Here is a 72089-nt window from a genome sequence, read left to right as displayed (position 1 = left end):
CTGCTACAAGAGTTTGATCTGGAGATTCGCGATAAAAAAAGGGGCTGAGAATGTTGTTGCAGATCACCTGTCTAGATTGAGATATGATGATGGTAAAGTGTCTACATCGATCGATGATTCATTTCCGGATGATCACTTACTTGCACTTGCCAGTCAGTCACCATGGTTCGCATATTTTGCTAACTACATTGTAGGGGGTATTCTTCCGGCGGATCTTACATATCAACAGAAGAAGAAATTCCTACATGATGTTCGGTTCTACTTTTGGGATGACCCTTATTTGTTTCGTGAGACTGCTGAAGGGTTGTACAAGCGTTGCGTTCCGGAATGGGAAGTCCAAGGTATTATCAGTAGGTGTCATTCTTCACCTTATGGTGGTCACCATGGACCGGCAAAGACTAACGCTAAGTTGTCACAATGTGGTTTTTACTGGCCTACTATGTTCAAGGATGCACATGCTTTTATTATGGCTTGTGATGCGTGCTAGAGGGTCGGCACTATTTCGAGGAGGTATGAGATGCCACCGAACGGGATCCTTGAGGTTGAGGTTTTCGATGTGTGGGGAATCGACTACATGGGACCATTCCCATCGTCCAAGGGTAACTTGTATATCCTTGATGCTGTAGATTATGTGTCCAAGTGGGTGGAAGCCGTTGCCTCACCTACTAACGATGCTAAGACGGTCATTTCCCTGTTCAAGAAGATCATTTTTCCTAGATTTGGGGTTCCGCGCGCTTTGATTAGTGATGGAGGGTCACACTTCCATGAGAAGCATCTGGATGCGCTCCTGCGCAAGTATGGGGTTTATCACCGCACCGGGCTAGCCTACCACCCTCAGACGAGTGGTCAAGTTGAGGTCTCCAACCGGGAGATCAAATCTATCCTTGAGAAGGTGGTGGCGAAGTCTAGGCAGGATTGGAGCGATAAGCTAGATGATATTCTATGGGCATACAGAACCGCCTTTAAGACACCTATTGGTACCTCCCCGTATCGGTTGGTGTATGGCAAGGCGTGTCACTTACCAGTAGAAATGGAGTACAAGGCTTATTGGGCAATCAAACAACTCAACATGGATGCAAAGCTAGCCGGTGAGAAGCGGTTACTTCAATTGGGTGAGCTCGATGAATTCCGACTACAAGCTTATGATAGTGCCCGGATTTATGAGGAGAAGACCAAAAAGTGGCACGACAATCACATTTTGCATAGAGAGTTCGCGGTGGGCGACAAGGTTCTACTCTTTAACTCTAGGCTCAAGTTATTTCCTGGAAAACTTAAGTCTAGGTGGTCTGGGCCGTTCACCGTGACTATGGTAAGCAAGTTTGGGTCTGTTGAAGTAGAGAATGATAATGGTGACCGATTCAAGGTCAACGGGCAACGTTTGAAGTTGTACCATGATGGGGCTACTGTAGGAGTGGTTGAGGTCCATCACCTCAATACCTCCGCCTCATAGACTGCATATTCAAGGTAAAAAGGTCGAGCGGGACCTAGAAATAAACCAGCGCTTTGCGGGAGGCAACCCGTATTTCATTGCTTTCGATAGTTTAGTTCTATTTTGTGTGTTTTGTAGCTTATTCTTTGCTTTAGAGAGGTGAGGAGAGGGTATTTTTACTGCTTTGGGCGTTTGATGTTGTACATGATTGGCTCTTAAGTGCAAAAAGTTAGAAAAATGATCGTAGAAGGATGTTCGCATATCGCCCGCCGGGCGACTGCCGCCCGACCGGGCGCGTGTCGAAAGAACTCGCAAGATCTCTTTTCGCCCGGCGGGCAGCCTGAAGCCCGACGGGCGGCTCATTACAAAGCTGCAGATCTGATCGCCAACCGCCCGACGGGCGAGGAGCGCCCGACCGGGCGCGCGTCTAAGGAAAAGTGGCAGGATCGCCAACCGCTCGGCGGGCGAGGAGCGCCCGACCGGTCGCGCGTCGAAACTATTGAAAGTGTCGCCAACCGCCCGACGGGCGGGAGTTGGCCCGGCGGACGAAAGGAGAAAACACGAATTAAATGGCACGGATCTCCCCTTTCCTTCACACTTTCCTCTCAATCATTTTCTTCATCCTCTCACATACTCCATTAAACCCCAAACCCGAAGAACTTCAAACCTTCATATCTCCCTCATCTCTCACCCAAATTCATCAATCCACACACCAAAATCATCCTCATAACATCCTCTTCAACCTCCATCAAACAATTTTCACCCTTTCTCCCTCCCCATAAAAACCCCAATGTTCACCAAAATCTCAAAAAAAACTCAAAACTCTTCAACAATGGGTTCAAGGCCAAAGGGAACTTGCACGGGAGCAACAAGGAGACAAGAGGAGGCTTCCACAAGCCGTCCACCACCACCACCTCAGTTTGCACCGAATTCGGCCGTCCCGAACATGATTCTTACTAGTGAGGAGCAACAAACCCGTCTTGCACACCTCAAGCTTCGGAAGGTAGTCCCTACTCGATTTATTTGTCAGAAAACTTTGCATGATATGGGTATTGAGAGGGATGTTAGGAGATTATTTCATGGGGTGGGCATGAAGCACATGTTTTCCATGGTTAGGTTGACATTTTGGGATCTTACTCTTGAATTCCTTAGCTCATTTAATGTCAGAAAGAATGGTTATAAGGATGTCACTAGAGTTTCTTTTCGATTGTTGAATAATGATTATGATATGCCTATTAAAGATTTTGGTGCAATATTTGAATTATCTGTTGAGCATGATAGGTCCCCCGGGGAGGGACATCTTAATAGTTCTGTTTGGGGAAAGTTGACCGGGGATTTCAATCCTAGTAGGATGCAGCATTTGCACGCATCTAGCGTGCAACACCCCGTCCCTTTTGTTTGGTTCCGGTTTATGGCCTTTACCATCTTTGGGAGGGACCAAAAGGAGAATGTGAGGAGCACAGAGTTAGAGGTGCTCGGGGGGTTTTTGTTGGATGGTAATGAAGGATACAGGATGAATTTGGCCCATCACTTGGCCATGCATTTGCTCACTACTGCCAACCACCGCTACTCGACCGATATTGCTTTAGGGGGTTTGGTCACCCACATTGCCATAGCGGTGGCAAACTTTGCTGAGAGGGACCATGCCGCGGTCCGGGGTAACAATCTGTTAGATTTAGAGTATTTTGGGAGCCTTTACAGGGTGCACTCTGAGTACGGGGAACTTCTTCCCGGTCAGATGTCATGGATGTTCTAGAGGAACGCTCTCTTTACTCTACCGGACACTACCGGGCTCACCAGTTTTACGAGGGGTCAGTCCCATTATCTGTATGTAGGTGAGCAGGCACCACCCTTAGCCCAGCTCCAGCCACAGCCCGAGGCCGCGCCTCGCACCTATTTCCGGAGGGGAGGGCGTAGAGAGAGGGGGTCGGGACAGAGAGGTAGTCCGACTCCACAGGAGGAGCAAGGGTCTTCAGAGGAGTTGGGGGCCATTCATGAGAGGCTGGGCAGACTTGAGCTCGGTTTCCATGAGTTCGCCGCGGATCACCAGAGGACTATGTTCCCTTTCTACGATCAGTACGCCAGGCAAGGCTACATTGCCCCAGATCATCAGCACCCTTCCGGGTTTACTTACCCCGCGGAGGGGTACGGAGCCCCCGGTTCCATGGGCACCTTCACGCCTACCCACTACGGGGGGTTTGGAGAGGGCACTAGCGGCTATGGTGGCGATGGTGATGATAATTATGATGGCCAAGGCCATCAGTGATGCTGTTGATGATGATGATGGTCCGATACCCCTTGAGCCAATGAGGACATTGTCTGATTTGGTTTGGGGGGGTTTCACATTACCTGTACATATTAGGTATGTTTTCCTTTTATTTCAGCATTTACTTATTGTTGTGTGTTTATTTTGGTGTGTTTATTGCTTTCTAGGGTAGTTTATTGCTTTGAAAAAAAGAAAAAAAAATACAAAAATACGTTCCGATGAATACAATATCATGCTTCCCTGTGCCCCTTGATCGAAAATTGTTTTGATTCTTGGTATTTGATGATGGGCAATGTAGATGTGTTGGCCATGATTTGATATTCGATTAATTTGATGCCTTAACATGAGTCAACTCTGACTAACTATTTGTGGACTTGGTGCTTGACTAGTTGACTTGGTTAGGATGTGTGATAGTTTCCTGGTGTGTCATTGATTTTGAGTATTGATTTACGACTATTAGTAGTGTTTTATGACTCATATACATGCACATTGTGGAGGACGAAGGCATTTTTCTGATTAGGTAGCCTTCAGATGAATCTAGATACATTTGTTCCCTTCTTTTCTGCCCATGTTGTTGCTTGTGCCCTTTTATTCGGTGACTAGCCATATTACAAGCCCATGAAAACCCCATTGGTTACTAGTCCCAAGCATAGCTTGGGGGAGCTAATTGTAGTGAGGTGAGGGAGTTGTAGTGTGCTACATTTTGAGCACAAAGTGGGTATTGAAAATGGAGTTCGTCTTATCATGTTTGTTGTTGAAAAAGAGCTGAAAATAAAAGAGATGAAAGAACAAAACAAATGTGAAGGTTTCTAAAAGAAAAGGAAAAAAAAGAAAGATTGAAAAAGAAAAGAAAGAGAAAAATCTATTACTCTCAGAAAAAGTTAAAAGCATTTTTTCAATCGAGTTTTGCAAATTCATATCCTTATAAGTGATTGGTAATAATTGTGAAAAAGGCAAGAAAGTATGGTGTTGGTTATTTGTTGTTTTGTCATGTGTTGAGTGGGAGAGTTATGGTCATTATATTGGTTGATCATGGTTGTATTTAGGATTTATGCTCCCCAAAGCCAAGGCTTTAAGCTCACATTTTTCCCAAATTTACCGCACCCTTACCTAAGCCTAACATTACAAGCTTTGAAGACCTTCCGACCTTTGTGCATAGAGTCGTACTTAAGTGAAAATAGTTGTTTATCAATGCAAGTTATGACATGACACATTCCGAGTCGACTACTAGGTTGAGTGTATGTTTTTCTAGACACACGAGTGTTGTGAGTTTGGGAGGGCATTGTTCACTTACACGTTGGGAGGAGAGCGAACGGGTACATCTTTTATCCGCCACATAAATGAGTGATGAGTGTGTGAGCACTAGTTTTGAATTCCATTGTGCATTTGTGGTTCGCTTTGCATGACGATTGTTAAGGTGGATTAGCGGTTGAATGGATTTGATTGGTTGACATTGATGCATGCTTGTTGTATTTTGCCTCGAATTATGTTTTTCATTTTGAAACATGTTGGGGGTGAAGTTGTTCTTGTATTCATCGATGATTTCCTTGCTTAGGGACAAGCAAGGATCTAGCTTGGTGGAGTTTGATATGTGTGTTTTATATAGTGTTTTCACCCCCGTCCCTTAGTACTTTTACGTGTTAAATGAGCTCTTAGGAGCCATTTTAGTACTAATCTATGTATTTGAGTGTGCCTTGAGTTTCAGGAATACTTAATGAGAAATTGGTCTTTTTAGACCCGTTTCTTGATGATTTAGGCCACTACACGATCCCGAGGGGGTTCGAGATGATTACTGTCGACTTACGGGAGCCTTAGATGTTCATGATTGAGCCCCGGAAGTTAGACTTGGTGTTGCGGACATATTTAGCTTTTCGCCCGGAAGATCTCCCATCGCCCACCGGGCGAGCAAGCCAAAGAATTGTGCAGTCGCCCGGCGCCCGACGGGCAGACATCCGCCCGAGTGATCTCCTACCGCCCGACGGGCGAGTGGCGCCCGACCGGGCGCGTGCAGAAGGATTCAAAGTATCTCCCTCCGCCCGTCGGGCGGAAGGCTGCCCGACCGGGCGACGACAACCTAGTAGGCCTTAGCGCGCGGATTTTCTTCTGGTTTTTCTTTATTTTTATGGGCAAACTATAAATACTAGGCTTCATTATTTTTAGTGCACACCTTATTTTCTAGTATTAAGCACTTAGTTTATTTTCCTAAGCTTAGTTTTTCTCTCTAATTTGTTCTAAACACTTAGTTTATTTTCAATCCAAAATTCAAGCTTTCCTTTGCCATTGTTCTTCAATTAGGTATTGTTCTTTATTTCAATCTTTTATTTTGCCTTAATTATGTTTTCAATCATGCTAATTGCTTTGTTTATTGTTAATATGCTTGAGTAGTCTAATTTCTAGGGTTTTGGGGATCCATGATTGATATGAAGGGATATTGAATATTTGTGATTGTTGGCATTGTAATTAATTCCTATTGATTGGTTTATTTCACTATACAATTAGATTTGCGCAGGTTTAATTGTGGTAGTTATGCAATATCAAATTAAGATTCGAGAGATGCAATTTGATGTTCAGGCTTGTGTCAATAGGTGGAATTAGGATTAATACGTAGCGAGAGCCCGTTAATTCTAAGTCTATGATTAGTATCGATTCGAGAGAGCATGCTAGTCTAATTAATTACCTTGTTGATTATCGTGATTGTTCGTTGTCCTGGATTGTTATTTGTTGGTGAACCTATACCCTAGATTCCTTAATATATTGATTCATTATTCGTTTAATTATCGTTCGTAGCTTTAGTATACAAATCACCAACCAACTCTTGGTCCCAATAGTCTAGTTTAATTGATTGATAGTAGAAAGAACGCCTGTTTCCCTGTGGATTCGATCCTGACTTCCCTTGCTACCTAGCTAGTGGACTTAGGTTATTTTTGATTAGGTGATACAACTTTAGCCTATCACTTACCAATTTGTGGGCCTCTAACCCAAAATCAAGCACTTAATGTTTTACATATATAGGCCTTTCACCCAATACTTAAAACATTCATGGAACTCAAACTTGATTCCTTATCTGCATATGAATGGTGTGTATCATTCAATGCAGAGGTTTAGTTTATCATACTTTGCTATCCTTAGCATCTTTTCTATCGAAAGCCTTTCGATGTAAGATGAAAAGATCTTTGAATATGTTTCTAGAATGATGTAGTCTTTCGTTGCTGTTTAGAATGATAATCATATCTAAAATAGAAAATCATCCAGGTAGCAGACTTGTGATCAACCTGAGTTCATTAAAGAACTCCCACTAAAAACATGTGAGTCATTTGCGTCGAGGGCTTTTTCCACGCACAATGTGCGACGCAAATGCACTTAAATGTGCGATGCAAATGAGCCTTTTTCCACTAGTGTTTTATTGCTTCTTAGGAAACAATGAATTCATTTCAATTATGTAGAATTTCAAATGATGCTTCCCTTTTGGAATGCTCCAACCAGTTCACATAGATGTGGGAGATACATCTTTCAACTGAGAACTTGGAAACTAATCATTGATTCAGTTTCCCATGCATCACATATGGTTTAGAACCTATGTAACCACCTTTTAATCACGACGCCTAATTGCACGTGTTTGTTTGTGGTTTGCCTAACAACAAGATTCAACTTTTGCTTAGGCAAATGCATGTAGCATCAAAACTTTAGTTATCTTCACTTCCTCTTATCAAGTGCTCATCCTACATCTCCAAATGTATTGGATGTTCTTGATACTGTTCCAATGATCTTTGATCCAGATCAATAGAGATTGGTATAAACTCGTCACGATCCAATGTTCACGAGTTATCATGGCGATCTATATATCACATCATACATGATTGATTGTAATGCAAAAACCATCCGCATTTTAAAATCCATCCATGTGACTTTTAGCTTTATTCTGTTTCAAGAGATACTGAATCTTCCTAAAATCTTGGCATTGCCATGTGATATAAGGTGAAGGCACCTCTTCAAGGTCCTTCATGCTTAACTCTAGTGATAACAACCTAGCTTTATACTTAGTTAAAGCATTCATAACTTAGACTTACTCGTATGGATTGAGAGTCTCTTTTGAGTCTCTCCATTGTGTTTGATTTAGTAATTACTTTTACAAATTCCAAACAACGCTTTAGATCCTATCCAATAGATCTTTAACCCAGTATGTTCTAAGTTTCTCCATGGTTCTAATATTGACAAATACTTTCAAATCTAACCATTTAGAATTTGAATGTCATTTTCAATAGAGAGATATGTATCTCATGTATAGAACCAATAAACTTGACTTAGCTCCCACTAAACTCCTCATCTATAAGATGATCCATTTTTTCATAAAGCTATGATTGCTCAATAGCCTTTTAGACAAATATGGTCCAATTCCGACTTGCATGCTTTAATCTATGAATAGATTTCTTACGCTTGCTCTTTTATCTAGCATCCAAAACCTTTACATTGTGTGATGTGCACAATTCCTTTCTACAAGTCCAATTGAGTAAGGTGTTTCGTTTTCCAATTGCCATATTGCCATATGCAATGATTTCTAGATTTATCCAAAATATTTCAAGCATTCCGACTTGGTGAAAAAGATTTCAACATTATCAACGCCGTTAAGTTGTTTACAATCTTTAACCACCAATCTAGCTTCTCTTTTGTATGTGTATACAATATCATCTTTTATGTTTTGAAAACATGTTTGCAACCAATGGGAGTAAACCCTTTATGCAAATCAACGTTGTATGTTTAGAAAACATGTTTGCAACCAATGGGAGTGAACCCTTTATGCAAATCAACGTTCTATGGTTAGAAAGCATGTTTGCAACTAATGGGAGTGAATCCTTTATGCAAATCAACGTTCTATGTTTAGAAAACATGTTTGCAACTAATGGGAGTGAACCCTTTATGCAAATCAACGTTCTATGTTTAGAAAACATGTTTGCAACTAATGGGAGTGAACCCTTTATGCAAATCAACCAAATCATAGATTTGATTCTTTAAGATGAAGGTACTTTGGATGAAATGGCCTCAAACCATTTTGTATGGGCTCGAACCATACTTATGTTTCTGATGGCCTCAAACCATACTTGGGAATTTTTAATTCGTCGTAGCTAACCTGTAAGTCGTATGTTCTTGAAGCACTTTCCAAAGTCTTCATAGTTTTCATTCCTCAAGATATCTATGTATCTATCTTTGTTGAATTCTATTCCTTATACGATTTACCTAGGTATTGAACATCAAACATTAATGTCTATAAAGACATTACTCAAGTCCTTTGAGTATTAGGATTCTCTTGAAGCACTTCTAAAGTCTTCAAGAAGCTCTTCCAAAGGCTTCTAAGTACGGAGCTTTTCCAAAGACTCCTAAATATCCTACATTTGTTTGTTGCTTGACTCGAAGTTCATTCGAGGTCATTTTTCTCCCACTTGTCTTTTTGGAAATATGATGGTTTCCTAAAAGACATTATCTAGAGAAACAACCATATGTTCTAAGATTTGTGGTAGAATCAATACCTTTTGTTTCTACGAGTCGCTCATAAAGAAACATATATCTATACTTGAGTTTGTTTGATGTAAACACTAACTCCCACTGGGTTTGACAACCCTAGATATTTATGTACTGAAAAGATGTACTGAACCGAAGTTCAATCTTTATGACATCTTATCCTTAGCTTTGACAACTTTGTTTAGTGTGATAGTCATTTGAGAGTATCATTTAGAAACTATGTAGGAAAATAGTCGTGATTATCGTTAATCGAAATAGATTCCGATTTCTCCATTTGGAAATATCATATTCTTATGGAGCTTCGATTGTTATAATGCCATATAAACAATCTAGATAATCTCTCTTGGCTCATGCAAACATCACCTTGAACCAGCCTAGATGTTTCAAAATTCTTGCCAAGTTGATTTTATACCCCTTTGTGAATCGCATTGAAGCATTTCACATATTTCACGTTGAGTAAATATAGCCATATTTTCCCAAATTCTTGTGAAATAGGTAAGTCATAAAATCCATCTTTGGCCCATGAACTTTATTGTCTAGAAACTTCTAACAATAGTCTATTTCTATGTCATGTTCAACAAGAAAGACCCACGTGTCTTAAATTAATTCTAAGATTCCATGCCATGGAATCTTAGAATGTTGTCTTGTTGATATGGTCGTATGACATTGCCAAAGATATGTGGAACACAAATCAAAATGTTTGATTTGAACCTTCTGAAGTTTGAGTGTGAAGAGATTCGTTTGTTTATTAATCAATCATATGACTCAACCCTTAAATGACCCTTTCATTCAAATAAACATTCAACGAATGTTTTTGTTTACTTTGAATGTGAGTCTTTCCGTTGTCCAAACATAAATTGATTATGATGATTAATGGAACATAATACCATTAAGTTCCAGCCTTTAGAAGAACTTTAAAACAAACACGATGACCCTACAATTAATGTAGCACAACTTTGCTTCATTTTCACTTGTAGGTCAATAACCAGACTTAGCTCCCGGAATTTGAGTTCTTAACAAGAGTTAGAACCTCAAGCGATAATCTAATACCATAGGAGTTTATTTGCTAAGTCGTTTCTCTTTAACACAAACTTTTAGGTAGAAATTGAATCTTGAATTCATTTCTTTTGTTCCCTTTTCCTATCCTTTCTAGCACGTTTTCTTATAGTCCTAAAGATTTTACTCTTTGCTTGATCTTCTTACTTTGTTATGCGTACAAAGTCCCTTTCTTTTATTCACTTTGAATGACCGCATCCAATGAGTCTAGTTCATTATCGAATCAAAAGAAAATTGGTTGTTAACCATTGGTTATACATGAGTGTTTAACTCAATACTTCATTATTCCAAAACTACCCAGTATTCTGAATATATGAAGTCCAATTGGTCTACCATTCAAATTTTAGTTTGAAAACAACCATGAAGATCACTATAAGAAAATAGCATTCAAGATACGCTATCACTCTCCTTTTCTTTGAGAATCGCTCTCAAAATTAGTTACCAATCGATCGAGGAAATATCGCAGTTCTATTGTCCGAACGCAATAAAGTTGAAGATTTACGATTCTACAAAATGAACTAGCAAAGAAAACATTTATCATACCTTAATAACTTGAAATAAAAGCATTCACGCAATCATAAAAGCTATTAAACATTTCATTCATGCAAAAGCAAATACATGGTCCAAAAAGAATGAAACGATTCCAAGACCCCAAAAGTCCTAAATCCTTAAGCAGCTTTGACATGTCTTAAGTAGTTTAAGATTCTAGGTAAGCAAAACCTATTGCTAGTTATCTCCAAATTACTCTTGGTTAATAAATTAATACCATAATTTATCCCATTGCCACAACATAATGCCATATTTTTTTGAGTTGAAACCACAACCAACGTGCTCCTTTGGGACGCCTTACCATCTAAGTCTACTAAAATAGCACCTCGCTTTGGCGGAAACCTACTATCTTAGATCCCTAGATTTTTGTAAGTGCTTGATTTGGAAGGCAACTTTTGAACTCAATATTACTTTGGACCTAGTTGTTTCTATGTTGGTTCGATTATTTAGTAAACTTAATCTAATCGAGTCATACGAAACAACCTATTCATGCAAAGCATACATACATACATACATTTAAGCATAATATATATATATATATATATATATATATATATATATATATATATATATATATATATATATATATATATATATATATATATATATATATATATATATATATATATATATATATATATATATATATATATATATATATCAAAATGCATAAATATTTGGTGATCTAGTATGGCCCAAAATATCTTGTCTTGAAGCATCCAATCTTCATCACCTCCTTGTTAGCTTGGCATCGTCTTGAATCTTCGTTCAAATGCTAATTTAAAGTCCTAAACTTAGAAATACTTGAAAATAAATAAAATTACATCAAAATTTCAATGGTACGCAGACCATATTTAAAACTTTACATTCAAAGATAGAACGGTACGCAGTCCGTATTTAACTATCCTAAATGGCCATACTAGTCACTTGGAGTACCTGCATTACATAAAATATACATTCTATGCATTCACCCATTCGTATGCTAAAACGAATGGCCCATATAAATATGCAAGTATTTACGTGAATTAATTAAAATCCACGTTCACATAAACGCGTCCTAAAAGATTAATCAGTTTCAAATTATTAATCCTTAGACTTTATTCTAATTAAAATTGAATTTAATTAAAATAATGCGACCTACAAAAATAATTAAAAATAATTATTTCATTTTAATTTCATTTGGTGGCTCCCACTCAAACCAATAATTATTCAGGATAATTAATTATGAAATATTAAATTAAAACTCCCGGCCCAGCCCAAGCAAATAAAATATCAAATTAAATATCATGTTAGCCCAAATTAATGTAAATATGCGAAGCCCAACGAAATAAACAATTTTCAACGAAAAAAGTCCAAGTGCATAGTTGGGCTAGGCTTGCGCCCATCCCATTGCCCTTGCGTGTGGCCTACGAGGCGCACGAGCAAGCTCGCACACCCCGCAGCCTGGCGCGCGCGCGTGCCCACAGCTCGTCGCTGCCCTGAGCGCTCGTCTTCGTGCCATCGCTGCGCTGGACGTCGCAGGCCTTGCGCCTTGCTTCGTCGCAGCACCCGCAAGCAGTGCTTGCCCTTTCCTCGCCCAGCGCGCACGAGGCACGCAGCACGCTTGCTGCTGCCCGTGTCGCTACGGCTCGGCTCTTGTACAGCAGCCCGCATGGCTCGTCGAGCCATACGTCCACCAAACTTCGTGTTCGTGCCTTTGGTTCGTGCCTACGGACCAACTTAATTAAAAATAAATTTAATTTCACGAACTTGCATTAATATTATTTTTCAAAAAGTTACGATTTTTATTTTTGAAAAACAACGATTTTTAACGATTTAATAAACTTTATCGACAATCCAATTTCGTAAAATATTAAATCAAAGGCTAACATTATTCAAATTTTTAAGAACGAATGAATCAACTTGAAAATTTTGAACTTTTAAATAATAAAATCCAAAACTTTAAATCGTTCTTTAACATTTAAATTTCAGATTTTAATAATTAGGTTTAAGTGCGATTAAAATTAACGAAATCATTCAAAATTTTAATCCAATAATTTTTAAAATTAGCCACTAACCCATGAAATTATATTCCCTTTCCCAATTAACCGAATTATTAAACCAAAATTATTTAAAAATCAATTAGGGTTCCAAATTTTACGAATTGGGGAAAGGCAAAATTAGGGTTTATACTTATCGGAAAAATCTGAAATTTTACCATAGATCAAGAATATACTCAGTAAAATTGTGTCAAAATTTCAAGCAATTCCGAGTAGTTTAGGTCGACCTTTTAATTGAATTACTTTCCAACACTTTTAATTTTTTATTAAAAAATTAACAAAAACGCCCAAAAAACGACACTTCGAGACCTGTTTTTGCAATTCCGTTCTCATGAGTTGATCTTAGAAAATCTTTTTTCATCAGATTAGGGTTTTAAAAATCGAAAAAGCGAATCTTTTTGAATTCAGACCTTATTACGCAATTCATCCAAAAATTCATAATAAATCCGAAAAATTCACAAAAAATTCCAAATTTTCGACAGATGCAAAATCAAATAAATCATGCTAAAATATACTTTGAATACATAAGGCTCATGATACCACTATAGGGGAATACAGTTAAACATAATAACATGTGCGGAAACAATCCCCAGAGCCAGGAAGCATGTATAAAGCACAGATTAAGCATACTTACGTTTGAAGCGTGTTTTCCACAAATTGTCAACGAACACGAACTTAGAACTCCACTTGTCGTTCCTCTACTTGGTTCACCGACACGATTAGATCCGTCTTGATTATCGTAGCTTAAACAATCGATCAAGATACTTTGCTTTTGGGAAGAACTCACTTTGAAGGCACAGAGAGAATTAGGGTTCTTTGTGACTCTAGGGTTTGAGTATGACTGAATTGTTATGTTGGAAAAAATAGGGTTAGAAGGTTATTAACATAACCTTACTAACCGACCAAGCCACAAGGGGCAAGGCCGGCCAGCAAGCCCGCGCACACGAGCACAGCGCCCTGGGCCGTGGGCCGCGCTGCTGTTGTTGTGTCGCTGCTTCGGCCCGCGCGCACACACGCGCAGCTCGCTCGGCCATGGGCCAGCGCTGCCGTGTTATTGCGGCCTTGCTTGCGTGCCCAGCGCCCATGGGCCTTGAGTGCTTCGCGCACTCGGCTCGTGGGCTGCTCCTCGTAGTCGCGACTTAATATCGTTCCGGATATTATTTATCGTTTCTTATACGACGAATCACCGTCGTACGATACGATTTATTCGTGTCGCCCAGCTTACGAATATTCGCGATACGATATACGATTCCGATGCAAGGTCGTATCGTATAATACGTTTTCCAACTAATTCCCGAAAAGCTATTAAATGAATTTCCGATTCATTTAATCCGGTGATCTATTACGTGTCATTGGTGTGACCTTGTAGGTTCAGTCAAGAGTAAGCTGTGAGTTTAATATTCATTAGAACTCACTGATCGAAAGCATTGCTCCAGCTAGCTGTTCCGATCACTTGATCTTACTGAATTAATTGTTCGCAATTAATCTGAACCTTGGTATTACACTTAACGCACCTTGGGTGAAGGACATATTTCCTTCACGTGGATCGTAACTTTGTTTCTTTGTGGACCATGGGTGACCAGCTCGCGGCGGCGGAACGGTGGTGAGTCACTCTCACAAGGAGACAACATTTGGAGTTGGGCGACGACCGATGATAATTCAAGAGCGAAAGATTTGAAGAGGGGTTTGCGTGAAAATGTTTAGGTTTCTAAACTCTTACAGCTTCCGGTGGGTTTGGTTATTTTTTTATTTTATTTTATTTCAAAATAATCCCCTGTCTCATGACACATGATTACACAATGTACCTCTGCCCCTGATATAATCGTTCACACAATTCTACAAAAATTCAAGACTAAATTCCTCCAAAACAACCCATCGATCGATCCCCAAATTGTTTAATATTGTGAAATCAACAAAGAATTCTGTAATGAAATCGTACACGCATAAAAAAACTAGAGAGCAAAATCATACAAATTTCCCTAACTAAGAAACCCTAATTAAGCCTTAAAACCACACAAAAAAAATCCAACTTTAATCGATTAATAATTTAAACTACCCAAGTTCATAAATATATTCGAAGAGAAATATACAAATAACCTTGTTCTTCTCGCCAATCAGAAACACAATTTACCAATTTCTCTTATCTCCAATTCAAAGACCCAATCAACAATTCAGAAACGCAAATCTCCAAAGAATGATGAAGGAAAGGATAAAGGAGAACGCCGAAGAGGAAGAAACCGAACGAAGCGAGGTAGAAATGTAGATAGTGTTTAAGGAATAAGGGTTTGGGGGAGCAAAACAGGATAGTAAAAACGTGAGGAAAGAGGGAAACCCAAAAAAATGCGATCTATTGAAACTCTTAGTACCTTAATTACTTAATGTATTTTTTTAAAACATATTTCTTATGCTTCACCAAAACCGTTGCCATAACTTATCAAAAAAAAAACATAAAAACTGTTGCAATAGAATATTCAAAATATACAACCGTTGTTGTAGTTTTTCTATGGTAACACTTCTTCAAACTCAAAGTTCACTCAAATGTATAATTGTTTAATTGTTGCAATAGTTATGATATAGCAACGCTAGTAAAACCGTTGCATAAAGGGGCGTTGCTATAACCCTTTTATCTAGTAGTGAAACTGGAAGGATCTAGAATGGGCGTGGATAGAACTTACCAGCGCTAGATATTTCTAGCGTTAGCAAGTCACACGCGAGTCTTTTCTTGCGCTACAATCCAATACCACTTTCTTCTCGCATTGCAATTTTGGTTCCACCCAATCACAAACACGGATAAAGTTCAAGAATATTCCAAGGATAACATAGATGTCAAGACATCTGACGTTGCCTGGCCAGAGCCATTAATTTCTAGCGCTAGCCAGGCAGGCGCTATAATATTCTTGCGCTGGTTATTTAATTTCAATGAACTTCTAACTCTCTCTACGTCTATCTTTAACCGGCCATTTTCACTATAAATAGGGGCCTAAAACCTACGAAAATCGACACCAATTATCATTCAAACCCTAAGCTTGAGTATTAACCGAAGCATAAACACGTCCATACATTCGTAATCGCCCTAGCCTTGTCAACTCTTGTTATCAAACCTCTGTCCCCATTAATATCGAAATTGCTCTGTTCCTAGTCCAGATTATAGCCGGATTTCTAGTCTAAACCAAAGAAATCCAAGGGGGCACTCTAGAGAATTCGAATCAAGACTCAGGGATAATCAGTTAGCCACCAGGGATAATCAGTTATCGAAATATACGATATGACAATTGATCGGAATCGTATATCGTATCGCGAATATTCGTAAGCTAGGTGAAACAAATAAACGTATCGTACGACAATGATTCGTCAAGTACGATACGATAAATAATAGTCGTAAGGCGTTGGTCGCGAATACGAGCCGAGACGAAGCAGCCGGCCCATCAAGCCAAGCGCGCATGCGCGCAAGGCCTTACGAGCCAGCAGCTCGCGTGCAGCGAGAAGCCAGCTAGCAAGGCCGGTAATGTGCGCGCGCGGAGAGCAGCAAGGCAGCAGGCAAAGCAGCGAGGCCCAAGGCCCACGGTTGCGACGCCCGCGTGCTGCTGTGGGCTTTGGTGCGTGTCTGTGTGTGGCCGGTTGAGGCCTTGTGCCTTGGTCGGTCATGTTATAACCTTAGGGTTATAACACACCACCAACACTTATATTTTTCCAACCCTAATACAATTCTAATATTACATAAGTTCAGTTTTGCCTCCATTTATAATATTCTTCCCAAAAGCTAAAAACTCTTGAGCACCGTCTAAGCTACGAATCTCAAGACGGATCTGAACGTGTCGGTGAACCAAATAGAGGAACGACGATTGGAGTTCTTTGTTCGTGTTCGTGAATCGATAAACTAGGGAAAACATGCTTTGAATGTAAGTTTGCTTAATCTGTGCTTTATACATGTTTCCTGGCTTTGGGGATTGTTCCGCACATATTAATATGTATTTAAATGTATTCCCCTACAGTATAGTGCCTCGTCCGAGAGGTTGCAGTCATGGAAAATCTCTAAGCCGGGCTTCTGGATGCCCTTACTGACAAATGGTTCCGGAAAGCCGTAAAACGGGTAGTCTTCTCCTTCTCGCACAAACATGCCATTCAAGGTTAGCTGGTATGACTGCAGGGTGGGCTTTTCTTGGCCGCCCCAGTTTTCGGATCGTATCCTTCCTATGTGCATTTGGCTTCTGCGTAAGTCAGCCTCTCCCTGTCATGGTTTGTAGCCCAAACCAAACAATGGGGAGAACATGGGTAAGGGGAGATAAGTCATGGCTCTCCCCCTTATATATGCCCAGGGGAATCCCTGGAAAGTATCCATAGGATATCATTCTCGGTATAATATGTGATGCTCGTGGATCCAAGAATGTTGGATCATATGCCTCAATGGCTGAGACGGTCTCAGTCGTACAGGTCTTCCCGCCCGTTGTCTCGATCATGGAACAGTTGACGTCGAGAGGTGGGGATTGGATGGCTATCGTCACTCCGTTAAGGTTCAGTTTGACCATTTGGTGCAGAGTGGAAGCTACTCCTCCCAGGTCGTGTAGCCATGGGAAACCCAGGAGAAGGTTGAATGTGGGCTTGATGCCCACCACTTGGAACTCCGTGGTTCTTGCTACAAGTCCGGTTTGTATAGTTAGCTTAATCTTTTCATACACTGCTTGCTTGGAGTTATCGTAGGCTCTTATTCCTTGACTAGATGGCTGGAGATTAGTATCTTTTAGGCCCAGGAATCGAGCCATGCGGAGTGGGCAAACCTTTACAGCTGAGCAGTTGTCTACCAGTCCGAGTGGGATGTTTTGGCCTTTGCATCCGACCACTAAGTAAAGCGCTTTGTTATGGGCGCTCCCTTCTTTGGTTAAGTCTTGTTCAGTAAAGACTATTGCCCGATATTCTAAGTCCCTAGTGACTTGGTTCACTTGCAAGTCTAGAGTGATATCTGTAGGGACTGAAACAAGGTCAACGGACCTAATTACTTTGTAACGGTGCACTTTTGAGGTGCACATGAGATCCCAGATGGTGATTTCTGCCTTGGTCTTCTTTAACTGCCTCAGAAAGGGATCTTCGATAACCCTGGCTATGGTGTTGGGCTGGGTTTGTTCGGTGTTTTGCCGGACAGGGATATCGCTCATAGATGGCGGGCTAATATCCGGTTGATACACTCTTCCAGACCGGGTTAAGTTTTTGACCTTGGTTTCAGGAGGAGGATTGTTTAGGGTTTTGGCAGTCTTCGGTGAAGTAGTTTTGGCCTGTGGCTTCAGCTTGGAACAAGTGGACATTAACGGTACTATCGTCCCAAATGCCACAGATGTCGTTATATTCATAGTGTGCTGGTAATCGGGCCAGTGGTTCCCATTGAGGTGTTATATAGCTCAAGGGATCAATAGTTGTGCACTCTGGGTGATCGAGTGTTATGCAGCAGGCTCCCAGAGGGCTGGTGTTGTTTCTTGGTTTGCTCACGTTGGGCAGGGGAATGATGTTGTCTTCTATCAAATCTTGTATAGTGTTCTTAAGGAACCATCAATCTTCAATATCGTGGCCTCTGACCCTTTGGTACTTGCAGTAGGCAGAGTCAACCCAGTACTTGTTTTTTACCGTAGGCTCGGGTGTTGGTTCTAATGGTACCAATTTTCCTTGAGCGCAGAGTCGGTCGAATGCTGCTCCTAAAGTTGACCCTAGTGGGGCGAACTTTCGGCCCTTGAACCAACGTTTGGTCCTTGGCGGACTGTTTTCGACGGCATGGACCTCTTCGGCCTGAGATTCCTCACCTTTCTTGTAAGTGTTGTTCTGAGGCGCGTATTGCGGTTTTGCCGCAGCATTCTGGGTGCTTGATATAGAGCCCAGGCTCCCCTTGATAAGAAGCATTAGCTTCCCTTATATGGAACCAAGGTTCCCCTTGTTATGAAGCACTGGCTTCCCCTATTCATAGGAGACGTCCTGCCATGTTTTCCTGTAAAATCCTGACGACCAGAATAATACTGTTAAAAAGAAAAAGGTTAAAGAAATGATTTTCTGAAATGATGTCTCGAAATTATGTTTCTGAAGTAATGTTTTATTAAATGTTTTACTATATTTATTCTCCTTGTTTATTAAATAAAATGAATTGAAATGATGTTATGATGCTAGAGTAGCTCGTTACTGAGTGTTCGGCTCACCGTTTTGTTTTCCGTTTTAGGTACTGCTAGGGACCACGGAAACGAGTAGTGGCGATGATTTCACTTTAGCAATGTTCACCTAAGTTAATGTTAAGTTGTAATAGCTTAAGTAAGACTCTTTATTAAGTTATGTACTTTTATGGGAATAAAATGATCATTATTTTGATTTGGAGAGTTAATAGTAATTATTATGTAGGTTGCCTTGTAATTCCCAAGAGGGAGTTACGGCAGTAATGTCCCGGCCGAATTAGGTAAATTCCGCTTCTTTATTATGTGAATTAGAGGTCGGGGCGTTACATTACTATCAATGACGGTGATAATTATCGAATTTAGTTGCTAAATATAATACGTATAAAATATAAAATAGTACAATCAGTGGCGGCTATAATCATCGAATTTAGTTATTACAATATTATATAACTAGTGTTATATGCACGCAGTGCGTGTGATATTAAATTGAAATGTCACATTGTGTTATTGCATCCGATACCCTCAAATTATAAATATGAAAAATTGTTCATAAAGTTCCTCTAAACAAAGATTTCACTGTTGTAAGTATTGTGAATGTATTTTTTTTATGCACGTATAAGATGAGGCCACTAATTATATAATAAATATAGTTGGGAAAGTATTATGTGCATATATTTTTAATCTCCATAAACCCCATTCCAAGCTAAATATAATCATGAAAATCCATATTCGGGCCTGAACTCATAGCCACTAATCTCCGATATATGTCAATTGCCACCCAAACTCCACCTCAACTTTTAAAAATAAAAAGAAATCCAAAACCCTAAATTAACATGTTTAAAATTTGTTTTCTTTTCAATATGTATAGTTGTTCACTGGTATACCCAAGGGAAAAAGAGATAGGACTTAAAATAGTAGTGTCTTTAGTCCTTTGTTTTTGGCAATTTTGAGATCGACAATATAGTATGATAATATGCTAATATAGAGAAATATAAAAGAGCAGTAACCTTACTCATAACTGTAAGAGAAGATAATTCCGTGAGTTTCTCATTCCTTGAGTGGATTAATATACCACATTTACAACATGATTTCCGGTTGTAGATTAGCAATCTACATCGACTAATTTATCTTGATTGATACTAATTGATTCTAGCCTAATATACACAATATTAATTGATTTACAAAATATTATGTTTCCATATTCTATCACACCCCCGCAGTCGAAACAGGAGGTTGACGGACGCTTAGACTGTCTCGGAAATCTTCAAATAAAATCTGGGGCAATCCCTTAGTGAAAATGTCGGCTATCTGATATCGGGATGGGACATGTAGTACAAGGACGTGTCCCTGGGCCATCTTTTCACGAACAAAATGGATATCCATTTCAATATGCTTTGTGCGTTGATGTTGAACTGGATTGCCGGAAAGATAAATGGCACTCACATTATCACAACAGACCAAAGTAGCTTTACGTACCGGGCAATGTAGGTACAATAGGAGATTACGTAACCAGCATGACTCATAAACCACATTCGCAACCCCTCTATATTCTGCTTCGGCACTAGAGCGGGATAAAGTAGGTTGTCTCTTTGATATGACCAAGATATCAAATTATCCCCCAAAAACACGCAATAACCCGACGTTGAACGTCGGGTGTCGGGACACCCCCCCCCCCCAATTGGTGTAAGAAACCAAATCAGCTACGGAAGAAGGGTAGAGATGCAAATCAAGATCAAGAGTACCTTGAATATACCGGATAATCCGCTTGAGAGCAAGCATATGCACATCAGTGGGAGCATGCATGTGGAGGCAAATCTGTTGTACAACATATGAAATATCTGGTCAGGTGAACGTGAGGTACTGAAGGGCACCTGCAAGACTCCGGAAATGAGTGGGATCCGCATAAGGGTTGCCAGAAGAGGCGATGGCCTTCGGTTTGGTGTCAACCGGAGTGGCAGACGGCTTACAAGATGACATTCCGGCCCATTCAATAATTTCCTCTACATATTTTCATTGTGACAGGAACATGCCACCCTTGTGACGAGTCACATCAATGCCAAGAAAATAATTCAAAGGACCTAAGTCCTTCATAGCAAACTCCGAACCAAGAAGAGCCATAATGGTACGGCGTAGAGCATCTGTAGAGGCGGTTAGTATAATATCATCCACATATAACAAGATATAAGCCATGTCACACCCCTTACGGTAGATGAATAAGGAGTGATCAGACCTACTATTAGAAAAACCAATGGAAGCAACATAATCAGCAAACCTTTTATACCAAGCTCTTGGTGCTTGCTTAAGCCCGTATAAGGACTTACGCAACAAACACACATAATCTGGGTGGATGGGGTCTCGGAAACCCATAGGTTGATGCATGTAGACTGTTTCCTTGAGTTCGCCATGTAGAAAAGCATTTTTGACATCCAATTGATGAATGGACCAATGTTTAGAGAGAGATAAGCTCAAGACAATGCGCATAGTAGCCGACTTCACCACCGGACTAAAAGTCTCACCACAATCAATGCCAACCTGTTGTGTTTTTCCATCACCTGCAAGACGGGTTTTATGCCTCTCAAAATCACCATTAGATTTTTCCTTATAAGTGAAAATCCACATAGAACGAATAACATTCACATTAGGTGGACGGAGTACCAAATCCCACGTCTTATTTTTAATAAGAGCATCATATTCATCATCCATATCCATTTTCCAATTCGGGTCATGTAGAGCATCCAACGGTTTAAGAGGTAGGGGGGATTTCGTAACCGTTGTATGTAAATTAAATGGACGTTTGGGTTTAAAAATTCCACATTGACTACCTGTGACCATTCGTGGTTGGGTTGCAGTTTGTGGCGCAAGAGGAGGAATTGGTGAGGGAGTTGACCTTGGAGCATGGGATTGGGCCAGAGGGGAAGCCAAACTTGGCTGGAATTATGCTGGGCAGGTTGGATAGGGAGAATGGGATCCATGGCCTACGAAGGCTGGATATCACGTTGGGCCTGCGAAGGTTGGACCAAAGGTCTGTAAGTGATCTGGGCCTGCGTATCAGCCGGCCCACTTGAATTGGGCGCTGCAATCTGGTCCATCATAGGGGAAGCTGGGTTGGACAACCTTGGGGAAGACATGGGCTGCTCAGGTGGGCCAGAAGTGAACTGATGGATGTAGTAAGGTGAGAGTCCATCATTTAGAAAATCATAAGTAGTTGTAGTTGGGGTATGCAACTTTGAGAACGGAAATTGTGTTTCGTCAAATATGACGTGGCGATAAATGATAATATTATTAGTGGATAAATCAAGATATTTATAGCCACGATGGTTTGTAGGGTATCCCAAAAACACACAAGGAGTTGACCGAGGTTGCGACTTATATATTGTAGTAGAGGGAAGGAGGGGATAACACAAACAACCAAATATCCGATGATAAAGAGCTTCTAGAGGAGATTTATGTCCCAATAACTTGGTGGGTAAAATATTAAGGAGGTATGTTGCCATTTGCAATGCATGATGCCAAAAAGATGTAGGTAGGAAGGCATGAGCAAGAAGAGTCCGGGTGATTTTGTTTATGGAGCGTATTTTTCTTTCGACTTTACCATTTTGAGAAGAAGTATGAGGACAGGAAAGACGAAACGACATCTGTAGACACCTAAATCGTGTCTCCCCACAGGGATGATGAAGTTACCATTATCCTTATTAGGCGGTTGGAGCAACTCCGTGCGGAAATCCCAATTGCTAAGAACATGTCCAAAGTCCAAGAGCCAAAATCTAATCCCCGAGGCCGTTCCCATTTCGGAACTCGGTACAAAATACAATTTCCAAAAATCAATTTCAAATTCCAAGTACAATCTCACCCAATGGACTATCCCATTGGTTTTACAAGGTCTTTTCCAGTCAAAATGACATTAAGCAATCCAAATTCGGGCGCCGACCCACAAAACCGAGCAAGCCGGGCCTCGTCCCGTAAAACCGAAATTCAAAAACCCGAAACGGTATCCCCAAGCAATCACTACGTGCCAACTTCGTACAAATAGTACAAAGGTACACCAATACAAGACAAAGCAAGGACAGAGCTCGCGTCCTTGTTTTGGCGGCTTCTGCGCCACGTCACCAGCGATGCCAGCTGCGTGCTGCGCTGGCGTTGGCTGGCGTTTAGCAGCAAATCCTCCTATAAAAACCCCTAATTCTGAGCATTATGGGAAGAAAAAATCGAAACACAACGTCGTAATACAAAAATTGCCACTCAAATCAAAATCCAAAAAACCTTCAAAATCTCATACAATATTTCAAGTTCTAAGCAATTGGGAGCTCTATAAGGAATTCTTGCCTAAACCTAAATAGGTAATTCTGAATCCCACCATAATCAATCATGTTTATTTGATTTTTCTCTTTCAAAAATGATTAGTAAGTTGGCTTTTTTAATCTTAAAAATGTCACTTACAACAATCATACATTTCTTTCAAAATCCAAACTTTATGTGACACAAAATGCAAACTTTCAAGATTCAATGATGTTCATGGTTGTTTGTAATCACTTCCTTGAACTAGAATCATCTTCAAAATATGGAGTAACCAAAGATGATACCTTTCTAATGTTTAAAGGTTTAGTCTTTGAGATTCAAGACTCCACTTTTCAAATTTCAAGTTCAAGTTTCAAGATCCAATAATGTTTAGAGTTGTTCATAATCACTTCCCTAAACTAGGATTATTTCAAAGTAAGAGCACATCAAATATTAAGCCTTTTCAACATTAAAAGGTCCAATCTTTGAGATTCAAGACTCTTAAGTTCAAAGTTTCAAGTTCAAGTTCAAAGTTTCAAGTTCAAGTTCAATATTTCAAGTTCAAGTTCAATATTTCAAAGTTCAACATTTCAAGTTCAATATTTCAAGTTTCAAACCCTTCAAGTTCAAGTTCTATGTGCAAAATCTAGGATACTATGGGTAAACAATTCATCCTAAAGTTGAGATTTTTTAGCTTTGAATCCGTGTCGGACGCACTTATTTTTAAGTAGTCGTTTGGCGTTCGGATCTCATGTGCTTAAGTTCAATTTCAATATTGCAATTTCAATTCCGCAATTTCAATTATGCACCTTTCAATTCCGCACCTTTCAATTCCGCACCTTTCAATTATGCAATTTCAATTCCGCATTTCAATTCCGCACTTTCAATTATGCAACTTTACTTGCCTAGTCCTTCTAGGCAATGTGGTTCTACTTCCTAGTCCATTTCTAGGGGGTCTTGTATTTTACTAATTCCGCACTTATTTTCAATTGTGATGTTGCTTTACTTTCTTATCGCTTTCATCACCTCACATGCTAAATTCAACAAAATACAAGGTTACATCACGCTTAACAAAGATAATTTCTTGGACAAACCAATCTTAGGTTCCCTTAAATTAACTTTAAAGCAAAGTGGCCACAATACAAAGTAGAAATTCTATTTGTTCTAAATTCACACCCACATAGTCTAAACTAGGTATTTTTCGAAAATGTTGTGTCACGCACTTGAATTATTTCTAAAGCTCGCGGAATAAGCATCTCGTTCCCTTGCCCGGATCTCACCCATCCGTTTCGAAGATTCGAAGCCTTATCCTAATAGAGTCATCTTTTTGGTCTTTCCAAACGAGACCCTAAACAATGTTTGGTAGTGAATCCTTCAAAGTACAAAAATACAAAGGTCCTAACACCGCCCCGTAGGAAAGGGAAAAAAGCGGCAAGTACGAAAAATACCCGTCTACAACATCCCATTTGACTCACAAATTTTCCGAATTTTCCATTATCAAATTCCCCCCACCCATTATCACATTGGACATTTTTAATTGGTCATTCAAATTGAGTTCGAACATGGGTCTGAAAAACTAAGAATTTAGAATAAGCGCATCAGACTTTTTAGCCAAAGAAAATGTCCATAAAAAATTGGTGAAAATCCAAAAAAAGAACATAATAGCGATGTCCCATTGAACTTAAAACAGGTGAAGTCCGTAAATCTCTATGAATAATATCAAATGGCAACAATGTTTTAGACATTGAATGAGCAAAAGGCATCCTAATATATTTACCAAGAACGCAAGATTGACAAATACTAGATGCACCAGAACTATTACATCCAATGCATTTATTGTGCTTTAAAAAATGTAAAATAGAAGCTCTCGGGTGACCCAAGCGAGCATGCCAAAGTGTAGGAGATAAGGCAGCAAAAGTGGATGGAGAAACTGTGGTATTTGGGGTGGTGGATAATGGATAAAGATCACCCCGACTATCACATCTCATTAGAGTCGTCCCCGTCCGGAAATCCTTCACAGAAAACCCATAAGGATCAAATTCAACAGTGACAGAATTACCATTAGTAAATTTACGAACCGATATTAAATTTTTAATGAGTTTAAGAGCATGAAGGACATTTTTCTAGGATATAGGAGGGTTCGGGGGAGACAATTAGCATTACCACAACCACGAATTGGAATTGAACTGCCATTACCAACAATAATACCATTATTATGATTTCTCAAATTTAAATAAGACGAGAAATTACCGTTTGTGGACGTCGTGTGGGATGTGGCACCGGTATCCATGTACCAAGTGGGGTCGGGTTGTTGGAACGACATGGTATGGTAGGCTGCTTCAACATCTGTTGGAACATATTGAGGAAATATTGTGGCTGCATAAGCCTGCTGTGGTCGTTGGCCCAATATACCTGGTTAGGCCATCCCCCTTGTTGGGCCAGTTTGTGGACGAACCCACTGGGTGGAAGGATATGGGCAAGGTGGGGTATCCCAGTGAGGCATCCACCCCCACTTCCATGACATAGGTTGCCCCTGTTACTGCTACACCGGCGCAGTCTGTTGCTGGTCGCCGGAACCACGACCCCCGCCCCGCCGGTTTCCACCCTCGCCACCAGAGCCACGTCCATTGCCGGACTTCTTACCACCATTGTCGTTATTTCAGTGATTATGCTTTCCTCGGTGATTGTTGCAGTTGCCGGTGTTTTGATTCAAAGGAGGCTCATCGAAATCATGATGGTCAACCACCATTGCCGCTGGCGCTTCATCATCAATCTCTGCTAGAGCTTTTTCTTCTAGACGCAAGCTTGAGCAAGCCTCAGTGAAGGGTGGAAGAGGCTTACTCTGCCTAATGTTGGTGCCCAAATTTTTGTATGCTTCAGTTAGGCCAGCCACCAACTGAAGAACAAGTCGATTTTCTATGACCGGACCCCCCACACTCTTGAGTTGGCCGGACAGAGTTTTGAGCTGTTGACAATACGCTGATGCGTTTGGAAAATCACGAATCTTAACATGAGAGAAGTCATGTTCGAGGGCCACCGCACGAGAGTTTTTGTTGTCTTGAAAAAGATTACGAAGCCAATCCCATGCCTCCTTTGCTGAGATATCTTCTTCTATGATCGCATGTAACAAATCAGTAGAGAGTCGCGTAAACCCATTGAAGCACCGTTGCATCCAACTCGGACCATATCTCCTTCTCATCATCGGTGGTAGGCACAACTTCTTTTCCCGTGGGCAAGATGTGGGAAAGCACTCGATGAGAACGAGAATGAAGCTTGAACAATTCGGCCCAAGTCAAATAATGATCGGTTTCCATCTCCAGAGTGATGGGAATGTGGTTCTTAATGTTGGAGACAGCCAAAGCAGGGTGGAATTTGGTGTCTGCTATGGGGGAAGAACCAGACCAGTTGACGGAAAAGAGAGGAGATGAAAGCGAGGAACTAGGGAAGCGGAAGGGAAGAAGATGGAGTGAAAGAAACCCTAGTAACTGATACCATGTAAAAGAAGATAATTCTGTGAGTTTCTCATTCCTTGAGTGGATTAATATACCACATTTACAACATGATTTCCGGTTGTACATTAGCAATCGACATTGACTAATTTATCTTGATTGATACTAATTGATTCTAACCTAATATACACAATATTAATTGATTTACAAAATATTATGTTTCCATATTCTATCAATAACGTGATTGCACACAGGTCATACAATATTACATTTTAAGCATTATTGCATATAGAAGTAGATACACAATTAAAAAAAAAACTCAATAGCAATATTTGCATATTACATCAATTATTTGTTAAAAGAAACTCAATAAAAATATTGCATATTACTTTATTTTTTTTAATGAGTTGATGGAAAACATGTCTTAATTGGTGAAAGTTATTCGACGGTGGTTATTGAATGTAATGACAAACTATATAATATCTGCATAACGATTCAAGTGTTTTAGTACAATTTAGAAGACGATACTCATTACTAAATTAAGATTGGAGTTGCATCTCAACAACCAAAACAAACTATAGACAAAAATTACTGGAGTAGAAGAAATCGAAGTTGAAGATTAATTGTTTAAAAAGCCGTTCTTTTAATTAGCTTTTTTTGTTAATTTTTCCCTATTTCGTGCATAAAATTACTAATTGGTTTAATTACACCATCCTCTAATATAATCTTGAATTTCTTATTTTGTTAGTCATTCTATTTTTACAATTTTAATCATAAAATATCATAATCGTTATGTTTTTAATTTGATCATTTGTGCATAGATTTTGAAGACGTAAGTAGTATCAATGGAAAATAAAATATTTACGTGTATTGGCACAGATCAACGCCATTAAAAATGTGGTAGAGTTTTTTGGGGACGAAATATATTTGTTTGTTTGATTTAGTTTTCTTTAAACTCATAGTACTGATTTTTTTAAAAGAAAAAATAAGTTGCTTAATTATAATTTTTCCGTATTTAACACTTCAAGATTTTGGCAACTAAACAGATTTTCAGAATTATATGACTATTTTTATTTTGCAATGGCAGTAATTGATTGGGGTATTTTGTTGATTTTTTTTTTTTTTAATTTTAACTTGAGAAATTGTATAATCTTATGAGAGATTGTAAATTTTATATGTGATTGATTCCCTCTTAAAGATTACACAACATATAGTAAAAATATTAGTTTGACTTTTTTTGTTGTTCTCATTTATGGGTTGTGGTTCGTTGTAGGAAATTAGAATAAATTTATGTGTAATTTGAATTTTGTATTCTTAATTATTCATTAAATTAATTGTAAGACACCAAAAGTGTGATTAATGAAATACCCTCAGATCTTCACTTGCATAATAGAGATAACTGTTTTTATACACTCTTATTTGTATTCTAATTATGTAAGTATAAATCGGTAGATTACTCTATCTTTTTTTTTTTTTTCAATATCCTACTACGTACTCTATATAATGGATTAATTATTTTATAAAAAGATAATCATATATTGGTTATCTTTGTTACCAAAATGTAAAAAAGAATTTACAAAATATTTCCTATGTATAGAATGAAATCTTTTTTATTTTGAGGAAAAGTGAATCAAGTATATTTTTGAGGTAAATGTTAACAAAAATAATTATGGAATCAAGTATTTTATTTTATTTTTAATAAATTTTTTTATATCTATAAGAGGGGCCAATCAATGAGTGACATTTGTAATCACCACATTGATTTCCTCTTTTTTTGTATAATATATAGATATAGATAGATATGCAGATTTTGTTGTTAAATATTATAAAGTGCGTACTGTAGTAACTTTTTTATACACTCTTATTCATACTTGATTGATTTTCTAATTTATTTGTATTATAATTATGTACGTATATATCGGTAGATTACTCTGTTTTTTTTTTTTTAAAAAATATCCTACTAAGTACAATGTATAATGGATTAATTTATTTATTTTATAAAAATATAATCATATATTGGTTATTTGTCACCAAAATGTAGAAAAGATTTTACAAAATATTTTCAATGTATAGAATGACATCTTTTTTTAGGAAAATAGAATCAAATACTTTATGAGGTGAAAGTTACAAAAATAATTTTACAATCACGTGTTTTATTTTTTAATATTTTTTATATCTATAAGAGAGGCAAATCAGATAGCGACATTTCAGCTTTATTTTTATTCCCTCTCTTTTAGTATAATATATAGATAAGGGTTTTCAAAAGTTGGGGTTTTTTTTATGGCGGAAATAGCCAAAAAATGTTCGGAAATTTAGTTATTTACGACCCGTTCTCTTCAATTCTGTTTTGTTTTTGCATTAGATCTCAATAAAACTACATATTGTTAGTGTAGTAAGTACCCCTATGGTGGGTTTGATTCTAGTTAAGTTTTGTGTGTTTAATTTAGGTCAGGTTGTTTCTTTGGTAAAGCTTTGTGCGGGATCGAATATGAGGTTAATCTTTTGACTACAATCAGATGAACTGGACGACAATCATATTTGTCACGGCTACAACATATCTAAAGACTCCCTCGCCGAAGAGGCTGTAAAACACAGCGATATACAAGAAGGTATACATAATGTTTGATATACTATGATCGTAGCTACAGTGAAAAAAAGTTTTTATTTGATTCCTTTTTTATGTGTTTGTTAGATTCAAATCTTTATGTAAATGTAGTATGATTTTTTATCAATGAATTAATTTAATATCAAAAAAGTATAATATATAGATAGATAATCAAGTTTTAAAAGAAGATAAGTTTAGGTAAATTAAATTGAACATTACACGATTTATAGCTCATCCCTTAAAACATGCCATGTGTCCTCCGCAGCATCGCGGAACCTGAAACAAATCCTCTCCAAAATTTAAAAATTCGAAGCTGCCTGAAAACAACAATCTCGAGATCAATCAAAAAACGTACACAATTATGTACAAGTCTCAGGAAACTAAAGCGAGTGTATATGTGTTTTTAAAAGGGGGCGTTGAAAATGATTTAAATGCGACCATTTCAAAGCGCTCTTCTCGCTATCCCCCTCCTCCTATCACCTTCCCCCCCACCCCCATTTTCTCTCTCCTCTTTCTCTCTCCTCTCCTCTCCTCTCCTCCCATGGCGATAGTAGCTTCCATTGTCGTTGCCATCATCGTCTTTATCATGTTTCTTCTCGTCCTTCTTCTCGTCTTCCTAGCCTGTAAACCATGGCGATTCTTCTCCCGCTCTTTCCGTCGACAACAACAACAACCTCTCTCTATCAAGGTCAATTTCTCCTTTTCCTCTCTTTTCAATTTCATTTCATTTGAATTTGTTTTAAAGGGTTTTGTTTATTGATTAAAATGCAATTGTCTTTGAAATTTGTGATTTTTATTTTTGTGTGGATATTTTGCACTATTTTGGAGTTGCATTAGGTTATGGTGATCATTTGAGTCGATTGAGGTGGTGATGATTTGATTGTGAATTTGTGATGTTATATGTTTTAGGTGATTCGTATCCTAGTTGATTTCTTAGCTTTTATAATTTGTAAATACTTTTGAGTAATTTTTGTTGTGTGTGAATGGATCAGTTGTTAAATATTTCATGAATCTGGAAGGGATTGACATCTTTGAGATATCGGAGGTGTGGTTATAATAGGTTTAGCATTGCTCGATTTTGGGCATGGATAAAACAGTGTCATAGAGAAGATTAAGTCATTGGATCAGATGAACCAATAATTTATAAGAGAAGTGCATAGTTAGCTTCTTGAATTTGTTTTCTTGCTGTTAACAATGGATGACTGTGGTATACATGGTGTAAGCACACTCCTTCTCAATATTTTTCTCTTGAAGTTTTCTTCTTTATGGGATTCTTTTATCCCAGGATGTTTAGCTGTGTTGTTATCTGTTTTTACCGGTCCTTCGATTTTTCATTTAATTCTAATGTTTTGAGCTTGGGTTGTTTAGTGTGAAGGAGTTTGTATAGTAATCTGTGGGCATGGATTAGATTATGATTATGATTATGTTGGATTGAGCCTCTACGTTATCACGTGAACAGAAGTACTTGCAGAGTTGTTTCACACCATATATTTCTTGATTATCGAGCTCATTTTTTGTTCCGCTTGAGTGTTAGAAGTAAAATGTTAGTCTTAACGCTAGATGTATATGGTAATAAGGTGCACGTATATGGTAAAGAGATGCAATTTTATTTTAGGGTTAATCTGCGTGATTAATCGATTCCCATCAATTCATTTTTTATGTAGCCCTTAAAAGTTTAAGTTAACATGTACAATTTCTCCGTTTCTATTATCTAATGCAAACTTCTATGTTTAATAATCCAATGCCTGTCGTCAATTTGTCAAGTTTAATGACTATTTTGGATGACTTGCTTGGAGATTTTGTAGACTTTGGGAAGTGGTTCAATTTGTAGTTATTATGCATAATACTATGTATTCGATTCCAGTTTAATTTTACTATTGGATATCAAAGGCTCCTCCCTTGATTTGTTTTGAGTGGTTAATTATTTGTATGTCCAATACACCTATACTATTGCATGTTGAAGGCTCCCCTGTTTCGAATTGAGTGATAGATTGTTTTTTGATGCTATGAATTTGAGTGAGTCACAATTTGTATAATTTAGAAAATCGTTGATAGTCATCTGTTGGTCCCCAAACAGAGGTTTAAGAAAGGTAAGTAAGTTGCTGAGATAAACAAGAAATTACTATAGACATCAATGGTGTTAACCGCCATTAAGACTTTAGGTAGCAGCTTTCATAAGTCCCCCCCCCCCCCCCTCCCCCCTAACCTTTTTTTTTCCAATAAAGAAAATCCACCAATAGCATTTAATAAACCGATAACATCAGGATTGAAATCTTATCAAGGAAAAAGCATATGGCATTTCAACCTTCCTTTACATCTTTTGGAGATGATCGCTAGGAAGGTCCTCAACGGGGTAATACTTGAGACATGCAAGAGAAACTAATCCCCCTTCCCCCATGAAGACGACTTGAGGATCTATTTGATTCCCTTTGAAAAATCATTATGCCATTAGGGAGTAGCTTTCTCAACTTTTTTAAAATTTTATTTCCTGTTGAATTTAGAAAATCTATTTATAGCATTTAATGAATGGACATCATAAGGACAGAAATCTTATTGAGAATAAAGCATACAATCTATCCGCCTTGCACTATATAGTTACATCTTTTAGAGATGATCACTAGGAAGGTTCTCATGAGGTAACACTTGAGGCTAGTAATAAAAACTATGTTTTCCTATGAAGACGATTTGAGGATCTATTAAGAAAATTCCTTGTATTATTTTCCCCAGTAAACAACCACGAGGGATTTTGCTTTGAAAATGTATATTGGTCCGGCTATATGTTTTACTTCGTATTTACTGGTGAATAGCAATGTTTTGATTTCTTTTTGTTCTTTTTCTTTTCGTTTTGATAGAGAACAACTAATCAGTGAGATTAAGAGAATGGATAACATTGAGACTAATAATCTAATGGAGAATTACTTAGTGTACCAACCTTGCTATATGTTTTCAAAAGATGATTTCTAGGTAGTCCTTTAGAGTTTTGTACATGTGAAGACTGAAGACTACTTTGTAGATTTATTTTGAAGTCTTCTTGTGTTTTTATCCCATAGCGAACAACCATGACTCCATGAGGGATTGTCCTTTGAAAATTTTAACTTATTTTGTCTTTCTTTTTTAAACTTGTTATCGTTAAATTAAATTATAGAGCCTTGTCTCTTTGTTGGTCAGTTCTGGTTCTTTCCTACTATTCTGGACCTTTCCAGCCTGCCCTGGAAGAATGGCCATTTTATTTGGAAACATACAGCCTTATGGTCCTTTATCCCTTTAATTAGTTAGTTGGAATTATTGGAGAAGTTATTTTCTTAAATCGCGCGGAGGAAAGTTAAAGGATGACACAAAGTCAATTAATTTTCTGTTGTTTCCATTGTCTAGTTGTGTAGGGTTGGAGAATGAACTAATAGTCTATTACAAATACCAGGTAACATAAAGTCATTGGTACTATTAGTTAATTACAATGGGGTTGTTAAATTAAGTATAATAGGTAGAAACTTAACTCATCTAACACTTAGAGTACACTAGACTAATCATCTAAATAAAGGAAGCAGGGTCAAGGGAAAAATTGGATTATGGCACCTACTCCCTTTGTATAAAGTTACAAGTATTCTTTAATCACCCTATGGAGGTATGGTGCTTTTTTAGGGGTACAGAGTTATGGTACTTACTAATTTCCAATATTATTTTTCAACCCTTGTAGATACATCGGGATAGAGGGAGTATAACATCTTTGTTGATTACTCCACTTTCCTACTACCTCAAAAGAAAAGAGCGGAGGGGGGAGGGGGGGGGGGGGGATGGGGAGGGGTGGAAGCTACAAGCCTACAATAGTTACCTAAGTAGTAGCCCTATGATATTAGTGTTACTAACTCACATTTATGATTTACGGATTTGGTGTGTTTCGTAAAAATAAACTTCCTTTTCTAAGCATTCCCAGTTTTCTGTGTGTCATTTTATATCTATGTAAAAGAAACATTTCAAACATTATAATTGATGTTTGGGGATTGGAACAAGTGTGGAATTATTCCTTTCCATACCCCTGAACAAAAAGAGGAAGCTTTTTTTAATTAACTAATGCCCATGCACGCGATGCGTACTCGATTCATCAAGGGGGAAGCTAAAAGCCTACAATAGTTACCTAAATAGTAGCCCTATAATATCTCATCCACAATTTAGTGTTACAAACTCACATTTATGATTTATGGATTTGTTTGTTTCATAAAAATAAACTTCCTTTTCTAAGCATTCCCAATTTTCTGTGTCTCTTTTAATTTCCGTGTGAAAGAAAAATCTCAAACATTATGGTTGATGTTTGGGAACTGGAACAAGTTTAGAATGATTCTTTTCTATACCCGTGAACAAAAAAATTAAGCTTTTTTGAACAAACTAGTGTCCATGCACGCGATGCGTGCTTGTATTTTTTATTGTCAAGATTCATCAAGGTAGATGGAAGGATTTTTTTTTTTTTTTTGAAATTATCGTTTCCAACTATAGATTAAGATATTTTTTCGATTTATATTTATATTTTTACAAATTAGGCGCATGGATAAGAGTATAATAGGAAATCCAAAAAAAGGACACGCAAGTCCACAAGACTTGTCTTGTATAATAGAGACTAGGAGCACTTAATAAAACCTTGTCTTCTAATTAAGCTTGAGATATCCATGATTGTTAAGCTACCCCTACCTGATCTGAATCTTATTACTGATGACATTTCTCATATTACCCAACTCAAATGCAGCTTTTGATTATTTGTATTGATGATTTTTATATCATGCATAGGTTGATGAAGAGAGGCCTTTGGTGCAAGAAGATTCTGATCAGCTCTTGAGCCAAAGAAATGAACCATTAAAATTTCACACTTCAGAGTGTTCACATTTGCAAACTGAAGGGCTTTTTAATTTACCTGGATCACATAGCCTTACTTACAAACAGAGGCTTCCCCCTCCTGCACCTCACTCGACACTAGGCATGTTACTTTTCTTTGTTATCCTGGCCTATAACACTTCTTGCATTGGGATATATATAAAACATGCTATTGCAGCTGATTACTTTTCCTCTTCAGCTTCAAGTAGTTAAATACTTAAATTTCTATTTGTTCCCTTCTGAGTATTATGATGGTATGCAACTTTTTACTTGATGTAAGATCAAGTTTCTATCAGCCTGTAAATTTCCTTTTTTCTTGAATTTGAAGTACATGAACCTTTGTTGGTGCACATATTGAAGTCATTGAATTGAGTAGAAGTTATATTTTTGGTTTCAGTCTATTGTGAAGCTTTAGGAACTTGGGAAGGTTAGGGGCCTTTCGTATATGTTTTTCTCCCTACCTAGGTTGAGTGATGGCAGTTAGGAAACAGACGCATTTAATCATTTCCTATGTCATATTAGTGATATATCTTATGCTAAAACATATTAAACATGTGAAATTGACAAGTAATTCTGCTTCCTAAAGTATTACACTATGTCACTATTACTCATCTGTTGAATTGATCTAGGTAGGTGGTTAGCATGATGCTTGAAAGAGAGTGTTTCTCCTATTGTGAAGTGTGATTGAGATCTTTTGCGTTCATCAGAAAACCTTCATGCTTATTTAATTTTGTACCACACTTCTGTGGAGCTAATACCGTGAGCTTTCCCATCTTCTAGGTGGTAGTTTAGTGTTGGACATAGGTAATCAGGCAGAAGATCTTTTGGTTGGTCAAACATTGAGGCGTCCCTTGTTGACAAACCATTTTATTGAAGAGCAAAAATGCACTACAAAGGACGGGCTAAATCACGACTCAAGGCTTAGGCCAGATAATGTCAAATTTCAGAGTATTTCCAAAGACGTTCTTGATCAAGGTACTTGGTTCATTATTCCAGATATACTTGTGTAGGAACAATTTGTAAAAGAAAATTATTTCTTTGAAGCTGTAAAACATGTCATTATCTTCTTGTTAGAGGTGCAGGAAGCTGCCTCTCCCTTGAAGTTATCACTGGTCCTGCATGTGGGCTTCAGTCTTCAGTGTGGTCTACAGATACGTCTAAACTCCCACTTACTCTTGGAAGGGTCCCACCAAGTGAAGTGGTGCTGAAGGATTCAGAGGTTTCTGGAAAGCATGCTATGATAAAATGGAACTCTAATGTAATTTTCTGTACTGTTAGCTTTTTAATTTTGGCCATTGCTTTAATTCCAGTTGCGTCGCTTGTAGTAACTTCTTGTTTGTTTGTTCTTTTAGAAATTGAAATGGGAGCTAATAGACATGGGTAGTCTTAATGGAACTCTTCTAAATACAAAGGCTGTACATCATCCTGACTTTGGAAGCAGAACTTGGGGTGAGCCTAAGGAGCTTGTTAGCGGCGATGTAATAACTCTTGGCACCACATCCCAGATAAGTGTAAGTTTTACAGTTGTGATATGGTTTATAGGTCTTTGGTAAAATCATGAAATACTGTAAAATCAATTAGTATTCATTTGGACTTTTGTTAGTTGACTGTTCAAAGTCCTTTTACGTGAACCTGTCCATGCTTCTTAATCTTACCTTCAAAGTGGAGGATTGTGAAGATAAAGGAAAACCATGATAATCCAAAGCATCCGAATTTTCCTATTTAAAAGTAAAGTTCCTAGAGATATTAGAAAATAAAAATTTGCAAAAGTTGATAGTCTGCTGAATTACGTTTATTGATTTTAGATTGTTGATTTCTAGAATGCGTAAGCTCAATTGTTCTCCAATTCACTCACAACTCACAAGATTCAATAAATGAAATGCTATAAATAAGCGTTTGTATGTGACCCTTCTAGTCTGGTAAGCATTGTCTTATTGATGGAGTGTCTCTTGACCCTTCCTTTGTGTTTGAATTTATGTGGATGTAAGTCGTGCTCTAAAAATTGTTTGCCACCTCTAAAAATTTGAACTTGCTTAAAATTAGGATTGATAAGAAAAATATGATGGGTACCGTGCACAGATTTCCTAGCTTGTATATTGTTTTTTTCCTATGAAATTGTACTTTTTGTTAAATGTTCACCAGCCTCCCTCATCCATAGAATATTGAAAATAGTATGTAGTACACAACAAATGTAAGCTATTTTAGTGTTTTTCTTAATGGAATGGAAACATAAGTTACTTCATCAATTGGACTTCATGGTGCTTGTGGTATATGTGTGCAATCCATAGAAGCAATTGAACAAGCAAAATAAGACATCCCTAAAAAAGGCTTTTCTTCTTAAATGGACTGGTGACTTGGTTGCTTTTGTTTTCCTGCTTTCTGGGAACTATTTTTTATTTTTAGTTGGCATGATATATATATTACTCCCTCCGTTCTTAAATATTAGTTCCCTTTTGACTTTTTCATCCGTTTCAACTCCATATTTAAACGTAAATATATGCACTTGGAAGTATCTCATTGTGTTTCCAATTATAATCAGTAGCTTGATCTCAAGTAATGTAAGCATTGTTTGTTTGCTTATTTATTAAATTTTACTGCCCATTTTGTGGAATGTACATAGATAAAAAATGCGTTATCGGTCACGGTCGCGGGATTGGTCGCGGGGTCTCGGTAACGAAAATGATGCGTTAGTCGCGGATCGTATCGCGGTTGTCGCGTAGGAATTTGAAAAAGAAGCCCCATGTCAACCCCAGTCACTACCTACCCTAGTCTCCCTCCCCTAAACCGTACACGTGACATAATTAAATGAATTCCTTTGTCTACCTTCTCTCTCCTCTCTTGTTTAGATCTGAAAATGGAATTCTCTACTCTATTTCAGTGGAGTTTCTCCATTTCTTTCTTTTTTCCCTTTCTTTTTGTCGAAAACATGAGGAATTCGGCTGAAAACCGAGTAGATGTGAGGTTAATAACGTTTAACGCGGACAAAATTCGTTCGGATCGGTTAAACCGGCCGAGATCTCGCCCTTTTTAAAAACACCTTTACAACTCGGGATATCTCGTATCGCCGGCCTCCAAAACCTAGTTAACTCGGGCGAGTTTTTACACCATGGGAATGTATGAGCAATGTGCAATTTTTGCTTCTGCTGACAATAACTTGCTTAGATCTGTTTGCCACTTATGTTTCTGTTTTTTTAAGCAGTTACATAGAATGGAATGTAATTTTGATGGGATTTCATGTAATTGGCTCCTCTTAAAGTCTCTAGTTTTTTGTTCCTTGCTGCAGGTGCAAATTACACCTTTGGCTCAATCGGAGGTCCCAGTTGGAGTAGGCATTGCATCAGATCCCATGTCTACACGCCGTGGAGGAAAACGACTTCCCATGGAAGATGTCTGCTATTACCAATGGCCACTTCCGGGGGCAGAGCAGGTGCATTGTAAAGCCACTCGTAGTCCGTTCTACTTTATATATGTGGAATTAATGTAACCTAATGTATTTTAATACAGTTCGGACTTTTTGGTATTTGCGATGGACACGGTGGAGCAGCTGCAGCTGAGTCTGTGAGCAAGTTAGTACACTCTTTTGATGGTTTTCTTTTATTATCTGAGAACTGAATGGAAATTCTTGGTAAGGTCATATCATGTCTGAGAATCATAGTATAAATAGTTAAGTATTCAATCTCTTAAGCGCTAACCAACAGTCACAACTATTTTAATCTACTAGTGTTTGGCAAGCTAGGTGAAGGTGATAAGGTGAATGGAATTTGTTGTTGATATCTTAGAGTTGGTCTATAGTGCGTGTGGCAAAATAAGTGGTGAAATGAGCCGAAAATTGATATGTTAGCTCAAATGATAGGATAGTTGAAGTTCTTATTTAATTGAGTTAAAATAGAGCTAAATAAAATGGTTGGTTGAACGGAAAATTAGCTAGCTGAAGTGTTGGAAACATGACTCAATTTGATATGGTTAGCTTAGCTGCTTTGTTTGGCAAGCACTTGTCATTTCACTTAGTGGTCAAAATACCAATTCAACAAATTTATCAATTTAATCCTGTTTGTCAAGAATTTTGGCTAGCTTATTTTTCAGTTAACTTGACAGTTCAAGTTATTTCACCTCTTTTCAACTACGTATACATCTTAGGTTGTGATTATAAAATAACATTTTATAAATTTTAGCTCTAGCCACCTATTTTACCCTTCAAAGAGAGAATAAAGGGAAGGCTACAAAATTTAACTAATAAACAGCACGTAAGGGAATCAACCCTCTTGATTCACTTATATTTTCTGAAGACTTTAAAATAAACGCTCCTTAATCTTACCTGCACAATTAAGTGCAACATGCCAACAACTATATAAATAGTACCCGAAGAAAAACGAGAATTATGAGGAGGTTATTAAAGTCGAGAAAATGAATACATGTAGAAAAGGACTATATACTACGAGAGAAAAACAATTACTCTGTACTACAACAATATGGAAACTCTAGATAGAACATCATTCTTTTATGAGGGATATAGAACATCTTTTAAACAAAGAACATATGGAAACTCATCAAATAAAAGGAATAATTGATTCTAATAATTCAGCCTATATTATACTCAGTCAGTATAAGTAATCAGAACAAATATATGTATAGAAATTCACATCTTAAATAATTATATGACAATTAGTACTATTTCAAGAAAATATTTATTTTATAAAATTCAACTAACATTCACAAAATTATACAATATCATTAATATAATCATTCTTATAAGCGTACTTCAAACTAGCTAAATACAGTAAATTAAAGTTGAAATGATATACCTAGAAAAGTCAATTAACAACAACTTTTTAATACGCTACTTCATTGGAATATGACATTTTGTTTTGGGCATCTACAACATCTCAATTATCTAACATCATTAAAAAAAAAATCATAACTACTCCTTATTTATGTTATTACCATTATAATGTACAGAGCAAGTGTTTTTAAAAATCTAATGCACTATTTTATTTGCTTCCTAATTTTATAGAAATCCCGTGCATTAGCACTGGCCCATACTAGTAGTACTAGAATTATAGGAAGGAGAAAAAGATATGAATCACAAAGTGTATTTGTTTAATTTCCAGTCTTTACTTTGGCAACTAAGCATATAAAAAGGAAATCCTATATCTATAGTTGTACACTTGAACGAAAATTAAAAAAAATCCCTTTCTTGATCACTTTCCCCTTATTTCTCGTCCATGAAGTCACCTAAACAGCCCTAAACTGCCTAAAATATGTCCCCTAAACATGATTCAGTTTTTGCAACACTGCATTTCTAATTTTCAATTCTTAAGTACCAAAATAAACTGCGACAGCATACTATCTCGGGTTTCAACATAATGCTTAACCCCATTTGCTTACGGTATCCACAAGTCATAATTCCCAGGTCTGTATTTTATCAAAAAGTAAAATTAAATTCCCAGATGAGTAACTGATCACTGGTGGAATAAGATTTTGGAAAGAAAGTCCTACCTCCAAATTACTTAAGTATTAGTGTGTCATCATGCAACGAATTTATTTATGTTTTAACTCATGCTTATATGGCGCCATATTCCTGTTGTTTGCTTTCATTGATTAGTTAACTGCTTTTTAACATTTTGCTGTCAGAATTCTTCCCGAGACAGTAGCAACCATTTTGTTGGATTCGTTAAGAAGGGAGAAGGTTTTCTCTCGGCAAGATGCGTCAGATGTGCTTAGGGAAGCAATTTCCCAGACAGAAGCATGCTTAAATCACTATTATGAGGTTCTACACTGTCTGCCATTTTTAATATGGATGTGAAGCTTTTCCTGCAAAATTTGTTGTACTGACAGATTGCATTGGTTGTACTGACAGATTGCATTGGTTTTAAAGATTTTTTGTAGCATGGAAGTTAATTTTTCTCTTGATTGTTCATATTACATGATTGTGGACTCTACCCCAAATCTACTGTTGTTCCGTCTGCTGATATTTTCTCTGTACTACATGAAGAAATCTGTATATGTAGAAAAATCTGATCTAATTTTGACATGTAGAAACCTATGTGGATGACTGTAATCACTGTATCTTCTTTTTGGCTTCGAAATCTGTTGTGAAGCATATAATATATTAGATGATTAAACCACCTAATATAAAAAAAAATCCGCATAACCAACTTATTTTTATCAAGCTTACCACCCTGGATATTCCATGACTTGTGTTCTAGGTATTTGATGATTCGCAATGCCAAAACCACCCTTGGCCTGTTGGCCCTCGGGCTCTGTCCAAGTTATAAATTATGCATTTCCAGTCATGATTCCACGAGAATTATAAAAGGTCGTACGCAGTCAACAAGGATTCCCACTATTTAGCCGACGGTCTAGGGAAGATCCAAATGTATGCAACCTTACCCTAGCAAACTCCGGGCATCGAACCCGTGACCTAGCAGATAGCAAGTAGATGCTTAACCGTCGCGCAAAGGCACAAGATACAAATCCAAATCCAAATCCAAATCCAAATCCATAGATCAATTGAGGGGGGAGTACTTTTTACGCATTATTCCTGTGAGAGATTGAGAGGTTCTTTTGGCATATTATTCTTTGCAGAATTTTAGATCTTGATCTTGTTATTGTTCTTTGGCAATTATAGACGTTTATTTTCTTTTCAACATTAGTTGTTTCCTTTCTCCCTCTGATTTTTGGGTTTTAATTTTAAAGGGTTGCAATTTCTCATAACTGTCTTTTTCAGGGTTGTACTGCAACAGTGCTTCTTGTTTGGGGTGATGGTTATGACAGTTTCTTTGCTCAATGTGCCAATGTTGGGGATTCGGCCTGTATTATGAAGTATGTGCTTATGCAATTTTCATTTGTTGCTTAACTTAGGTATTATTTGTAACTTCCCTTACATGGTCGCTCATTCAGCTTCAAGTCTTCATTTTTGCCCTTATGGATTGTGGAGAACATATCTTTTGTCCCACTACTTTGTGCCCCTATGTGCTTATGCAAGTTTCGTAATGGTGCTTAGCTCTGAATCTCTGATCACATAGACCTTTATAAATATGCTTTTCAACCATGTCTGACTTAGTTCACAAATTGATGCATCATTTTCCTCTTATATTTGATTAGCAAAATCATACTTGGCATTAGGAATTGAATATTATATGGTGCAAAAGATATTCGTAAACTGAAAACTATCAACTTTACTCTCTCCTTAAAGATCAATTTTCCTAATTAGGTCTATGCCATGTGTAAACTTGGATACAGAGTAATTTAAGAATACTGTGCTAATTAATTATTGACTTTTACTGCACCAAATTTAAGTTCTGCTTCAATATCTGGATGTAAGATAATGGTTATTGTACAGCTTTTCTTTTAACTACTGTTATTGATTACTGGTGGATATTATTGTGTCATTTTGATTGTTATCCGTTCTTCTACAATATAGTTCATTTATATATTTTATTCTCGATCCTTTGGCAGTATTGATGGGAGACAGATTAAGATGACTGAAGACCATAGGATTACTAGCTATTCTGAGAGGCAGCGTATCAATAAGACAGGAAACCCATTAAAGGATGGGGATACACGCCTTTGTGGTAAACAAAATATTGTCTTTTTGCTTTATGATTAATTGTTCATTTATTCTTAAACCAGTAATTAGTTATTACAGTTGAGCTCCTTCCCATTCCAAGAGAATGATTATCGTATCAAAACTAAAAGCAATCATAGCTATGTATTGACATCCATATCGTTTGAATTAAATGCAGTCTTACTTGCCAACCTTTATATTGGATTCAGGTCTTAATCTTGGGAGAATGCTTGGTGACAAATTTTTGAAGGAGCAGGATGCTCGATTTAGTTCAGAGCCATATATTAGTCAAGTTGTCCCTATTGGTCAAGCAAGTGAAGCCTCTGTTGTTTTGGCAAGGTACTCTAATTATCTGACACAGTTAGCCAGGAGCCTTTCTGCAAATTCAGCATGCGCCTTTTTTGTTAATACAAGTCAGTAGTCCCAAAACGGGTGATTACAAATCAATTACTGTTATTTATGAATAGTACAAATAACATGGCATAATCGTAAATAAATAGATGTTCAAGATATTCATTTAAACTCTACTTTTATTCATTTAAGCTCGAATTTTATTCATTTAATCTCAAATTTTATTTAATTAATTCACTTTTTTCGTTTCTTTTTTTATTTCCACCTTTTTTTTGGTTTTTTACCGATATTAAAATATCATGTTATTAGCACTATTCACAAATCACAGTTATTGATTTTCAATTTTCCTCCCAAAACTCCCACTCGGATGCAAGGAAACTGTTTTATTCGCAAAACCATGTTTAGAGATGTGATGTAGTCGTCTGCAAATTACATGGACAGGCAAATGGCTTCGTCTTCTAATCGTCTTCGCAAATTTATAATTAATGATCTATGTCTTCTATTCTTGTTCACGAATTTATAAATTAATGATCTCTGTTTGCTTGTGGACGACCATTCATTTTGCTATGTGGACATGCATCAAATTATGTAGAACTTTTAATTACTAATATGAAATTTTAGATATCTAACTATATCTTTTGTTATACAGTGACGGCTTGTGGGATGTGATCAGTGCAAAGAAGGCAAATCAGTTTGTTCTTCAGGTATTTTTGATTGTTTATGCCTGCTAACTTTCTTGACTGTGTGACAATAAGAAAAAACGATCTGAATAATTTCATTTTTATTGGACGCAGGCAAAGGAAAGATACTCCAATGATAGGAAGGGTTGTGCACAGAAGATAGCTAATTTTTTGTTAAACGAGGCTAGAAAACTGCGCACAAAGGATAACACCTCGGTAGTTTATGTAGATTTTGACAGTGCTTTGAGATCCCTGTGTAAATATGAGCCATGATATGTAATATTTAAGGATTTGGTAGATAATCATCTACTCATCATCTTCAGAAGAGGTAATTTGGTAACTGGATGGTCATCATCTGTCACAGTATTACTTCAATCTCTGGACACTGGTGGAAGATCCATCAGACTACTGAGACTTGAAGTCAGAATTTCAAGCCCAGAATATGTCTAAAATGCTTGTCAATAATATATGGCAACTGTTAATGCTTGGAACGGTTACATTCCCGTGATTCAAATGTAAATTTCGTGGAAGCTGTTGTTCGCTTCATCGCATAAAGCTCAATGGTGGAAAACTGATCGATGACTGGGTGAATATGAAGACGGGAAATTAATTGCTTATGAACTGCTTGGTATTGGTATACCTTATAAACTGCTATATTATATAGCAGAGTTGTTTAGAAAATCATGTTCAGTAGATTACCATAGGAGATAATTCTTCAATTGTTGACAACTAGGTTGCTGTACCTGTACTGTGCATAAATAAGCCTTTGAGCTGGCATGATGCAGCAAAATTGGATTAACCAATTCTTAGTTGGAGCAGAATGTAAATTTAGTGGATAATTTGCAACATGATCTCGCGGTCCCATACACACTCCGCGTTTGAGAATCATCTTATCAGTACTTAATTTAACCATATCATTTTATGCATGTTTTTATGTAGAGGTACGCTATTTTGGTAGATAGTTCCTCATAATTAGGAGAACGATGACATACGCGACCCTATATTGCTGATTGAAATATCTGCTTCTTTTGTTCCATAATTGCAGCGTTTGATGTTTCATGTTTGTCAAGCAAAACTTTATACATTAGTAATCGCACGAATTTGCAATTAATTACATATAACGAAATTAATCACCCCTATAATTCATTACAAATTTATAAAATTTAACCATGTTAACTATAATTGATTATGAAATTAATTAGAGGCTCGTTATACCACTGTTAGGTTATGATAAATATAAATCATATATTTCATGCGGAAAAACCATAATGCCAGGAATCCAAATTAATTGCCACATAGTCAATTAACATAATTTAGGATACATACATGTGACGCGTGCCTTCCATAGCTGCTCCCAAATCGAACAAGAACAAATTTAGGACTGAATACTTGTTGATTGTAATGTATAAATTGTGATTATGAATCACCTATTTATAGGGAGGAAATATCGGACTTAGATTTTCACTAGGATTCAAATAACTAATTCTATCAGAATTCTAGTTAAATTAATCCATTAGAACTTAACGTTTAATTAAACAATAAACATTTAATTCTTTTGGAATTAGGAAAACGATTAAGAAATCTCAAACGACCAAGGATTCGTAGCATTTCACAAACACACACACACGCAGCCCATAAGGCCACGGTGCCCGGCTCGGCCCAAGACAGGCTGGCAGCACGCGGCCCATCCTTGGGCGCTGCTGCTAGGCTTCGCCTGGCGCGCTTGCTGCGGGCTTGGCCATGCCTTGCTCGCTTCTCGCCGGCCTCGCTGGCCTTGCTGCGCGCGGGCTTCGCTAGGCGCGCGTCTGGCTTCGTGCTGGGCCTTGCGTCTAGCAAGCTCGTCCGACGAACGTTTCGTACGTCGCGATTCCGATTCGTTTTCCGATTCCTGAATTCATTTCCGATTCGAACAATATTTAATATTTCCGATTCCGAAATTTATTTCCGTTTCGAACAAATATTTAATATTTCCGATTCCGGAATTTATTTCCGATTCCGACAATATATCCGATTCCGGTAATATTTCCGTTTCCGGCAATATTTCCGATTCCTGCAATATTTCTATTTCCAATAATATTTTCCGATACGTACCATGTTTCCGTTTCCGGTAACATCTACGACTTGGATAATATTTATATTTCCGTTATGATCGATATTTCCGTTTCCGGCAATATTATTGTTTCCGGAGTATTCATATTTTGCCTTTTGACGATTTCAGCTCCCACTGGAACCGAGATCCGTCGATTCCGAATATTCATAATTAGAGTATTTAATTCACTTAAATACTTGATCCGTTCACGTACTATTTGTGTGACCCTACGGGTTCAGTCAAGAGTAAGCTGTGGATTAATATTATTAATTCCACTCGAACCGAAGCGGCCTCTAGCTAGGCATTCATCTCACTTGATCTCACTGAATTATTAACTTGCATAATTAATTAATACTGAACCGCATTTATTAGACTTAGTATTGAATGCATACTTGGACCAAGGGAATTATTTCCTTCAGTCTCCCACTTGTCCGTAGGGACAAGTGTGCATTGCCTAATTCCTTTGTCGCTTGATGTTTGCTCATGAACATAAGGTAAGAGTAGTCATCCTTATTATGTCTAGAGGTATTTCTCGGTTTCAGAGTTTAACTGATCAAATAAACAGATAATCATAGCCTATGATTCATATGAGCACGACCATGCATTTTTCAGTTTCTAGCTCTCCGAGTGGCCTTGTACAACTTTCAGCATCTCAGATCATCCCGATTTATGGGAGGACAATCCCAATCTTGTGATCTTGAGGTTAGACTTCGTTTGATAGGTGATTACCTGAGCGTTGCCGTTATAGCCTCCTGTTACGGTGCGACAGTTGACAACGTCAAAGTAACCAGTTCTCAAACAAGTAATCTCAAATCACTCAGGTATTGAGGATTAGTGTCTAATAATGTAATGAAATTTACTTATGACAGATTTTCATCTCTTACAGCAAAGTTTCATAGGTCTTTCTGATACTAGTCTTCTCAAAGTAAGTATCTATGCAAATGATTGCGACATTGCCATGTCCACATAGTTCAAGAAATAGAACTACTAGTCATCTTGCATTCTAGTCGTCTAGCGTTTTCTATACGTCCACCTTTATAGAAAACTTCCGACCAGGGACCATTTTTCAACTTTTGACATTCAAGTTCACTTGATAGGAGTTTCTTAGTCACAGGACTGGTCCTGACAGTCTATCTTGAATATATCGTCAAATTGAAGGGACTCATCATTTAATAAACCACAAAATTAAATGGAAAAATGAATTCTATTCATTTATATGAATGGTTAACTAAAATGTTTTACAAAGTATTAAACTCTAAAACTTTAAAACATTTATTAAGAACATCAAAGCCATTCTCCAACATGCTTGATTCCCATAGCTGCAGTGTGCGAGTTGTGCTTCGCTTGCGGCAGAGGTTTAGTTAATGGATCTGAGATGTTGTCGTCAGTTCCAATCTTGCTTATCTCGACTTATTTTCTTTCAACGAACTCTCGTAGAAGGTGAAATCTACGAAGTACATGCTTGACTCTCTGGTGGTGTCTAGGCTCCTTTGCCTGTGCAATAGCTCTGTTATTGTCACAATATAGAGCTATTGGTCCTTTAATGGAGGGGACTACACCAAGTTCACCTACGAACTTCCTTAGCCAAATAGCTTCATTTGCTACTTCATGTGCAGCAATGTACTCCGCTTCAGTTGTAGAATCCGCAATGGTGCTTTGCTTAGCACTTTTCCAGCCTACTGCACCTCCGTTGAGGCAGAAGACAAACCTAGACCGTGATCTGAAATCATCCTTGTCGGTTTGGAAACTTGCGTCTGTATAGCCTTTAACAATTAATTCATCATCTCCACCATAGACCAGGAAATCATCTCTGTGCCTTTTCAGGTACTTCAGACTATTCTTTGCAGCAGTCTAATGTGCCTCTCCTGGTTTTGACTGGTATTTTCTCGTAGCACTGAGTGCGTACGCAACATCCGAGCGTGTACATATCATAGCATACATTATTGAACCAATCAATGATGCATATGGAATCCCAGTCATTCGTCTACGCTCATCCAGTGTTTTTGGGCACTGAGTCTTGCTTAGAGTCATTCCATGAGACATGGGTAGGTAGCCTCGCTTGGAATCTGCCATCTTGAACCTTTCAAGCACCTTATTGATATAAGTGCTTTGACTAAGTCCAATCATCCTTTTAGATCTATCTCTGTAAATCTTGATGGCCAGTATGTACTGTGCTTCTCTAGATCCTTCTTCGAAAAACATTTCCCAAGCCAAATCTTGACAGAGTTCAACATAGGAATGTCATTTTCATTAAGTAATATTTCATCGACATATAGTACTAGGAAAGAAGTTTTGTTGCCACTGACCTTCTTGTATACACAAGATTCGTCTGCGTTCTTGACGAAGCCAAAGTCACTGACTGCTTCATCAAAACGTATATTCCAGCTCCTTGATGCTTGCTTCAATCCGTAAATGGATTTCTTAAACTTGCATACCTTTTTAGTATTCTTTGGATCCTCAAAATCCTCAGGATGTGTCATAAACACAATTTCTGTTAAAACGCCGTTTAAGAAAGCGGTTTTGACATCCATCTGCCATATTTCGTAATCGTAATATGCAGCGATTGCTAACATTATCCGAATAGACTTTAGCATTGCAACTGGTGAAAAGGTTTCATCGTAATCCACACCGTGGACTTGCCTGTAACCTTTTGCAACCAATCTAGCTTTGAAAACTTCTAGTTTCCCATCCTTGTCCTTTTTCAGTTTGAAAACCCATTTTCTTCCTATGGCTTGGTAGCCATCTGGCAAATTGACCAAATCCCAAATTTGGTTTTCATACATGGAGTCTAATTCAGATTGCATGGCTTCTTTCCATTTCTTGGAGCAAGGGCTCGTCATAGCTTGTTTGTAAGACGCAGGTTCATCGCTTTCCAACAATAGAACTTCATGGCTCTCGTTCGTCAAAATACCTATGTATCTTTCCGGTTGAGACCTATATCTCTGCGATCTACGCGGGGTTACATTTCTAGATGGTTCTTGATTCTCACTAGATACTTCTAAAGATCTCTGAGTTTCAACCTGAATGTCATCTTGAGCATTCTCTAGAGTTTGTTGTTCGACTCGAATTTCTTCGAGGTCTACTTTTCTCCCACTTGTCATTTTGGAAATGTGATCTCTTTTCAAAAAGATAACATCTCGAGCAACAAACACCTTGTTCTCAGATGTATTGTAGAAGTAATACCCCTTTGTTTCCTTTGGATAGCCCACAAGGATACATTTGTCAGATTTTGGTTGAAGTTTTTCTAAAATTAATCATTTGACGTATACTTCACAACCCCAAATCTTATGAAAAGACACATTTGGAAGCTTTCCAAACCATAACTCATATGGATTCTTTTCAACAGCTTTAGACGGAGCTCTATTTAGTGTGAGTGCAGTTGTGTTTAGTGCATGTCCCCAAAATTCTATTGGAAGTTCGGCCTGACCCATCATTGATCTAACCATGTCTAGCAAGGTTCTGTTCCTCCATTCTGACACACCGTTCCATTGAGGTGTTCCAGGAGGAGTCAATTCTGATAGAATTCCACATTCTTTCAGATGGTCATCAAATTCATAGCTCAGATATTCACCGCCTCTATCGGACCGCAGTGCTTTAATCTTCTTGCCTAACTGATTCTCTACTTCACTCTGAAATTCCTTGAATTTGTCAAAGGATTCAGACTTATGCTTCATTAGGTAGACATTGTTAGGTTATGATACATATGACATTACATAGATCATGCGGAAACAACCATTAACCCAGGACAACATATTATTTACACATAATCATATAGCATAATTTAGATGCATACTCTTTGTTGCGTGCCCTCCCTAGCTGCGCCCGAACCGAACAAGAACAAGTCTTTAGGACTCCAAGTGTCGTCCCTCCGTAGATAGTCCACAGCACGTCCGGATCCGCCTTAAGATTGACCAACTAGAATCGCCCTTAAGGTACTAGAAAATTTCGGCACTTTATGAGCAAGATGTGTGTTTTAATTTTCTCTCAAAAACTCACTTTTTGAATACTTTGAAACTTGTTATAAATTGTGAGCCCTAGCCTCATATTTATAGGGGTATGGAAAGGGAATCGAAATCCTATTCAGATACAAATTAATTAAACCTAGAATCCTACAAGAACTCTAATTTAATTAATTTATCAAAATAGAATTAGGAATTTAATCATTAACCGAACTCTGCATGTTTTAGGAAACGTGCACGAACACAAACACTTGCACACACACGCACGGCAGCCACGATGGGCCCTCATGCGTGCGCGCGAGCAGCAGCCCACGCAGCGCCCGCGCGCGCTGCGCGCTGCGCGTGCTGTGCGCGCTGTGCGCGCTGCGCAGCCTGCTGGGCCTGGCCTTGCGCTGGGCCTGGCGTGGCTGTTTGTGCGGCGCGCTTGGCTTGCTGGGCGATGGCCTGGCTTCGTGCTGGGCCTCGTCCGGCAGGCCTCGTCCGATGCGCTTCCGATTAAATTTTCCGATTCCGGAATTCATTTCCGATACGAACAATATTTAATATTTCCGATTCCGGAATTAATTTCCGTTTCGAACAAATATTTAATATTTCCGTTTCCGGAATTATTTTCCGATTCCGGCAATATTTCCATTTCCGATAATATTTTCCGATACGTACCATGTTTCCGTTTCCGGCAACATCTACGACTTGGATAATATTTATATTTCCGATACGATCCATATTTCCGTTTCCGGCAATATCATCGTTTCCGGAGTATTCATTTCTTGCCTGTGACGATCTTAGCTCCCACTGAAACCAAGATCCGTCGGTTCCGAATATTCATAGATGGAGTATTTAATGCCATTAAATACTTGATCCGTTTACGTACTATTTGTGTGACCCTACGGGTTCAGTCAAGAGTAAGCTGTGGATTAATATCATTAATTCCACTTGAACTGAAGCGGCCTCTAGCTAGGAATTCAGCTCACTTGATCTCACTGAATTATTAACTTGTTAATTAATACTGAACCGCATTTATTAGATTTAACATAGAATGCATACTTGGACCAAGGGCATTATTTCCTTCAGTCTCCCACTTGTCCTTAGGGACAAGTGTGCATTTCCTAATTCCTTTGTCGCTCGATGCTTGCTCTTGAACATAAGGTAAGAGTTGTCATCCTTATTACGTCCAGAGGTGTTCCTCGGTTTCAGAGTTCAACTGATCAAATAAACAGATAATCATAGCCTATGATTCATCCGAGCACGGCCATGCATTTCACAGTTTCTAGCTCTCCGAGTGGCCTTGTACAACTTTTAAGCATCTCATCCCGATTTATGGGAGGACAATCCCAATCTTGCGATCTTGATATTAGACTTCGTTTGATAGGTGATTACCTGAGCATTGCCTTTATAGCCTCCTTTTACGGTGCGACGGTTGGTCAACGTCAAAGCAACCAGTTCTCAAACAAGTAATCTCAAATCACTCAGGTATTGAGGATTTAGTGTCTAATAATTTAATGAAATTTACTTATGACAGACTTTCATCTCTTACAGTAAAGTTTCATAGGTCTCGTCCGATACTAGTCTTCCCAAAGTAAGTATCTATGCAAATGATTATGACATTGCCATGTCCACATAGTTCAAGAAACAGAACTACTAGTCATTTTGCATTCTAATCGTCTAACGTTTTCTATGCGTCCAATTTTATAGAAAACTCCGATTAGGGACCATTTTCAACTTTTGACATTCAAGTTCACTTGATAGACATTTCTTAGTCACAGGACTGGTCCTGACAGTCTATCTTGAATATATCGTCAAATTGAAGGGACTCATCATTTAATAAACCACAAATTAAATGGAAAAATGAATTCATTTCATTTATTGTGAATGATTAACCAATAATGTTTTACAAAGATTTAAACTCTAAAACTTTAAAACATTAAACAGAGACATCAAAGCCATTCTCCAATATGCTTGATTCCCATAGCTGCAGTATGCGAGTTGTGCTTCGCCTGCGGCAGAGGTTTAGTTAATGGATCTGATATGTTGTCATCAGTTCCAATTTTTCTTATCTCGACTTCTTTTCTTTCAACAAACTCTCGTAGAAGGTGAAATCTACGAAGTACATGCTTGACTCTCTGGTGGTGTCTAGGCTCTTTTGCCTGTGCAATAGCTCCGTTATTATCACAATACAGGGCTATTGGTCCTTTAATGGAGGGGACTACACCAAGTTCTCCTATGAACTTCCTTAGCCATATAGCTTCCTTTGCTGCTTCATGTGCAGCAATGTACTCCGCTTCAGTTGTAGAATCCGCAATGGTGCTTTGCTTAGCACTTTTCCAGCTTACTGCTCCTCCGTTGAGGCAGAAGACAAACCCAGACTGTGATCTAAAATCATCTTTGTCGGTTTGGAAACTTGCGTCCGTATAGCCTTTAACAATTAATTCATCATCTCCACCATAGACCAGGAAGTCATCTTTGTGCCTTTTCAGGTACTTCAGAATATTCTTGGCAGCAGTCCAATGCGCCTCTCCTGGGTCTGACTGGTATCTGCTCGTAGCACTGAGTGCGTACGCAACATCCGAGCGTGTACATATCATAGCATACATTATTGAACCAATCAATGATGCATATGGAATCCCATTCATTCGTCTACGCTCATCAAGTGTTTTTGGGCACTGAGTCTTGCTTAGAGTCATTCCATGAGACATGAGTAGGTAGCCTCGCTTGGAGTCCGCCATCTTGAACCTATCAAGCACCTTATTGATATAAGTGCTTTGACTAAGTCCAATCATCTTTTTAGATCTATCTCTGTAAATCTTGATGCCCAATATGTACTGTGCTTTTCCTAGATCCTTCATCGAAAAACATTTCCCAAGCCAAATCTTGACAGTGTTCAACATAGGAATGTCATTTCCGATAAGCAATATGTCGTCGACATATAATACTAGGAAAGCAATTTTGCTCCCATTGACCTTCTTGTATACACAAGATTCGTCCGCGTTCTTGATGAAACCAAAGTCACTGACTGCTTCATCAAAACGTATATTCCAGCTCCTGGATGCCTGCTTCAATCCGTAGATTGACTTCTTTAGCTTGCATACCTTTTTAGCATTCTTTGGATCCTCAAAACCTTCAGGCTGTGTCATAAACACAGTTTCTGTTAAAACGCCGTTTAAGAAAGCAGTTTTGACATCCATCTGCCATATTTCGTAATCGTAATATGCAGCGATTGCTAACATTATCCGAATAGACTTTAGCATTGCAACTGGTGAAAAGGTTTCATCGTAATCCACACCGTGGACTTGCCTGTAACCTTTTGCGACCAATCTAGCTTTGAAAACTTCAAGTTTCCCATCCTTGTCCTTTTTCAGTTTGAAAACCCATTTGCTTCCAATGGTTTGGTAGCCATCTGGCAAATCGACCAAATCCCATACTTGGTTTTCAGACATGTAGTCTAATTCAGATTGCATGGCTTCTTGCCATTGCTTGGAGCTAGGGCTCGTCATAGCTTGTTTGTAAGTCGCAGGTTCATCACTTTCAAGTAATAGAACGTCATAGCTCTCGTTCGTCAAAATACCTAAGTACCTTTCCGGTTGAGATCTATATCTTTGCGATCTACGCGGGGTAACATTTCTAGATTGACCATGATTCTCACCAGATTCTTCTAAAGATCTCTGAGTTTCATCCTGAATGTCATCTTGAGCATTCTCTAGAGTTTGTTGTTCGACTCGAATTTCTTCGAGGTCTACTTTTCTCCCACTTGTCATTTTGGAAATGTGATCCTTCTCCAAAAAGACACCATCTCGAGCAACAAACACTTTGTTCTCAGATGTATTGTAGAAGTAATACCCCTTTGTTTCCTTTGGATAGCCCACAAGGATACATTTGTCAGATTTTGGATGAAGTTTGTCTGAAATTAATCGTTTGACGTATACTTCACATCCCCAAATCTTAAGAAAAGACACATTTGGAGGCTTTCCAAACCATAATTCGTATGGAGTCTTTTCGACAGCTTTAGACGGAGCTCTATTTATAGTGAGTGCAGCTGTATTTAGTGCATGTCCCCAAAATTCTAATGGAAGTTCGGCCTGACCCATCATTGACCTGACCATGTCTAGCAAGGTTCTGTTCCTCCGTTCCGACACACCGTTCCATTGTGGTGTTCCAGGAGGAGTCAATTCTGATAGAATTCCACATTCTTTCAGATGGTCATCAAATTCATAGCTCAGATATTCACCGCCTCTATCAGACCGCAGTGCCTTAATCTTCTTGCCTAATTGATTCTCTACTTCACTCTGAAATTCCTTGAATTTGTCAAAGGATTCAGACTTATGCTTCATTAGGTAGACATAACCATACCTACTGAAGTCATCAGTGAAAGTGATAAAGTAGCTGAAACCACCTCTAGCATTTGTACTCATTGGTCCACATACATCTGTATGGATTAAACCCAATAGTTCATTTGCTCTTTCTCCAACTTTAGAGAAAGGTTGCTTTGTCATTTTGCCAAGTAAACATGATTCGCATTTACCATAATCCTCTAAGTCAAATGGCTCTAGAATTCCTTCCTTTTGAAGTCTTTCTAAGCGTTTCAAGTTTATATGGCCTAATCGACAATGCCACAGATAGGTGAGATCTGAATCATCCTTTTTGGCCTTTTTGGTATTTATGTTATATACTTGTTTGTCGTGATCTAATAAATAAAGTCCATTGACTAATCTAGCAGATCCATAAAACATCTCTTTAAAATAAAACGAACAACTATTGTCTTTTAAAAAGGAAAATCCCTTAGCATCTAAGCAAGAAACTGAAATGATGTTTTTAGTAAGACTTGGAACATGGAAACATTCTTCCAGTTCCAAAACTAGCCCGGAGGGCAACGACAAATAGTAAGTTCCTACGGCTAATGCAGCAATCCGTGCTCCATTTCCCACTCGTAGGTCGACTTCACCCTTGCTTAACTTTCTACTTCTTCTTAGTCCCTGTGGATTGGAACATAAGTGTGAGCCACAACCTGTATCTAATACCCAAGAAGTTGAATTAGCAAGTATACAGTCTATAACGAAAATACCTGAAGATGGAACGACTGTTCCGTTCTTCTGATCTTCCTTTAGCTTCAAGCAATCTCTCTTCCAATGCCCCTTCTTCTTGCAGTAGAAGCATTCGGATTCAGAAGTGGGTTGACTGACCTTCCTCTTTGCAAATTTGGCGCCAGTTTGCTTAGTTGGGCTGGTCTTGTTGCCACCTTTCTTAGCATTCCTCTTCTTTCCGGATTTCTTGAACTTGCCCCCACGCACCATAAGCACGTCCTGCTTATCACTTTTGAGCGTCTTTTCAGCGGTCTTCATCATACCGTGAAGCTCAGTGAGCGTTTTGTCCAGACTATTCATACTGTAGTTCAGTTTGAACTGATCATACCCGCTATGAAGAGAATGGAGGATGGTGTCTATAGCCATTTCCTGAGAAAATTGCTGATCCAGCCGACTCATATTCTCAATGAGTCCAATCATTTTGAGAACATGTGGACTTACGGGCTCGCCTTTCTTAAGCTTGGTCTCAAGAATTTTCCTATGAGTCTCGAATCTTTCGACTCGAGCCAGATCTTGGAACATGTTCTTCAACTCACTGATGATTGTGAAAGCATCTGAGTTGATGAACGTTTTCTGCAGATCCGCACTCATGGTGGCGAGCATTAGACATTTCACATCCTTGTTGGCATCAATCCAACGATTGAGGGCTGCCTGAGTGACCCCGTCGCCTGCAGCTTCGGGCATCGCCTCATCTAGGACATACTCCTTTTCTTCCTGCATAAGAACTATTTGCAAGTTCCTTTGCCAGTCAAGGAAGTTTTTCCCGTTCAACTTCTCCTTTTCGAGAATTGATCGAATGTTGAATGAATTGTTGTTTGCCATATTAAAAACTACAATTGAAAAGAATAAACAAATAAATAACCATTCACAGTTTCTCTTAATAAACTTAAATTCTAGCATACATGCATAATTCAATGTTTATTAAGCATTTTATTCAAATTATGTGTTCCGGCAGGTGTGAATAAAATGATTCCAAGATCCTAAAATCATTGAAGAACTAAGCACAGTTTGTCGACTTAATCCTAGAACATCTTAGGTAAGCAAAAGCCTTTTGCTAATAGTCTAGAAACTATTCTTGGTTGATAGGTACGTCTAAGAACTTATTAGGTAAACCTATCGATTTTGCCACGACATAAAAGGACTCCTTACTTATATCGTTGAGTTTCACCAAAACTAACATGTACTCACAATTATTTGTGTACCTTGCCCCTTTAGGACCAATAAGTAACACCTCGCTGAGCGAAAACTATTACTAGATTGATGTAAAGGATATCCAAGCAAGTGTATATTTTGGCATGGCACCTTTTAACTCAATTTTTAAGTTTGGAACTTAAGGCTCTTACTATGTTGGTTAGATTTTAAGTGAACTAAAATCCTTAATCATGCAACATAATCAAGCTTTTGATCTCATGCATTTTAAGACATATTTAAAGCAATAAATAACTTAAAACATGCATAAGATATTTGTGATCTAGTATGGCCCGACTTCATCTTGAAGCTTTGACTTCAAAGTCCGTCTTGAAAATCTCCGTGGGAGGCACCATTTTCTTCAAATAGGATAAGCTATAACTAATTACAACTATTTGATGGTACGCAGACCATATTTGAATTGAAAAATAACTTTGGTGCTTTAGACCAATTACATTCAAATTAATGGTACGCAGACCATATTTTCTATCCTATTTGGGCCATACTAGTCACTTCATAACCTGCAAAACAGTACATATACAATATATACCATTCACCCATTCATTATCATGAATGGCCCACATAGTTGGTTAGTAAAACACATTATGCATCATGTAAACATTTGCAGCAATTAATCAAGGGCACCAATAATCTACCAATTATTCAGTCCTTATCAATTCTAATCGAGTTGTTTTAACCTTAAGGATTTGTAGACCTAATCAAGAGTTTATGACTAAAAAGCGCTCCCACTCAAACCAATAAATTCATATGCTTTACTAATTTTAAACATAAAATTGTATTTCTAGTCTAACCGGAAACATACAAATTTAATTAAAATTTAAAGCTCATATAAATTTATAATTGAATCCAAAAATTTAATTTAATTTCAGTCGCATTTAAATTAATTCATCATTTTAATTTTAGTAAAATAATTAGAATAAATTCCATTTATTATAATTATAATATTCAAAATTAAAATCCAAGAAATTAATTCAAATTATTAATTTTAAAATTAATTAAAATTACGTGAACTGAAATTTTCAAATTAAACATTCAAAACGATCTAATCGTAACGCAAACACCCTACGCGTTGCACGCCCATGGGCCGTACGCACACAGCCATTGCTGGCCATGTGCGCGCAGCCCATGCGCTCGTCGCATAGCTGCTGCTGTCCTATCGCAAGCCTCCGCATAGCGCCCCATCGCACGCGAGCTATCGCTCGCAGTGCGCGCGCGCGAGATCGCTCGCTGGGCGCGCTGGCTCGCTCGCTGTGCGCGCGAGCCATCGCTCGCTGGGGCGCGACATCGCTCGCTGGGCGGGCGACATCGCGCGCTGTGCGCGCGAGCCATCGCTCGCTGGCGCGAGCCATCGCTCGCTGGTGCGCGACATCGCTCGCTGGGCGCGCGACATCGCGCGCTGTGCGCGCGAGTGATGCTTGGCGCAGCGCTCGTGGCACGCGAGCTTGCGCTCGGTGCGCGCGAGGCTGCGCGCTCTTGTGCGAGGCAGCGCGCGCTGTGGCGCAGCTCGCTTGCTGCCCACACGCGACTGCCTTGGCTCGCCCTTCGCCCATGCCCATTCGTTCATTGCTCGTGGCACACGACACAAGGCAGGGCTGCTGCCTTGTGCTCGTGCACTACGCCCTTGCTCATTGCATTCGTGCCGCACGGGCGACGAGCTCCCTTGCTCGTCGTCGCATGCCCGCATTATACAACACCCCTTAAGGGTAACACGAAGCGTCCATTGCTTCGTGCGTGCAAGTTATATGAACGAATCGCATAAAAATTTAAAATTTATATTTAAAATTAATGACAAATTAATAAATATTATTAATTTCATAATTTTAGGGCGAAAAATCGAAAATTTATTATCCAATTGATTTCCGATTGTTATGGATTCAAGTCTAGGTCATAAAAATTTAAAATTTATCGTAAATTTACAATTTTTATGGTGGTTTTTAATCATAGGTTTCTAATTAAATTACAATTAATTATGAAAATCAAATTAATTCTAAATTATTCTAATTTTCAACAAATTAATCATAATTACAAATTAGATTGCATAATTAACAAGACTATGCATTCAAACTTGTTAAACATATGCAGTAGGTCAATCAAAAATTCAAGATTTATCAACAAGAATCGCAAATATTTAATTTAACATCTTAAATTTACGAAATTTTGCATTCGAAAAACTAAAACCTTCGAAAAGTCATAGTTAGGCTTCGAATTTGAGAATTCTGGGTTCGGCAGAAAAATACTATTTTTGTCAAAATTTTAGAATGCCTTTTACATGCGGAATTGACACAAAAATCACTCGATTTGGATGAGTAACGAAGAAACTGCCGAAAAACTGCGTACGTATAATTAAATAAACGCAATTTGCAATTAATTAACAATTACGAAAATTAATCACCCCTTTTAATTCTTGCAAATTTGTAATATTTAACCATGTTCATGCAATTTAGATTATGAAAATAATAAGGGGCTCGTGATACCACTGTTAGGTTATGATACATATGACATTACATAGATCATGCGGAAACAACCATTAACCCAGGACAACATATTATTTACACATAATCATATAGCATAATTTAGATGCATACTCTTTGTTGCGTGCCCTCCCTAGCTGCGCCCGAACCGAACAAGAACAAGTCTTTAGGACTCCAAGTGTCGTCCCTCCGTAGATAGTCCACAGCACGTCCGGATCCGCCTTAAGATTGACCAACTAGAATCGCCCTTAAGGTACTAGAAAATTTCGGCACTTTATGAGCAAGATGTGTGTTTTAATTTTCTCTCAAAAACTCACTTTTTGAATACTTTGAAACTTGTTATAAATTGTGAGCCCTAGCCTCATATTTATAGGGGTATGGAAAGGGAATCGAAATCCTATTCAGATACAAATTAATTAAACCTAGAATCCTACAAGAACTCTAATTTAATTAATTTATCAAAATAGAATTAGGAATTTAATCATTAACCGAACTCTGCATGTTTTAGGAAACGTGCACGAACACAAACACTTGCACACACACGCACGGCAGCCACGATGGGCCCTCATGCGTGCGCGCGAGCAGCAGCCCACGCAGCGCCCGCGCGCGCTGCGCGCTGCGCGTGCTGTGCGCGCTGCGCAGCCTGCTGGGCCTGGCCTTGCGCTGGGCCTGGCGTGGCTGTTTGTGCGGCGCGCTTGGCTTGCTGGGCGATGGCCTGGCTTCGTGCTGGGCCTCGTCCGGCAGGCCTCGTCCGATGCTTATTCGTACGATGCGCTTCCGATTAAATTTTCCGATTCCGGAATTCATTTCCGATACGAACAATATTTAATATTTCCGATTCCGGAATTAATTTCCGTTTCGAACAAATATTTAATATTTCCGTTTCCGGAATTATTTTCCGATTCCGGCAATATTTCCATTTCCGATAATATTTTCCGATACGTACCATGTTTCCGTTTCCGGCAACATCTACGACTTGGATAATATTTATATTTCCGATACGATCCATATTTCCGTTTCCGGCAATATCATCGTTTCCGGAGTATTCATTTCTTGCCTGTGACGATCTTAGCTCCCACTGAAACCAAGATCCGTCGGTTCCGAATATTCATAGATGGAGTATTTAATGCCATTAAATACTTGATCCGTTTACGTACTATTTGTGTGACCCTACGGGTTCAGTCAAGAGTAAGCTGTGGATTAATATCATTAATTCCACTTGAACTGAAGCGGCCTCTAGCTAGGCATTCAGCTCACTTGATCTCACTGAATTATTAACTTGTTAATTAATACTGAACCGCATTTATTAGATTTAACATAGAATGCATACTTGGACCAAGGGCATTATTTCCTTCAGACATAACCATATCTAATGAAGTCATCAGTGGAAGTGATAAAGTAGCTGAAACCACCTCTAGCATTTGTATTCATTGGTCCGCATCTGTATGGATTAAACCCAATAGTTCAGTTGCTCTTTCTCCAACATTAGAGAAAGGTTGCTTTGTCATTTTGCCAAGTAAACGTGATTCGCACTTACCATAATCCTCTAAGTCAAATGGTTCTAGAATTCCTTCCTTTTGAAGTCTTTCTACGCGCTTCATATTAATATGGCCGAATCGACAATGCCACAAATAGGTGAGATCTGAATCATTCTTTTTGGCCTTTTTGGTATTTATGTTATAAACTTGTTTGTCGTGATCTAGTAAATAAAGTCCATTGACTAATCTAGCAGATCCATAAAACATCTCTTTAAAATAAAACGAGCAACTATTTTCTTTTATTAAAAAGGAAAATCCCTTAGCATCTAAGCAAGAAACATAAATGATGTTTTTAGTAAGACTTGGAACACGAAAACATTCTTCCAGTTCCAAAACTAGCCCAGAGGGTAACGACAAATAATAAGTTCCTACAGCTAATGTAGCAATCCTTGCTCCATTTCCCACTCGTAGGTCGACTTCACCCTTGCTTAATCTTCTACTTCTTCTTAGTCCCTGTGAATTGGAACATAAGTGTGAGCCACTACCTGTATCTAATACCCAAGAAGTTGAATTTGCAAGTATACAGTCTATAACGAAAATACCTGAAGATGGAACGACCGTTCCGTTCTTCTGATCTTCCTTAAGCTTCAAGCAATCTCTCTTCCAATGCCCCTTCTTCTTGCAGTAGAAGCATTCAGATTCAGAAGTGGGTTGGCTCACCCTCTTCTTTTCAGACTTGGTGCTGCCAGCTTGCTTAGTTGGGTTGGCCTTCTTGCCACCTTTCTTAGCATTCCTCTTCTTACCAGATTTCTTGAACTTGCCCCCACGCTCCATAAGCACATCTTGCTTATCACTTTTGAGCGTTTTTTCAGCGGTCTTCAGCATACCGTGAAGCTCAGTGAGCGTTTTGTCCAGACTATTCATACTGTAGTTCAGCTTGAACTGATCATACCCGCTATGAAGAGAATGGAGGATGGTGTCTACAGCCATTTCCTGAGAGAACTGCTGATCCAGCCGACTCATATTCTCAATGAGTCCAATCATTTTGAGAACATGTGGACTTACGGGCTCGCCTTTCTTAAGCTTGCTCTCAAGAATTTCCTATGATTCTCGAATCTTTCGACTCGAACCAGATCTTGGAACATGTTCTTTAACTCACTGATGATCGTGAAAGCATCTGAGTTGATGAACGTTTTATGTAGATCTGCACTCATGGTTGCAAGCATTAGACATTTTACATCCTTGTTGGCATCAATCCAACGATTAAGGGTTGCCTGAGTGACCCCGTCGCTTGCGGCTTCGGGCATCGCCTCTTTTAGGACATACTCCTTTTCTTCCTACATAAGAACTATTTGCAGTTCCTTTGCCAGTCAAGGAAGTTTTTCCCGCTCAACTTCTTCTTTTCGAGAATTTAACGGATGTTGAATGAATTGTTGTTTGCCATAGTTAAAACTACAATTGAAAAGAATAAACAAGTAAATAACCATTCACAGTTTCTCTTAATAAACTTAAATTCTAGCACTCATGCATAATTCAATATTTATTAAGCATTTTATTCAAGTTATGTGTTCCGGAAGGTGTGAATAAAATGATTCCAAGACCTTTAAATCATTGAAGAATTAAGCACATTATGTATTTAGACTCAATTCTAAAATAATTTAGGTAAGAAAATCCTTGCTAATAGTCTAGAAACTACTCTTGGTTGATAGGTACGTCTAAGAACTTATTAGGTAAACCTATCTCATTTGCCACGACATAAAAGGACTTCTTACTTATATCGTTGAGTTTCACCAAAACTAACATGTACTCACAATTATTTGTGTACCTTACCCCTTTAGGATCAATAAGTAACACCTCGCTATGGCGGAAAACTATTATTAAGATTGATGTAAAGATTATCCAAGTAAGTGTTATTTTGGCATGGCACCTTTTAACTCAATTTTTAAAGTTTGGAACTTAAGGCTCTTACTATGTTGGTTAGATTTTAAGTGAACTAAAATCCTTAATCATGCAACATAATCAAGCCATAATCTCATGCATAATTAAGACATATTTAAAGCACTAAATAACTTAAAGCATGCATAAGATATAAATGTGATCTAGTATGGTCCGACTTCATCTTGAAGCTTCAACTTCAAACTCCGTCTTGAAAATAGATTGGAAACTCCGTCTTGAATTTCATCATGGGAGGCACCATTTTATTTAAATAGGATAAGCTATAATTGAAATTAATTACAACTATTTGATGGTACGCAGACCATATTTAAAATTAAAAACTTTGGTGCATTAGACCAATTTTACATTCAAATTAATGGTACGCAGACCATATTTTCTATCCTATTTGGGCCATACTAGTCACTTTCCATAACCTACAAAACAATACATTTACAATATACCATTCACTCATTCATTTATCAATGAATGGCCCACATAGCAAGTTAGTAGAACATATTATGCATCACATAAATATTTGCAACAATTAATCAAGGCTTCCAATAATCTACAAATTATTCAATCCTTATTAATTCTAATCGAGTTGTTTTAACCTTAAAGGAATGTAAACCTAATCAAGAGTTTAATGACTAAAATCTCCCACTAAAACCAAGAAATTTGCATGCTTTACAAATTTTAAACATAAAATTGTATTTCCTAGTCCAACCGGAAACTTACAAATTTAATTAAAATTTAAAGCTCATATAAAATAATATTTAAATCCTTTATTTTATTTTCAGTTGATTAAAATTAATTAATTTAAATTTTATCAAGGTTTTAATTTTAGTAAAATAATTAGTATAAATAAATTTATAATAATTAAATTAATCAAAATTAAATTCCGAGAAAAAATTAAATTACGAAATTAAATTTAATTAAAATCGTTTTCAACCGAAAAATTAAAATGAACCAACGGGCCAAGAAAAAGCCATAGGCTTGCGCCCATGCCTCGTCGAGGCCTTGTTGTGGCAGCGCCCATGGGCCGCGTGCACGAGTGCAGCGCCCATGGCCTGCCACTGCGTTGGCTGTAGCACAGGCGTCGAGCATGCCACGCGTAGCACGCAGCAAGCCGAGCAAGCCACGCACTACGCGCAGCAAGCATCGCTCCTTGGGACGAGCCAACGCGCATTGGGCGGACCAGTGCTTGCGGGAGCGTACCAGCGCTCGTCGCTTGCGCGCACGGCCTGTGTGCTCGTTGCCTTCGTCTCGCCACTCGCTCACATGCACACCGCACACACCGCACAGCAAGGCAGCCCCCGCGCGCGCGTGTGCCCGTGCCTTGCTCGCTGCCTAGTACCGCATGGGCGACGAGCTCCCTTCCTCGTCATCGCATGCCCGCACTATTGCAACACCCCTTAAGGGTAACACTTAGCTTCCATTGCTTCGTGCGTGCAAGATTCGTGAACGATTTTCATAAAATTCAAAACTTTTGTAATTTAAATTTATTGACAAATTAATAGCTCATATTAATTTCATAAATTTAGGCGAAAAATCGAAAATTTATTATTCAAATTAATTTCCGATTATATTTATTTTCATGGATTCAAATCTAGGTCATAAAATTTTAAAACTTTTCAATTTTAAAAATTTTTATGGTGGTTTTTTGATCATAGGATCCTAATTAAATTGCTAATTAATTATGAAAATCAAAACAAATTCTAAATTATTCGAATTTCAACAAATTAATTACAATTACAAATTAGGTTGTATAATTAAAAAGATTAGGCTTTAAAATTGTTAAACATATACAGTAGGTCAATCATAGATTCAAGATTTACATACAAAATTCGCAAATATTTAATTTAACATCATAAAAAATATATAAAATTTTGCGTTCGAAAAACTAAAACCTCCGAAAAGTCATAGTTAGGCTTCGCATTTGGGAATTCTGGGTTCGGCGACAAATCTTTGATTTTTGTCAAAATTTTAAAACGTCGTTTACATGCGAAATTCACTATAAAATTATACGATTCCGACCATTATTGACAAAACTGCCTAAAAATCCTGCGAACATATAATCAAATATTCGCATGAATTTGCAATTAATTACATACAACGAAATTAATCACCCCTTTAATTCATTGCAAATTTATAAAATTTAACCATGTTAACTATAATTGATTATGGAATTAATTAGAGGCTCGTGATACCACTGTTAGGTTATCACAAATATAAATCATATATTTCATGCGGAAAAACCATAAAGCCAGGAATCCAAATTAATTGCCACATAGTCAATTAACATAATTTAGGATACATACATGTGACGCGTGCCTTCCCTAGCTGCTCCCAAACCGAACAAGAACAAGTTTAGGACTCCAAATGTCGCCCCTCCGTAGATAGTCCACAGCACGTTCGGATCCGCCTTAGATTCAATTAACTAGAATATTATCTAAGGTATTATGTTTTATTCGAAAGCTTAGTTATTAGTTTTAGGCAAATTATCAAATTCGTTTAAACTTAAACTATATGAATCCTTGTTGATTGTGATGTATAAATTGTGATTATGAATCACCTATTTATAGGGAGGAAATATCGGAATTAGATTTCCACTAGGATTAAAATAACTAATTCTATCAGAATTCTAGTTAAATTAATCCATTAGAATTTAACATTTAATTAAACACTAAACATTTAATTCTTGTGGAATCAGGAAAACGATTAAGCAATCCTAAACGACCAAGGATTCGTAGCATTGCACAAACACACACACACGCAACCCATAAGGCCACGGTGCGCGGCTCGGCCCAGGGCAGGCTGGCAGCACGTGGCCCATCCTTAGGCGCTGTTGTTGGGCTTCGCCTGGCTCGCTTGCTGCGGGCTTGGCCATGCCTTGCTCGCTAGCCTTGCTGCGCGCGGGCTTCGCTAGGCGCGGGCCTGGCTTCGTGCTGGGCCTTGCGTCTAGCAAGCTCGTTCGGCGAACGTTTCGTACGTCGCGCTTCCGATTCGTGTTACGAGTCCGGAATTCATTTCCGATTCGAACAATATTTAATATTTCCGATTTCGGAATTTATTTCCGTTTCGAACAAATATTTAATATTTCCGATTCCGGAATTTATTTCCGATTCCAACAATATTTCCGATTCCGGTAATATTTCCGTTTCCGGCAATATTTCCGATTCCGTCAATATTTCTATTTCCAATAATATTTTCCGATACGTACCATGTTTCCGTTTTCGGTAACATCTACGACTTGGATAATATTTATATTTCCGTTACGATCCATATTTTTCGTTTCCGGCAATATCATCGTTTCCAGAGTATTTATATTTTGCCTTTAGACGATTTCAGCTCCCACTGGATTCGAGATCCGTCGATTCCGAATATTCATAATTAGAGTATTTAATTCACTTAAATACTATCCGTTCACGTACTATTTGTGTGACCCTACGGGTTCAGTCAAGAGTAAGCTGTGGATTAATATCATTAATTCCACTCGAACTGAAGCGGCCTCTAGCTAGGTATTCAGCTCACTTGATCTCACTGAATTATTAACTTGCATAGTTAATTAATACTGAACCGTATTTATTAGACTTAGCATTGAATGCATACTTGGACCAAGGGCATTATTTCCTTCAAAAACGCCTAAGGAAAATTAGTATAAGACATAAAGTGGAAGCGACTCTTACAAGATCATGTGCATGTTGTACTATGTCTCGATCGACGGTGTTGATGCAGCTGAATGACTCGTCAATGATTCTGATCTCCTTAGAGAATTGTTAATGGTAGCAAAAATAAATTGGGGAAAAGTTAAAAAAACGATATTATTAATGGTGGGGAAAAATGAAAATTCTCATTGCATTGGGATTTCTTTGCTTTTGGATGGGGTAATTTTGACCAATCGTGACGTGCCACGTGGCCGACATGAGCAGCTTGTCACGGTTATTTTTCAACAACCATTATTATATATTTCTGATTTATAAACAAAATAAAAAGTGCTAACACGTTATAAAATTTTCATCAATCTTGATATAATTTGACAAAGAGAATATTTTTTTTTCTCTCTCTAAATTTGATTATTCGAAGGTTGAAGATATCCCTATTCGATAGACAATTTTGGACATCAAGGAGTTGGCTTCTATGTGTAAGATCTGTGTGATTCTCAAGGCAGACCGACAACAAGTGAATAAGGCACATGAAATTTTGAACATGTGCAAATATCTTGTTTTCCTTTTAGTTCCTAGTTGTTTTCTTATGGTTTAGTCATTGTCAAAAAAAAAAAAAATCTTATTTACAACTATAATTACTAGAAATTTAATTACTCATCTTCTAGCTTATGTTATTGTTTTTATTATTATTATTGGTTTTGCATAGAGAGAGAACTAGTGAGTAGAGAGAGGTGATGAGTTTTTCTTTTGCCCATGGATAAGAGGAGGTGAATTTTTATTTATTTTGCTGATGGAAAACTGAAAAAGGGTGAGTGAGAAAGTGGATTGAGAGAGAGGAATACAAACTTTTTGGTCCATGATTAAGAATGCTCCGAGGGGACGTTCTATTCACCTTTAAAAAAATTAGTTTCAAGTCAAATAAATTCAGATAAGTTCAAATAAGTTCAAATAATTTACAATAAGTTTCAATAAGTTTTACTATTAATAATAATAATAATAATTATTATTATTATTATTATTTATTATTATTATTATTTTTATTATTTATTATCATTATTATAATTATTGTTATTATGTATTATTATTATTATTATTATTACTCCCTCCGTTCTTGTTTATTAGTCCCTTATGGAATATTAAAAAATATATTAAAAGGACACCTTGCATGTGAATCTCTAAAGAATCTCACCCATGTGGGTAGGAGAGAGAAAAAAAATAAAAAAATATGAGTAGGTGGAGTGTTTAGTGTTGTTAAATTAGAAAATAAAGGGACCACTTGCATATTTATTAGAGATGAAAAGGAAACTATAATTGTAATATAAGGGTAAAAGGAGAATAATTGTTGAACAAATAAGGAACGATTCTAAAAGGGACTAATAAAAAAATATCCCAATACGAAAAGGGGGCTAATAAACAAGAACAGAGGGAGTATTATAATAATAATAATAATAATAATAATAATAATAATAATAATAATAATAATAATAATAATAATAATAATAATATTATTATTATTATTATTATTATTATTATTATTATTATTACTATTACTATTATTATTATTATTATTATTAATTTTATTATTATTAATTTATTATTTATTATTTTTATTTTTATATTTAATTTAATATTGACTTTTATTATTATTATTATTTAATTTTATTATTTATTAGTATTATTATTAATTATAATTTATTTATTTATTTATTTATTATATATTTATTTATTTATTATATATTTATTATTATTATTATTATATTATTTATTTATTATTATTATTATTATTATTATTATTATTTAGTATTTCTTATTATTATTAAGACTATCATTTTTAATTTATTATTATTATTTACTCCTTCCGTCCCGGAATACTCGAAACGCTTTCTTTATAAGGCCGTCCCGGATTACTTGCAACGTTTATAAAAATGGAAACTTTTATTAATATTATATCAATTTCTCACTTACCTAATGACCCACCTACATCACTACTCCCTAAAAAAAACATAAAAATTCCACTACTCCCACCACCACCCTCTACCTCTCTTAAAGTTTGACACACATCCCACTACCTATATTAAAAAAAAATACCCCACTACCAACTACCATCTAATTAAATAATAAGTCAATTACAATACATTAAACTCTGTGTCGGTCAAACCGTTTCGAGTATTCTGGGACGGAGGGAGTATTATTATTATTATTTGAAGACAATGCTGCCATTTCCAGTTTGCTATATTAAGAAGTGTTTTCTCCAAGCTTCTTTTCATTCATTCAATTGTGCGGCTCAAGTGAGCATTACAGCAGCATATAGATCAACCCTATGTATCCTTACAACCAATAGTAACTAGGACACCTATCACTATTCTAGAATCAATCTAGAAAGAAACAAAGTCACTGCTTAGCTAGTGAAATGATGACAACAAGACAGTATAAAACGGCTACAAAAGTACAAAATCACATGTTCTGATTAAGAGCTGCTGAGTTGCCAAGGATCACACCAAGTTTCACTTACTACCAAGTATAATGTCCTCGATACTCCCCCTCAAGCTGAGAGTGAAGAGGCAGACCGAACTCTCAGCTTGATGAGAAGGTGTTGATGTTGATGAGAAGGAAGCAGTTTAGTGAAAATATCTGCCACCTGTTGAGAAGATGGAACATATACAGGCTTGATCAGTCCTTCATAAGCTTTCTCTTTGATGAAGTGACAGTCAATATCAACATGTTTTATCTTTTCATGATGCACAGGGTTGGCTTCAATGGAAATGGTTGCTTGATTGTCACACTTGATTGTAGTTGTACTGAAATGCTTGATGCCTAGGTCTCTGAGAAGTTGTTTCAACCACATTACTTCACACACAGTAAGAGCCATATATTTGTACTCAGCTTCTGCACTGCTTCTAGCTACAACAAATTGCCTTTTTTTATTTATTTCCAAGAGATAGGAGAATCACCCAAGAGTATGCATAAACCATAAGTTGATCTCCTAGTTGAGGCACAACCAGCCTAATCACTGTCACAATATGCAATGAGTTGAGCACATGATTTACTGGCTAAGAGAATTCCTTGATCAGGGTTGTGGGCTAAATACTTGAGAACTCTTTTTGCTGCTTGCATATGCACAGTGGTTGGTTTATGCATAAACTGACTTAGAACATGGACAGTATAGGCTACATCTGGTCGAGTTAGAGTGAGATAATTCAGTTTTTCCAACCAATTTCTGGTACATTTCAGGGTTTTCAAGGGTGTCTCCAAAGTCTATAGTGAGTTTAACATGACTATCCATGGGAAGTTTCAGAGGTTTGCACTGCTTCATTTTGTATTCTTCAAGAAGATCCATAACATACTTTTTCTGAGATAGGAAAATTCCCTGTTGAGTTCTGTCAACCTCTATCCCAAGGAAGTACCTGAGTTCTCCCATGTCTTTCATGTGAAATTGAGAGGACAAGAACTATTTTGTATCATTGATAGCTTGCATATTATTTGCAGCTAGGATAAGGTCATCAATATACACTAGGAGCACAGTGAATGTAGTTCCACTTTCCTTAGTGAAAAGAGAGTAGTATGACTTTCACTGTATGAAGTTGAAGGATTTTAGAGCTTGACTTAGCTTGGAAAACCACTGCCTAAGTGCTTGTTAGAGTCTGTATAGGGATTTGATTAGCCTGTAAACCTTGTCTGAGTTGTTCACAGTGCATTGCTCCCTCTCACTTTGAACTACAATTCTGCTGCCTTATCCTGTGTAGCCTAGTGGGAGTTTCATATAGACAGTCTCCTGCAAATCACCATGTAGAAATGCATTCTTAACATCCATTTGGTGAATAAACCAATCTTCTAGTGAGGCAATAGCAAGTAGGGATCTAACAGTGGCCATTTTGGCTACTGGGGTAAATGTTTCATCATAGTCAATCCCATACTTTTTCCTATTCCCTAGTACCACCAATCTGGACTTGTCTCTCTCAACCCTACCATCATTGTGGTATTTGGTTTTATACAGCCATTTACACCATATGGTTGTCTTACCAGGTGGTAGGTCAGTGATTTCCCAAGTGTGGTTTTCCTCTATGCCATCTAGCTCCTCATTCATGGCATTGACCCATCTTCTATATTTCACAGCTTTTTTATATTGAGTGGGGACTAGGGTATTTATGGGTTTGGCTAGAAAGCATAGATATTTAGCAGTGGCATGGATTTGGGCAATTTCTTGGATCTTTGTTGGTTTGATGAGGCAAGCATAGTTAGCTACATGATAGTCACTATGCCAACTAGGGTTTTTGTGTGGTCTTGTGGATTTTCTGGCTACAGGAGATATGGGAGTAGGTGGTGAAGTGGGCGGGATATGGACTGTAGTGGTGTTGGCTTCAGGGTGAGAAGGTTCAGTTTTAGTTTCAATCCAGTCATTGTGGTCCACAGTGGTGGGATCCACTTAATCAGGTTTACGTTTGAACACTTTGTAGGGGTAAATGTGTTCAAAAAAATTTAGATCCCTACTAACAAAGGTTACATTAGTGGTGAGGTTCAGCAACTTGTACCCTTTTTGTGTAAGAGGATATCCTAACATCAGACAAGGCACCCCCTAGCTTTGAATTTTCAGTAATTATATCTGGATTGCCAGCCATAACTAAACAACCAAAAGATTTTAAATGATTGTAGATTGGAGGAGTTTTGTATAGTACCTCATAGGGAGATTTGTTCTCCAACAGTGTGGATGGGAGTCTGTTGGTGATATATGTTGCAGCAAAAAAACAATCTCCCCAAAATGAAGTGGTAATCCAGCTTGAAACCTTAAAGATCTTGCCATCTCTAGTAGGTTTCTATGTTTTCTTTCAGCTCTCCCATTTTTTCGTGGCCTATCCACACAGGATGTCTAATGAATGATCCCCAAGCTGTCAGAGAGAGGTCTACAATGTTTTTCATAAAATTCTAAGGCATCATCAAACCTAATAACTTTGACAGACTTGCTGAATTGGGTTTTACACATGTTAACACTTCAAAATGGCTTTATATGCATCTGATTTGTGTCTAAGAAGATGAACCTAGATGACCCTTGAGTGATCGTCCACCATTGTCAAGAAATATCTGTTATTTCTTCTTGATCTCACTTTGTATGCTCCCCAAATATCAATGCGTACAAGTCAAAATAGGTCACTTGCCCTTGACCTGCTGATGTTGTATGGAAGTTTAGCGAGTTTTTCCATAAGGCAGGTGAGACACACATCAACACACTTGTTGTTGAATCCTTTCAACCCTGCTATCTTATTGATTTTCTTCAAGGGTGCATGGCCAAGTCTGTGGTGCCATACAGTAGTGGGACTCAGAGGTGGTGCATCAGGTATTGTGTTAGATAACACAAATTGTGCATTTGTGTCAGCATTCACTGCATTGCCATCTACTTGATATGCTGACTTATTGTGAGTTAGATTTGTTTTGAGATCAGACAATATCTGTTCCAGAGGCTTATTGATCAAGTAGTACAATCCATTTTCAGACTTCCCAATTCCCTTTACTGCATCAGTGTTTATGTCCTGAATAAGACAAAAACTTGAGTAGAAGTTGACTTTGCATTCTGCATCTTTTGCCAGTTTCTGAACAGACAAGAGGTTGTTCTTAAATTCAGGTACATATAAGACATTTTTCAGGCACATGTCATTAGCCAGTTGAACCTTTCCACAGTGAGATATCACAGAAGTATGGCTAGTGGGTAGGTTAATCTTTTGTTCATTTTTACTCTTCTCTGCATCTTTGATCATGTTAAATGAACTTGTCATGTGATCAGAGGCACTTGAGTCAATGATCCATTTTGTTCTTATGCTATCTACATAGTGACAGCTCACCTTACCAGCATAATTTGTGTCCATATCTTCTTCTGAGTCTATACCATTTCCAGCTTTAGAGGAGTTGGAAGCAGTTTCATGAGTCCTGCAAGTTGTTGTGTGGTGAAAATGTTATTTGTGTTGAACTGGAGCTTGAACTTGCATGCCCTTGAGCATTAGCTGCAGTTCTTCCACCACCCCTTCCATTTATACCTCTACTCCATCTTCCTCCTCTTGAGTTGTTGCAAAAATCTCTGTTTTTCCTTTCTGATTCTGATCTTTCTGACCTCTAGGGTGCCAGCTAGGAAATCCCACAACTGGCCAACATTTTTCTTTGTTATGACCATTCTTCCCAGATGTTGTGCAAGTCTCTTCATTGCTCTTGCTGTACATAGCTAGCGGTTCATCTTCCTCTTTCACATGTTTTAAGATCTCTCTTTGAGATTCTTCTTGTTGCAGTATACTGCAAGCAGTGTCAACAGAAGGCAATGGACTCATCATAAGTAGTTGATTTCTCAAGGCTTCATATGTATCATCAACTCCATTCAAGAATTGAAACAACCTCTACTCTGATCTTGCTGCTTGATTAAGGGCTCTTATGAAGGTATTTATCTGTTGTCATAGTGGTAATGGGTGGATAGTTTTGTAAAGATTCTAGTTATTCCCATAGGCCTCTCAGATGTGTACAGTAATCTGTAATGGGTTTACTATGCTGCTTAGAGTCATAAATTTGCTTGTTTAGCCTGTATTTTCTCGAACAATTTGTGACTGAGTACCTCTAGTCAAGTTGAGCCCAGATTTGTGCAGCATTTGTCACAAACATAATATACTATTTTATGGATTCATTCACATTGCCAATGATCCATGAAATGACCATACTGTTGCAAGTATCCTAATGTTCCTGTTTATCTGCATCATTAGGATCCCTTTTAACTGCACCAGTTAAAAATCCTAGCTTTCTCTTAGCAGCAAGGGTGATCCTAAAGATCTTTTCCATGATATGTAATTAGAAACACCTTGAAGTTTCTCTATTGAAACTGAGTTTCTACCATCAGAGGGATGAAGATATAGGGGTCGGGCTGGTGGTTTCTATTGTAGTCATGGTTTTGTTATTTCTAAACTTAGATCTAGGCATACAATACTGGCCCTAAGCTATTTTAGATATGAAAGACAAAAACTTTAAGCATGAAGCAGTTTCATAATACTATATGTATGATGAGGATGAAAGCAAATCATGGAAACATAAATATTTTGAGCTCAAACCTGATCCTCTAATACCATGAAGAAAATGCTTCCATTTCCAGTTTGCTATATTCAGAAGTGTTTGCTCCAAGCTTTCTTTTCATTCATTCAATTGTGCGGCTCAAGTGAGCATTATAGCAGCATATATATCAACCCTAGGTATCCTTACAACCAATAGTAACTAGGACTCCTATCCCTATTCTAGAATCAACCTAGAAAGAAACAAAGTCACTGCTTAGCTAATGAAATGATAACAACAAGACAATATAAAACGGCTACAAAAGTACAGAATCACATGTTTTGATTAAGAGCCGCTGAGCTGTCAAGGAGCACACCAAGTTTCACCTGCTACCAAGTATACTGTCCTCGGTTA

The 72089-nt window shown here is 37.8% G+C and overlaps 2 protein-coding genes across 3 annotated transcripts; one reads left to right on the top strand and one right to left on the bottom strand.

Annotated features, from left to right (window-relative positions):
* Positions 1 to 25930: 25930 nt before the first annotated feature.
* On the bottom strand, positions 25931 to 26473 carry LOC110800147 (uncharacterized). Its single transcript, XM_022005442.2, has one exon. It carries the CDS (start codon positions 26471 to 26473, stop codon positions 25931 to 25933), a length of 543 nt encoding a protein of 180 aa, XP_021861134.2.
* A 3185-nt stretch (positions 26474 to 29658) lies between these two features.
* Positions 29659 to 43740, top strand: LOC110800671 (protein phosphatase 2C 70). 2 transcript variants are annotated; one of them, XM_022005988.2, is made up of 13 exons: positions 29659 to 30013; positions 34102 to 34288; positions 34966 to 35160; positions 35268 to 35443; positions 35538 to 35696; positions 37469 to 37612; positions 37690 to 37751; positions 39817 to 39952; positions 40913 to 41007; positions 41644 to 41759; positions 41962 to 42091; positions 42753 to 42807; positions 42898 to 43740. In XM_022005988.2, the coding sequence occupies exons 1-13, from the start codon at positions 29687 to 29689 to the stop codon at positions 43054 to 43056; spliced, it is 1941 nt and encodes a 646-aa protein (XP_021861680.2). In that variant the 5' UTR covers positions 29659 to 29686; the 3' UTR covers positions 43057 to 43740. The 2 variants fall into 2 exon arrangements, with proteins under 2 accessions (XP_021861680.2, XP_021861674.2); XM_022005982.2 differs by having other exon boundaries at positions 29743 to 30013; positions 35262 to 35443.
* Positions 43741 to 72089: the final 28349 nt, after the last annotated feature.

This window comes from Spinacia oleracea, chromosome 3 (genome assembly GCF_020520425.1).
Source record: "Spinacia oleracea cultivar Varoflay chromosome 3, BTI_SOV_V1, whole genome shotgun sequence".
NCBI classification, from domain to species: domain Eukaryota; kingdom Viridiplantae; phylum Streptophyta; class Magnoliopsida; order Caryophyllales; family Amaranthaceae; genus Spinacia; species Spinacia oleracea.
Note: the sequence above shows the minus strand (reverse complement) of the source record. Positions and strands in the feature narration are given on the sequence as shown.

What these genes read in the sequence shown, in the direction of transcription:
- LOC110800671 (XM_022005988.2), top strand. Translation starts at nt 29,687, where the DNA reads ATGTACAAGTCTCAGGAAACTAAAGCGAGTGTATATGTGTTTTTAAAA. An exon ending in TGCACCTCACTCGACACTAG is followed by an intron (nt 34,289 to 34,965) that starts GCATGTTACTTT and finishes CCCATCTTCTAG; the next exon opens with GTGGTAGTTTAGTGTTGGAC. An exon ending in CAAATCAGTTTGTTCTTCAG is followed by an intron (nt 42,808 to 42,897) that starts GTATTTTTGATT and finishes TATTGGACGCAG; the next exon opens with GCAAAGGAAAGATACTCCAA.
- LOC110800147 (XM_022005442.2), bottom strand. Translation starts at nt 26,473, where the DNA reads ATGATGAGAAGGAGATATGGTCCGAGTTGGATGCAACGGTGCTTCAAT.